General features: G+C 41.0%; 3 protein-coding genes across 6 annotated transcripts in view; all 3 read left to right on the top strand.

Moving 5' to 3' along the window:
• SERPINB2 (serpin family B member 2) overlaps positions 1–7,730 on the top strand; it is a 10,003-nt gene extending 2,273 nt beyond the window's left edge. Inside the window, exons 2-7 of the mRNA XM_061170512.1 lie at positions 1,154–1,273; positions 2,542–2,670; positions 3,180–3,297; positions 6,212–6,354; positions 6,845–7,009; positions 7,326–7,730. Of these exons, the coding sequence (XP_061026495.1) occupies positions 1,154–1,273; positions 2,542–2,670; positions 3,180–3,297; positions 6,212–6,354; positions 6,845–7,009; positions 7,326–7,730 (1,080 nt within the window). The remainder of the gene's footprint in view (positions 1–1,153; positions 1,274–2,541; positions 2,671–3,179; positions 3,298–6,211; positions 6,355–6,844; positions 7,010–7,325) is intronic.
• Positions 7,731–15,498: 7,768 nt separating this feature from the next.
• SERPINB10 (serpin family B member 10) lies at positions 15,499–29,439 on the top strand. The gene is made up of 7 exons (XM_061170517.1): positions 15,499–15,666; positions 17,499–17,567; positions 18,018–18,155; positions 20,040–20,157; positions 24,104–24,246; positions 27,001–27,156; positions 29,035–29,439. The coding sequence occupies exons 1-7, from the start codon at positions 15,499–15,501 to the stop codon at positions 29,437–29,439; spliced, it is 1,197 nt and encodes a 398-aa protein (XP_061026500.1).
• Positions 29,440–34,202: 4,763 nt separating this feature from the next.
• Positions 34,203–49,957, top strand: LOC133076004 (serpin B8). 4 transcript variants are annotated; one of them, XM_061170514.1, is made up of 9 exons: positions 34,203–34,367; positions 35,230–35,502; positions 38,393–38,474; positions 40,502–40,679; positions 41,950–42,087; positions 43,863–43,980; positions 45,707–45,849; positions 47,585–47,737; positions 49,350–49,956. In XM_061170514.1, exons 4-9 carry the CDS (start codon positions 40,509–40,511, stop codon positions 49,752–49,754), a joined length of 1,128 nt encoding a protein of 375 aa, XP_061026497.1. In that variant the 5' UTR covers positions 34,203–34,367; positions 35,230–35,502; positions 38,393–38,474; positions 40,502–40,508; the 3' UTR covers positions 49,755–49,956. The 4 variants fall into 4 exon arrangements, with proteins under 4 accessions (XP_061026497.1, XP_061026496.1, XP_061026498.1 ...); XM_061170513.1 differs by lacking the exon at positions 35,230–35,502; XM_061170515.1 differs by lacking the exons at positions 34,203–34,367; positions 35,230–35,502 and adding an exon at positions 34,492–34,631.
• The last annotated feature ends 21,677 nt before the right edge of the window (positions 49,958–71,634 follow it).

The following is a 71,634-nucleotide window of genomic DNA, read 5'->3' as shown; positions in this document are numbered from 1 at the left end:
AGGCCAAGCTGCCTCTCTGGGCAGGGTGCATCCCTCAGCATGGCCCCGGGTCACCTCACATCCCCCCCTCTTGCAGGGACTCTCGCAGTGATTCAGGAGGCCTTTAGTGCTAGCCCCGAGACCCCATCAATTTCCTTAAAAGGGAGGACAACCGGAGAAGCTGTTACATGAAATATTCTTCCCTTACATGGTGGCAGAGTCAGACCACTTCTTTTCAAAGAGTATTAGGTAAGACTTATAATGTGTGATCTGAAGAGCAGAGAGAGACCCCACAAATCCTAACACCTCTCTTTCCAGCCTGGAAATTCACCACCTGCTGGACAAGCCTGCCTTTCCTTCCTTAGCAGAATGTCTACCATCGATCCATTTACCAATAAGCTCCTCCTCACCTGGGACCTCACGGGGATGGGACCCAAAGGATGTTGGAGGTGGGAGTGGGTGGGTAGCAGGGCCAGGCTCAGGGGTGCTGAGACTGGCTGAGCCAGGCTGGGAAGGCTCCAGTTTGGGGGAGGGGACCTGAGGCCCCTCCCGGGGCCAGTGTGCACCTGCCAGCTTCACTGTTATCTGGATCTGCCACTTACAACATAAAGAGATTCATATTGTCATCTGACCTCTGCCGTTTGCCCCCCACATGGACAGATGTGTGGGATTTCTTTATGTGTAAATAAGGTATGTGCAAATACTTTAGGTGATCCTTGTTAATATTGAGTGACCTGCTTTTATGTTTAAGCTAGCTGTGGCTTGTAGTTTTTGACAGCTTAGAAGTGTGTAATATATAAGGCCACTGAATAGAGAGATACAAGGTTGGGAGTTAACCTTATTGCTTCCTTCAAAATACTGGCATGTTTTCAAGGCAACTTATGGGTTGGGTTATAATTTAGATAATTTAGAGGTTATAAATCATCTCATCATAACAATTTGCAGTCAAAATGGCCAGCATATGAATTAGTATAAAATAGTTCGTGCTGAGTCCTGTGAAGGAAATTTCCGCTGGCTGACACATGTTACATATGAAGAGCATCTATGCTTGTTGCCATACACAAAGGCAGGAAACGAGACGTAGGACCACTAAGAGGTACTTGATGGCCATTGGTTTAAAAGTTAAGTAATGTAGCAGAAAAATGTACCCAATTTTCTGGAATTCCAATTGTAGGTGCTTCAGTTTGACAAAGTTGGAGACCACAAAGTCACCCCAGACACCCAAGAGATCTTCACCAGTTGTGAATTCACACAGAAGATCCAGAAGGGCACTTATCCTGATGCTATTATGCAGGTATCTGATTCATCCATTTCTATTTCTTTTGTATTTTATTTCCAGAATATTCTTGTCTTAAAATCACAATATTAGATCGGGAAGGACCCTAGTACAACTTCCCTCATTCATAGAAAGAAAACTAAGGCTCACAGTTCTTGAGTAAATATCCTGCTCCGATCAGTAAGGGCAGAGCCAGGGTAGAATCCAGATTTCACGACTTCCAGGCCAAGACTATTTCTAAATTCTATCACCCCACTCTGCCATTAGTTGGGTATGTATAATTTATTCTAATGCCATTGTAGAGACTCCTAGAATACACATGCATAGATGTAGATTTCCAGAGTAAGGGGTGACAAGTAATTGAGGAATGGAGAAGGCCAAGCTTGGTGACTTCATGAAAGGTCACTGACCTTCGAATATCCTTTATGTCCTCCCCTTCTATCTCCTATGATCTATCTATCTATCTATCTAATCTCTTCAGCTAATCTATCTCACGTAGTCATTTCTTTTCCCAATACTCCATTTGCTTAAACACCAGCTATCCAGCTACATTGTAGGAGCTGGGCGTAGATGCTCTCCTATTGGTAAACAACTTCCACAGTCACACTCCTAAGTTAGGCTATGGGAAGATGCCCCACATAGCTTTCTTCCTGGGAATGCTGATGCTCTGCCTGTCAGCCAGGGAATTATGGACTTAGGAGGGGAAGAGGGCCCCTTCAATATGGAGATTCTGCCAGGTCTGAATGTTGGCAGTCCATCTGCAGGGCTCTGACCTCTGCTTCACCCAGGCGCTGCTGTGACTAAGCCCTGTGTGTGTCATCGTGCTTACAAACTTCAGGTTGGGGATTGGAATGTCCCTCAATTTCCTGCTTTCTAAAACCCAGATTTGCCACTTCACAGACTACCCCTTAATTATAAAACGGTACTTGCAGAAGTTATATGAACTTTTTAAAGAACATTTCTAAGGCAACATTTTAATATAACAAAAATTGCTTACAGACTTTGTAGTTTAGGAAACTGTAAAAGGAGCCTGACTTTCTTCTAGGATCTTGGTTACTTCATGGTTAAATCCAATCCATAGGCACAGTAAAATCTGAAACAAATAAAAAAATTATCTGATTATCCATATCAAGAGTATTTCCTCAAGAGATTCCTCTAAAGTGCCAGAAAAAAGTATACTTTAATACAGCATTTTATTGATGTATTGGAAAAAATACCATTGCTTAAGAAATATCTTGTTTAGGAGTCTTGAGTTATATAAAGAGAATCTCTCCTTTCTGTTTAAGGCACAAGCTGCAGACACAATCCATTCATCCTTCCGTTCTCTCAGCTCCGCCCTCAACACGTCCACAGGGGAGTATTTATTGGAAAGTGCCAATAAGCTGTTTGGAGAGAAGTCTGCAAGATTCAAGGAAGTAAGTGAAACCTGCGATTTAAATGTCAGGGCCCCAAACTTACAAGGAGGTCAGTTTTAAAGCTGTTCTCTCTGATTCATGCTGAGAGAGTCAGAATCCCACATGGGTTCCCTTAGACTCCCTAAGGCCATTGGACACTGTCCAACGCAGCTATCCCTATGCTCCCTCTGTAGGTGCTTTCTCTCCCTGCTGCAAAATTCCCACCTGGGAGTCCTAAGTCAGGAAGAGCACAGCTGACTTCCAGAGCCTCTATCCCCACACCCAACTTCTCCCCTTGTACCCAGTGGTCATAATGCAAAGCGTGCAGGAGAGCAAATAGAATTGCGACTGGAGTTGGGGGTGGAGGTCAAGAGAACACATATCATCAGCCTCCCTAGCCAACCTCCACCCCTACCCCTACCTCAGGCTCCCCAGTCTTGACAGGAAGCCTGTAATTTATAATTACACCAAGGCTTGTTCAGTGTATATTCTATGTAAACTTTGTCGTTTTTCTTTTTTTTGCTTTAAAGGGATACATGCAGCTCTCCAAGAAATATTACTCTACAGAACCCCAGGCAGTTGACTTCCTAGAATGTGCAGAAGATGCCAGAAAAAAGATTAATTCCTGGGTCAAGACTCAAACCAAAGGTAAAACCAAGGAAATAGTTTCTGCTCTTCTCTCCACTTAGAAAGCTCTTATGTATTTTTTAAAAAACCATCCTTGAACTTAGCCCTTACTCCCCACCTTAGTTATTTTGGTTAATGTAACCTGATTCTTGTTGAGCCACGTGGTGTTTTAAGTGAGAAAAAAATCATTGAGGTCTACTAATAGAAGACATATATTCAGTACTTAAATAATCTGATTTTGGATATTACCTTAGAATAGAATATAAGAGGAGATAGCTTTTTTCTAACATAGGAAATATCAGTATTGAAATAATTGTGACTCTGTGTCTACAGTGGACAAAAACAAAGAAAAAAGGCGTGACCTTCAACTGAGTAATTGGTGTGAGAATACTAACAATGGAAAAAGGAGGGATCATAAAATTTTAACTCTTTCTTCTGTCTCACCATTCAGAGTCAGTATGTTGTCAAGTTCTTTTGGTCCCTGCTTCATCTCTCCCGGATTGTCTAAGCTACTTCTACCTTTGTAATGCATGGCCTTAATTCTTTGTTTTTTAATTTTTTTTAATTGAAAAAAATTTTTTTAACATCTTTATTGGAGTATAATTGCTTTACAATGGTGTGTTAGTTTCTGCTTTACAACAAAGTGAATCAGTTATACATATACATATGTTCCCATATCTCCTCCCTCTTGTGTCTCCCTCCCTCCCACCCTCCCTATCCCACCCTTCTAGGTGATCATAAAGCAACCGAGCTGATCTCCCTGTGCTATGCGGCTGCTTCCCACTAGCTATCTATTTTACGTTTGGTAGTGTATATATGTCCATGCCACTCTCTCACTTTGTCACAGCTTACCCTTCCCGCTCCCCATATCATCAAGTCCATTCTCTAGTAGGTCTGTGTCTTTATTCCCATCTTGCCCCTAGGTTCTTCATGACCTTTTTTTTTTTTTTTTCCCTTAGATTCCCATCCAAAATCCCACTACCTGTTAGTAGTGAAGCTGGGGTTCCCTCTTCTTCTGAGCCTTAGTCTAATTCTGGAATTCTTCAGTTGGATGTTCAAAGTGTTTGCTAACTTAATGCAAAAAACGGATTTTCATTTACCTCCTGTGTTTAAAACATTGTTTCAAGCCATAGTGTGGTGTCTTGGTTTCTTAGTTACCACAGTGGAAAAAACACATGAACTAAGTTCTGTAGAATTTTAAAAAATTGTTTTGTTTCTCTGAAAATAGTTGATCTACTTTAGTTCTTCATTTCTCGATTTTTAAATTACTGCTCTAAAATATTGACACACCACTGACAAAAATGAAGCAGAGAAAGTGAGGATTAACAGAAGTGAAAGTAAAAAGGGATGGCAAAATTAAAGAGACGCATGAAAGTCTTGCTTTTTTGAGAACAGCAAGAATTTCTCTTCTCTTTAAGCATTTGTGTTGAATGGCTGTAAATCAATCAGTGGGATTGCCAAAATGCCAAGTAGTCATTTGGGCTAATTGTTTTAGAAAATTTTATAATAATTTGAGACAATTTCTGTTTTATTTGTTAGGATCAAATACTAGTTTTTCCATATGCATTACAGAGTTAAATAAAGCCCTAGTAGATTTCTGTGGTAACCAAGAATTTTAATTCCCTGAGGGATATATTGACTAGAAATACTGAATGACTATACTGAAGCTGGTCAGACTACAGTGACTTTTTTTTTTTTTTTTAATATATTTTTTTGGCTGTGTTGGGTCTTCGTTTCTATGCGAGGGCTTTCTCTAGTTGCGGCGAGCGGGGGCCACTCTTCATCGCGGTGTGCGGGCCTCTCACTATCGCGGCCTCTCGTTGCGGAGCACAGGCTCCAGACGCGCAGGCTCAGTAGTTGTGGCTCACGGGCCCAGCTGCTCCGTGGCACGTGGGATCTTCCCAGACCAGGGCTCGAACCCGTGTCCCCTGCACTGGCAGGCAGACTCTCAACCACTGTGCCACCAGGGAAGCCCTACAGTGACCTTTTTGTTCGAGTCCTGTATCTGTCAGTAGGAATGGAAGATGCTGGAATTCTGACCAGCTGACAAGCATTGCGACCTTGGGAGGGTTGCTACTCTCTCTTACTATGGTGTTCATTTGTGTAAAATGACAATAATAATACCTACTAGAGTAGTTGTGAGGATTAAATAAAATAATGTATTTAGTGGTTGAAATATTGCAGAGCAGGTATTCACTATAAATGGCCTGTTTCTTAAACCAACTATAAAAAAAAATCGCGCTCAGATGTTATGATTTCTGAGAACCTTCTCTGGCTCCTCACTTGTTTACTCCCTTCTCTGTGTTGTCATAGTTCTCTGCATTATTTAGCTCTCTTATAGAACTTATCACACATTGTTTCCTGACTGATTTAGAATCTCTCTTCCAATATTCTCAGTCCCACCAGGACAAGCCTTCCTTTCTCACTTCATGAATCTGTGCTACTCCTGGTATAGGTCTAGCACAACTTCCAAAAAACTGTTTTTCGGTCAATCAATGGGTCAAATGGATAGACTGTCTAGACCAGATCTTGAAGGAGCCCTAGTGACATATGTACTGTGGAAAGGCACTATTATGTTCCTTAAGTGACTCTTTTTCACTCCCATCCGAATTAACTAACTTCATACAACTACAAAACTTTGAGAAACAGTATAAAAGGAACTTAAAAATTTTTTCCAAGTCTGATAGTAATTCTAAACCTTAATTGCAGTACTTCTTCATTTTCTCTCGGATTTTGCAAACCTCAGAAATTTGGTCTCAGTTTTACTTATGATTTAGGTAAATCGAGAGAAAAACTTAAGCTTGAAGATCAACATCTCTGCAGAGTTTGATAAATGTGGATGCTGAGTTTGATGGTGACTCAAAAGATTCAAGAAATCAGGATAACTTCACAGTTCTTAATCATGAAACCTAAACATATATCATATCTTCTGTAGGCAAAATCCCAAACTTGTTACCTGAAGGTTCTATAGATGCAGAGACCAAGATGGTCCTGGTGAATGCTGTCTACTTCAAAGGAAATTGGAAAACTCCATTTCAGAAGAAATTAAACGGGCTTTATCCTTTCCGTGTGAACTTGGTATGAGACAATGAGACAGATTTTCTTAACATATATTTTAGGGCCTTTGACAAAATAGAGAAAGAAAAGTTAGGGACCACTCACTGATACTTGTACGTAATTTGCTAGTTATAAGTTACGCACATTGGATAGTTGATTGACTCTATTCCATATTTTGATCTGTCAAACTAGATTAATAATAATATCCAACTCAAAATATTGTTGTAAGGATTCAACGAGATTTTGCAGAGTTCTTGGCCCCTAGTAGGTACTCAACGAATGTTTCAGTATTATTATAATTATAATTGTCCATCTTATTACTAATGGGTATAATCTTGAAAAAGCTAAATAGATCAGAGCCACTGTCAGGGTATACAAATAATTTATTTTGTTGATTTTTAGAAACATAGTTCTTCAGCACGAAAGCAGAACCCATTCTCTTTTACGTCTGATTGTAAATCTTTTGACATCTTAGTATCTACTGTCATATTTTACTTTTTAATAATTTTAGACTCAGCGCAAAGCAGTACAGATGATGTTCTTGCACGCACAGCTGAACATCGGGTACCTAGAAGACCTGAAGGTCCAGATTCTAGAGCTGCCCTACACTGGATATGTCAGTATGTTCCTGTTGCTTCCAGATGCAATCGCTGAATGCTCTACTGGCTTGGAGTTGGTAAGGCATTCCAACTTCCATCGTTTTAAACTTCTGGGGCTAAACTTACCTTGGCATATGTCTACAACTTGGGAAATGGTGTGCAGTTTCTCACGGAAATATGTGAATTGGTTAAGAGGAACAGTACCAGGTCTCACACTTTCATTCAAAGGCTTAAACTTATGTCCTACATACTACTTTCTTGCAAAATTTTTACCAAACTAGTAAAGTTTAATATCACCCACACTATAGTGAAGTTCAAGTCACTGATTGTCAACATTAGAAGTTGTTTTCCTTCTCTGCTAAGCCCTCATTGGTTTTGCTTTTGGATTTGTAGCTGGAAAGTGAAATAACTTATGACAAACTCAACAAGTGGCTCAGCGAAGACACCATGGCTGAGGATGATGTGGAGGTGTATGTCCCCCGGTTCAAATTAGAAGAGCATTATGAACTCAAGTCCATTCTCATGAGCATGGGCATGGATGATGCCTTCAGCCAGGGCCAAGCCAATTTCTTAGGCATGTCTGAAAAGAATGACCTGTTTCTGTCTGAAGTGTTCCATCAAGCCTCTGTGGACGTGAACGAGGAGGGCACTGAAGCAGCTGCCGGCACTGGGGCCATTATGTCAGGGAGAACTGGCCACAGAGGCCCACAGTTTGTGGCAGACCATCCTTTCCTCTTCTTTATCATGCACAAGATAACCAACAGCATCCTCTTTTTTGGCAGATTTGCCTCACCCTAAATTGAAAGGTTCCGTTTCTGCACAGGATGTTGTAATGGGAGGTATAAGCCTCAGAATTGCTCTAAGGGCCAAAACTTTAGCAACCTTCCGTACATATTTCTGTTTTTCTGAACAACTTCTATTACACACTGAATATAAATACAGAAGTAGCTTGACATCTGTCAATCAGAACATTACCACCCTATTAATCATTTGGTCTCCTAAAATGGGATGATATCTCATTTAGTTCTTCCTTACTCTTAGTTTATTTTATAGCATTACCTTTTACTGTATTATTTATTATTTTATATAATGGCTTTTTATTATTGTTCACTGTCTAGTGTAGCTGATACAGTTACAAAAGCAGGTCATCACTTATTTTTCTTTCTAAGGAAATGCACTTATTTGTTCTTATAATGAAGGACGAGTAGGTGTCCTTCCATGCCCTTCTGTAATAAAAACCTAGAAGAAAGCATTGAACAACAGAAAAATGTAAGTTGTGTGCATTTCTAGCATTATGTATCACATAGATGTGTCTGTAACTTATGGAAGGTTGTGAATATATTAAAAATAGACATGTTTCCACACAACCATTTGTTTGTTGTCATTCTGTTAGGTCTTTAGGTCATAAGACCTGTTTATCTTGAGTCTCAGGAATCAGGTATCATGGCTCATTTGTGAGAACCAAGAAAAAATAAACAGAATAAAGGAGCCAAAGGAGAAGCTGCTGTATAGCACAGGGAGCTCAGCTCAGTGCTCTGTGATGACCTAGAGGGGTGGGATGGGGGGTGGCAGGGACGGAGGCTCAAGAGAGAGGGGATATATGTATACATATAGATGATTCACTTTGTTCTACAGCAGAAACTAACACAACATTGTAAAGCAATTATACTCCAATAAAAAAAAAAAATGACAAAAAAGGAACCAAAGGAATAAGGGACCGTCTTGCAAGAAGCTCCAATGTTGGCAGGGGGGATGGAGTTGTGGGAAAAATGGATTAGAGCTGTCTTCTCACAGCAGCAAAAGGTATAGCAATTCAAAAGAATAGTTTGGGTCAGAGTCCTTTGGGGACACCTGTGTTCAAACCTCAAGGACATCAGGAATAAACACCAAGTCTAGTGGTCCAGACATAGAATCAAGTCATAATCATTGATTGAGGTGAGCGTTCAGAGGGGTAGAGATGAACTGGGCTCAAGAGCAGAAGGGAAACATACAATGGGAAACATTACATAAGTGTGTTTTCCTCAAATAGCACTGAATGCTTTTGAGTGGATCAGAGAAGAACATAATTTAAGTCCTAAGAACGAAGGAAGACCTGAGGTTTAAGGGAGCTGAGCTGGCTGCAGATTCTGACTGCAGAAGTGTGGCTGGATCCTGGAAATGTATTCCAGGCGTCACCGTCCCTACGATGAAAGCCAGGGATGGGTGACCTACTGGAGCATGGTGGCTAAAAGGTAAGGACATTGACTTAACTGCATCCAAATCCCAGTTCTAACACTTATGAGTCATTTAACCACAAGCCGGGAAATGATGCTTCTTTATGCTTCGGTTTTCTTTCAGTGTAAGCTAGGGAAAACAATGCTTTTCTCATTAGGTTGCTGTGATGGTAAAATGAATTCATACAGAACAAGCAATTAAAAGAATGCTTAGCATGTACAGTACTTAATAAATACTAGTGATAACGATTATTTTCTTTGTCAGTAATAAAACTGTCTCACTGTCAGCTGGTCAAACATAGAGTCCCAGAAAATTATTCTCATAATTCTTTAAGGCTTGAATTGTGGTTTGTTTCCTCTAACTCAGACGTTCTTGAAAATTAGGGGTTCTTCCTTGCATTCTCCTACTTACTTTTAGATTCATATTTTAAATGTACTTTAATAATTCACTCAGCAATGCAATAAGTAGTAACTTTCTGAATTGTTGTGAGTCTTAAGATATTCATATTTCACCATGATTATTGAATTAGAGCACGAGTATAGAATTCTAGGTTCAAAGCATTCTTCAGCACTTTAAGGGCACAATTTTATCATCTTCCAGCACCAAAGTTGCGGATGGGAAAGTTGATGTCAAGATAATTCTTGCTTCTTGTAGTTTTAATTATTTTATTTTTGTTTTTGATGATGTTCTTGATATTTCATTGCATTAAGAGTATTTTTAAACTGTTTTAAAAATTTATCTTGTTCATCAGGAGATGTTTTCCATCTGGAAACTTGTACCTTGGTTCATTTCTGGGAAACTCTCAGCCATTGCTATGGCCTGAATGTTTGTTCCCCCAACACGTATGTTGAACACTTAGTCCCCAATGTGATTGTCTTTGTAGGCGGGGCCTTGGGGAGGTAATTAGTATTAGAATTAGTCATGAGGGTAAGTCCCCGTGATGTAATTAGTGTTCTTACAGGGAAATGAAAAAACAAAAGCTCTCAACCAAGTAAAGACAAGTAGGCAACCATCTGTGAACCAGGAAGACGGCCCTCAGCAAGAACCCGATCACAGACCTGCAGCCTCCAGAACTGTGAAAAATGAATGTTTGTTGTTTAAGCCACCCAGTCAGTGGTGCTCTGTTATGTCAACCCAGACTGAACAAGAAAACCATTATCCACTCAACTCTCTCAGCCCTACTCTATTTACTCTCTTCTTCTGGATTCCTATTTGAATAATATTGATGTACCTAGAGTTCTTTTCTCGGTTCTAAAAGATTTTGAATATCTAATAAATTCATGCAATCTCAACATCAAATATCATGAAAAGACTACAGCAAAAACTCTCCCTCCCACCCCCGTTGCCCATTCATATAGTTCCTACTCTCCCATCCCCGTTAGTAATATCTGTACATATTGCTAAATATTCATAGGGCAGGCCATAACTAACAACAACAAACAAACAAACAAGCAAAATTATGCTGATATTATTATATTGTTAACTTAGGATACCATTACTCCTTTCTCTTTCCCTGCCCCCTCCAAGCAGGCATCAAAATAATGCAAAACCAAAATTTTATCAACATAACAATATATCAATATATAAAGATTTTAAACAAGAGGTAAGTGGAAAGGAATCTGAAGAAGGTTTGTGGGAAAACATGAATAAAACTTAGTCTGTGTCTTTCGAGAAGATGAAACAATTTCTTGGCTGGTTCCCCAGAATCTATATCGATGCATTAAGTGTAACATAAATAGCTAGAGCTGTGAGGTGATGCAGCCCAAGTCACTCTCTGGTGGACCACTGGCAGTCAAGATGGACAGCCCCTATATCTAGAGCCTCCATATGATATTTCCAGCTAATAATAGTCTGCAGGCATTCTGTGGATAATAACATCTGTTCAGCACATGTCAGGCAGGCACCACGGAATCTGCAGCCACAAGTTGCATCCCCCAGTGAAATTCAAAGCAACGTTCTGCTCTGGGTTCCACATCGACATTCAACTATTAAACTCTGAGCCACTTTACCATGTGTGCCCCATGAAGAGAAAAACAGAAACTGCGTGAAGAAAAAACACACAAATACGTTATTAACAAAGATAATTCTCCTTTCCCTCAGTCCCTTCTTGACTGTGCCCCATTCCCGTCTCTCTCTCTTCACCCCCTTCACCATTCCTCCATGCCCTGCATCCTGTTATAGGCAGTTTTCCCTTTTTAATAAATAAGGAGGAACATTCACAGGGAGAAACGGAAGAGAAGCAGAAAGCGATGAAGCAACATTTGACCCAGTAAACGTCGATGTGTCTAAAACATCGATCCAGACCCCATGTCCCTGGGGTGGGGACAGAGGACATGGGACAAGTTGGAGTTGTGCTCGGGGTTCTACACCAACACCCAAATGAGAAGAACAGAAACATTTCTTGGATGCTTCACCTAGTACCTTATGAGCAACTTTAACAGTAAACAGTTCACCAATAATATTCTCCATTTCCTTGTCCCTTGTTATTCTACTAATTTAAAACTTTCTGTTGCTGTTGAAAAAATAAATCTACTGGTGAAAACCACGAATTGCTGCCAGTTGGCAGACTCGAGAGGACATAAGCCGGGAAAGTGTGAGTTCCAATTTGTTAGAATTCCAGTCTGTACATGCAGACAGACATGGAAAATGTGGGTAATTAAGTAATTCAGGCAAAACCCTGTCTATCTCTCTGTCTTTTTATTTGAGCTTCTGGCCAAGATGAAGTTGAAAGGAAGAGTGTATGGGCTTGTGAAAGTGAATCAGAGGGTAGGGCTAAGGAAAGGGTGGTGCTATAAGTTTTGAAAATTATTTCTACAGTTAAAGGTCACTTAACTCAGCCACAGTCTCTTACTAAAGGAACCAGTTGCCATTTCTGCTCCCGTGTAAGAAAACAAGGTATTGTAAATAGTTCTTTGTTTTAAAATGTTTGTTTATGTTTTCATTATTTGTTGAAGTACCTAGCTAAAGAACAAATTAACAAGACTCCCACAAAACAGAAATAATAGATGAAGGCCAGCCCCCAGGAATTCTGTGCAAGTTTAAGAGATTTAACCCTGAGCTGGTTCAAAGTTGGTACTAGAAAGAGGGCTAAGCGGGAGAGAGCCTTCATTTCCAAAGACGTTAGAAAGATAGTTTTACCGTGAATTGTGAAGCTATGAATGGAGTTTTCTCCAGTCACATTTTTGGATTTGCTACCTTTGTATCTGTCAACATAGGTAAAAAGAAATAGGGTATTCTTAGAATTATTGAACCAAAACCCTTCTAACCCTTCAGAAGAGTGGCCTTGGCAACATGAATTTGAGCTTAGTCACTAATGTAGGGAACTAATGATTTGACTCTCTACCCTCCCGCCCACGCACACCTTCATGTCTTGGCTACCATTCCACGGGCCCTTAGCTTTCTTCTCTTTCGTGGAATAATCTAAGTCACTAACCTTACACTCCATGCTCATCATGAACCCTCCTAGACTATTAATTCCCTCAGAAGTGGCTTTAGGTAAATGTAGAAGTGCTGCGGATTCGTGGGGTCATTTTCTGATACGCACAACTCCACCAAGTAGGCAATATCCTCAGTATCATCGGAAAGTCAGGAGGCCTTGGATGTCCTCTAATGGAAAAGGGGAAGAGAACCCTTCCCTCTCCCTCCTCCAGCTCACCATCATCCCTCTTTTCTTCCTCCTCCTGTTCGTCCTCTTTCGTCACCCAATCCCTCCCTTTTACCGTAAAACCTTAAAGACAGTAAGATATAATGACAAAAGCATTTGTATTTAGAGTCCAGAGAATGGGACTGCAACGATAGCTCTGCTGTTAGTTAGCTGTGCATGTTAGTCAGCACATTTAACCTCTCTGGGCCTCAGTTTCCTAGCAGATAAAATGAAGCAATTTGATTAGAGGGATTCCAAGGTTCTTTCCAACTCTGATTTGCGAAGAGTATGTGTATCTTTGATGAGACATATTGATGAGTGATACTACCCTTTTCTTATTTTCATATTTCTTTAGCTAAGCCCCTTTACAGATTGAGATTTTACATATTTTACATATGTATGTATATTTATATGTATGTAAACTGATATCTCCATATACCTTCTGAAAATTGCAAAAGAGCCGTTCATTCTGAAAAGGGCATAGTTGACTTCTGATCTAGACATTTATAGTCTTTTCTGAAAAGATCACTGTCGAACCCTTGTATGGATAAATTATTTCATGTAGAATCTCATCCCCAAATTCTGCATCTTTCAGAAAGCACTTTTCACTGCCAGGATAATTTTGCCCAGCACTGGCTGACTTAGCACTTCTATACTTTTTTTTTAAAGGCAGGAATTATTTTTCTTGTATGTTCTGGGCTACACCTGATATATTGATGATGATATTAATGAGAGAATTAATGTAGTCGAAGATACCTGGATATTAACTTTCCACAAGAAATTAGCTTTTTCATTAGAGAGAATTATTGTTTTCAGGGATTTGTTACAAGTAACTAAACTTTAGAATAACCGTAAATCATAAGTAGAAAGATAAAAATCCTCGGCCTTAAAATAGTAGTTTCTCCTCTCCTCCCTACATAGTGATTATGCTTTGGCCATGGAGCCAAGCATTTTCCATGTGAAAGAATTCATGAGTTCTTAAAAGATAAAGCTTAATATACAGGCAGTAAACAAAGCATCATTTGGATGAATATAGCTGTAAAGAAAATAGGGAGGTTATTTCCAAGACAGCATTGGATCTGTCAAGGGAAATACTTACACACAAGTTTCGAACATTTTATGAGGGTGTAGAATTGCTACAAGACTAGAGGTTCTTGTTTTTCTTCTTTAATAAAATAATGTTAGCCTAGGATTATCATCAGCTTCTGAAATAGGTGGGAGCTATGACTAGGGATGATTTAGAGGCTGGGAAGCTGTTTGGTTAATTGTAAGCCTATGACTAGGAGGGATTTCAACAGTATCACTGTTAAGCCAAGTCATGATGAAACCAAAACTTTGCCTACACATGCCTCTCCCTTGATTCAACCATTGAACTAGAGAGATCTTCTGACCTTTCTAAAGTTCTCATTCTAGGTTTCTCTGAGGGCCAGGTGATATCAGTGCAAGACCAAGTTCTATACAACATTGGCACTAATGGGAGTTTCTAGGCTTAGGAATTTGGTTTATTTTTAATCATTTAATCAGCTTGAGAAATTATTTGGCTATAAAATGACAATAGATTGAACTCACTATTTCTTTGATAGAGACCCAGTCTAAAAAGACTAAAATGAAAATATCAGGGTAATTAGACGTGAAATTTAGAAGTTGAATATAATATTTTTAAAAATGAGAAAGCTTGAGTTCCTTTGTTCATTAAGATTGGTTTCAGAGGGTCTCACGTGAGTGAGAATACAGGCAAGCAAGTCTTGAGTTCTCTACTTCTCTATAAGCATTTCCACTAAACTGTGAAAGATTTCATGTTTAAATAGATAAAAAATGGTGGCTAGAGCCCAAACTATAAACACTCTAAACAAGAAATAAACAAGTATTTGTAAGTTTTCATTTTGTGCAAAGTCCTGAGGTGGGTGTTATTGGATGCGCAAAGCTGAGTAAGAAAATTTTGCTCTCAAGGAACTTATCCTAGAGTTGAAAAGATATAAATCTATGAAAACAGAACCAGCAGTATGATAAGCTCCAAGCAGGTGGCAAAAGCTATTTTATGGGTCTTTGGTGGAAGACATGCTCCTGTGAACCCCAAAGTTCAGAAAAAGCTTCCAAAGGAAAAGAAGATCTGGAGCAGAGTTGGATTTCAAGAGAATAAAGGAGGATAAAGGAACCAGGATATCATATATCAAGGTGTGAAGGAATAAACAAGGTTAAAAAGTATAAAAATATGGATGAAAGATAAGTGAGAAAAAGTACAAAGTTGAAAAGGGGTATAATTACTCCTCATTTACTGGGTAAAGTCAGTAGGCATGTGGTGTGTTGATAAGAGGCACTGGGCTGATTCCTGTGCCATTTATATCCTGGCATTTTCAACAGGGAGCCGCTAACTGACCAGAATCCAATTGTTCTCTCATGTGAACTAACTCTGAAATTTGAGCCAATTCTCTTAAACTCTCTGGACTTCATTTTTAAAATATTTAAAATAATGTTGGAGTGGAATCTTTCTAAAGTTTATTCAGCTCTTATGAGTGTGTGTGTATATATATATATATATAATCAGATATATATAATCAGATTGAATAATACATTCTTTTGTCATTTCAATGAAGGGTAATTAAAAAAGATAATTATGTAAGCCAACAAATCCATTTACAAAAGTTAAATAAATGGAAAGGATTATTAACATGTTCTCTAACTCTGCGTTATTTTTCTTAGATTTTCCCAATGGACTCTCTAGCAAAATCTGTCAACCAATTTGCTCTGGAGCTTAGCAAAAAGCTAGCTGAATCTGCTGAGGGTAAAAATATCTTTTTTTCTCCCTGGGGCATCTCAACCTCCTTGGCCATGGTGTATTTGGGCACCAAAGGCACCACTGCAGCCCAAATGTCCCGGGTGAGTGAGAAAGGTCAACCATCCTCTGTTGCCTTAAAATGAAATGCTTTTCTTGTCTTTTGTTCACTTCTCTCCTGAAATCCAAATAGCCCACGTTTTACAACCACGTCCTCCAAAATAAAAGACACACTTAAATAAATTTTCTAGACCATAAAAAGAAGTCTGAGAAAGTGAATCATTTTGAAAACTCTTTCTAGGAATACCGTTTAAGAACCTGTGTTCTCTGGCAAAATCAAATGGAGAGATGATAAGGTTACCGACTTTGGTTCAACACCAAAAACAATTTTGTTTTGATTATTAGAATATTTCAAGAAAGTAATGGCTCATACTTTAAATAATAGAATTAGTCATCATCTTTCTAATCTCAGAAAGATTTTCTTGAAGAAAAAAATAGAAAAATCAAGTGAATCCTGTTCCTCATGCTTTGTTTGGTTGTTACTTTGTTTGGTCCCTGGTTGTCTAGATGAATCTAAAGAGCCCATTAAGAGCATTAAAATAGCAAAACAGGATTATTGTATAAGCAATTATCAATTTGATGTAAGCATCCTCAGATCATAGCGGGTGTATGTGTATGTGTGTAGCCTTACATAGCAAAATATATAATCAAATAGCCATATATATGTGTATCTGTATCTATGCATGTGTAAACATATAAATATATGTGTGTGTTTTAAGTAAAAATAAAAATAGAAGAGAGTAAATTCAGCTCTAAATCATACAACGATTGAAAGGCCAAGTGACAAAATTTCCACCCAAGAGGCTGGCCTCTGTGACAAGTATGGAAATGGGCACAGCCAGCAGTTCTGAATGAGACAGGCAGAAACATATTCTGTCAGTTTGGGTCTAGGATATCCCCCTTATGCTCGTAATTTACAAGATATTGTGTGGTTTAAAAATAGCAACAACAAAATCTTGGTTCACAGAAAAATCCTGGTTCACAGCTAGTTAATAATTGGCTCATTATTAAAAGGTTTAACTATGAATGTGATAGACTTAATCTTAGATAAATGCCAATTTGCTTCCACTCCATACAAACATATTGCTGGGTGTTGCTTACCCTTGTTTTATTTCAATGTCACTTGAATATTAACAGCTTCAGTTTGCAATTGAGACGAATGGGTTGCTTAGGCACCTCCCCCTTTTTTCCCTATGGCAAGTGGTTCCTGTCTGTCACCATGTGTCAGCACAAACTTTGGTAAAATAGACTTTATTTCTTTCTGTAAGCTGGGTCCAGGATGCATGCAGGAGATGGAATTATCACTTTGTTTTCTCAGGGGAAACACAATGTCCACATCCTTCCTGTGACCTTTCACATGAATTGCTGGGGTGAAGACAATGACTCTATCTCCGTATGTCAGATGGTGGTAGGCAGTGAAAACTGAAGCGCTTAAGTAGAAAAAACAACTAAAATTCCTGAATTTTCCAGATAACTGGGGCAATGGTGGCATTTGCTTAAATTATCTAAGTGATGGTCTCAGTTGAATACCTAGGCTTCTTTTCAAAACAATCATAGATAAAAATGAAACTCGGAAAACATGAGAATTTTACCTCTAAGGCTATTCCCAACATTATCCTCAACGTCCTACAAAAAGTATTAAAATAAAGAGACTAGCAACTTAAATTCAACTTAAAAATTTATTTAAAAGCAGCTCTTGACTTACTCTCATTAGGTCAGGTAACACACCATTTAAGTCAAATCAGAGCTCCCTTGGTTCATTAATTATATGTTTTGTATCTATAGGAACAAATGGCTTGTAGTTGCTGATGTGTATTCCATATGATTACATCTCTGCAAAGTGCACTCACGTATTGCCTTTTTATTGAAATTACAGGTTCTTCACTTTAGCAGAGACCAGGACAGCAAATCTTGTCCTGACAGTTTTGAAAAGAAAAAGAAAATGGTATGTCTTATATTTCAATATCTATTTGATAATTAAGGAGAAAGCATTTTTGGCACATGTATTTTAGTGGCTAAATTAAGCAACCTTTAATAGGTAACTTTTCTTTAAAATATATGTTAAAATTATGGGAAATTTTTTAGAGTGCAGAATGTCTACACTTTTTGTAAGGGTAATATTCTTTCCCCTTATCTCTTCCTTTCCTTCCCCTTCAAAACTACTCTACTTTCAACATTGTTCTTACTTTTGCAGACTAAGTGTGAAGAAAATGATGTCCCAACAGTTATTACATTCCTGCACTAATAATACTAAAGAGAACATTTTTTTATCTACCATACAATAGATTTCAGCCTTTGTTTGTAAACATTAAATCATTTCATTTACTCTAAGTTGTTTGTATACACTTAGTTCTTGTTCAACATTTTTATTTGACCAATTTATTTTCTTTTAAAGGAATTCAACGTAGGCAAGGTTGAAGAAATACACTCTAATTTCCAGACACTTATCTCAGAAATCAACAATCCCAGCAATGCTTGCATACTTAAAACAGCCAACAGGATCTATGGGGAGAAAACTTATCCATTTCACAATGTAAGTGCAAACATCTTATTTCAAGCTGATGGGAAAGAGTCACATGAGATCAATCAATAAACTCTTTGTGCTTTTCTCCAGGGATCCCAGGGACAATCTTAATGTATATGGAGTATGTGGTCAGCATTTCTGATAAACAATCATTTAGCCTGACCAATGTGTCAAGTTGTAAAGCCAATAACATATTTCAAACCAAATCTGGTGATCAGATCTTTATGCCCAGAATAAAGGGGTACACCCCAGGAACAACCCATGAAGGCTCATAGAAATGTGGTTTATATAATCCCTGGGCCAACATTTGTTTCATGGGAAACAGAGCAAAAGATATAAAATAACTCGATATGGTGAGTCTGAAGGAGCAGAGGGTGGCGTGATCATAGGGGTGTGGCAGGAGACTGTGTCCTCAAGAGCAAAGTTGACTTTGGGATCAGGTAAGTCACTTCACATCTTGACTTCAGACACTATAAGAAAGATTCTTAACATGGAATTGAATCAGCTTCTCTTCTGCTCTGATGGTTGAGACACCCACAGTGCAGACCATGACTTCATCCTCAGTTCAGATGCAAGGGCTCCTCAGAGGGGTCAACTCCAAACCAAGCCAAGAATTTACTTCTTTCATGTTTGCCCATCACATCCTTTGGCACACTTCAGAAGAAAGCCAGAGGACCCAGGTGCCCAGTGGGTAAGGAGTAAGGAAATTGAATAGAGAGAGGGATAGCAACAGGAAAAGTCAAGCTATCTTGTGATTTCAAGCAGTGTTATCCCTGCCCATACCCAGTGAATTCCGGGGAGCTCAGAACTTGGGCTTTGCTATTACTAAAGGCAAAAAAGCAGCCAAGTGAAGTCTTAAAGGCATCTTTATTACCGGTAGTCTCATGCACTCAGGTTTGATTCATAAGGAGGAGAGATGATTGAGCTGGGTGGGCACTTGGTCAAGAGAAGCACACAGAGATACAAAATGGTACGTCTTTTAAAATATCCACAAGCCCTAGCTGTGCACAGAGAGGTTGATCAGAACCCATGAGTCAAGACAAGGAATAGGTACCTCGAGAATGTTTACGTTTTCTTTTTACTGGATTATAAATTGTACAGAACGTAGACTTCATAATCTCCAAACCACTGCCTGGAAGCTGAATTAACTCAACACTTTTTAACTGCACACAGTTCCTCCATAAAGTAATAAACTGAAGGAATGCCACAGCTGTCCTGGGGAATAAATTATGTTTCAAGGCAGATGCCCTCCTAAGCAGCAACCTCGGTTATAGCCCATTTAGGATGATGGCCACTGATGGGAGCGTCCACAGCCCGAAGGAAGAAGCCTGCTTTTTCCCTTAGAATACCTGACGAAACCTTTGACCGGTCTCGGAAATGGGTTTTCATGGCAGCCCATAGTTTCCCTCAGAAGCCCAGGCTTCCCTCCCCAGGCTCTTGGGTGTTTAGAGTCCACAGCCGGCAGCTGCCAGACCCAGGGTTCTCAATCTGGCTCCATCTCTGCCACAGAAAGCCAAGTACAACTCCCAGTACTCCTTGGCTGGAGTCGCTCCTGGGATTCCTAGAATGGTCCTCCTTTTCATCCCAGCCCCATTTCCCAAGGACGAATAAAAACAGACGAAGATGTGGAGGCTCCAGAGCTGTGGGAGATGGGCCTTCCTTCCATACCTGCAGCTCTGCATGGCTAGTCCGTGCCCAGCTAAGTTTACACAGGGCTGTGTTTAGTTTTTAACCAAAGCTGGAGTGTGGAAAGATTGAGGGGAGCAATGCTGTGGGAGTTTGCAATTGTCCATCTAGCTGGGTTTGTTGGGGTTTTTTTTCGATAATCTAAATAGACTTGTTTATCGATTCTGGAAAAATTCTACAAAAGGAGATTTTACCTATATCTTCCAGAAATATATACAAGACATGAAAACATACTTTGGTGCAGAGCCACAGTCTGTGAACTTTGCGGAAGCCTCTGACCAGATCAGAAAGGAGATCAACTCTTGGGTTGAAAGCCAGACTGAAGGTAAGCCTTCTCCAAGGTACACAGCGGTGTGCTTTCTCCAAGTATCACTTTATTCTTTTGAATTTGTGTTATGTGTAAGTATAGGCATTTCTTAAATAGAACTGTGGACACATTCTAAATATTCAAAACATTTGTTTTATTCATGCCCATAATTTTTGATTTATAGCTTTGGCAATAAATCTTATCTAAAACAGATAAGACAACCATTTTACCAAGTAGACAGGAAAATGATCAGATTCCACTAATTCCAAGGAGGACTCCCGGGATTAAAAGGCAGAAAAATGCAAAAAAGGAATTTTGGAATACTGCTGCACTTGCGGTTTCTAAAGAAAAATAGCTGCTGATGAACAATTAAAATGTGGCAGTAAATGTACTATATAATCTTAAGTAATTTTCAAAATAGGTCATATATTAGCTTAGAGTATGGGCTGAGCTCTTGTAACAAAGAGACCCAAAATACAATAACTTAATAATAAGATAGAAGTTTACCTCTGACCTAATAGTCACAAGGTAGATAAGCATTCTGTTCCATGAAGCCATCCAGAGACCCAGACTAGTGGGTTAGCTCTGCCATCCTCAAGACATGGCTTTTATATTTGTCTAAGATGATTCTTACATTTGTCGGTTTTACAGTCAGCAGGAAATAGGGAAAATAAAGCCTCTTTGCTTTTAAGGGGATGCCCTGAAACTTTCACACACCAGTTCCACTCATATCCCAAATTTGGATACACGGCACATTTTATGCTCTGGTGACCAACCTGTCCTAGTTTGCCTGGGACTTTCCTGGCTTTAGTATCTGAAGGTGTCTCAGTCCTAGGCAAACTGGGATAGTCGGTTGCCCAGACTTGCTGTAATAAAGGTCTTTAAAATGTAGTTTTTAGCTGGGTAGCCACATGCTACCTAAAATTTAAGCATTCTATTTCTAGAAAGGGAATAGTAGAGGGATTCTCATAGGTGATTTAGCAGTTTTTTATTCTGATCCTTATTTTAGAAATGAGGAAGCTGAGGCTTTAGAGAAATTGTTACCAAGATCAGATAGTTTAAAGCTTCAGAAATAGGACTGAAATCTAAGTCAGATTAGCTCTGAAGTCTGAACTCATTTCAATATTCCACGCTGCCTTTTCAATCGATATGTCTGTTGATGGTCCATTATATCTCACAAAGAAATACCAAAGGTGTAATCGCTAATGAATATTAATGATTAAGCCTTCGCTTTGCAGCAACAAACATGGAACGTTTAGGTAATCCCCCTCCCCCCAAACTTCAGAGTTCATTTGTATATTCCTGCCAGATATGCTTGCAGAGGGTCCCACATACTTTAAACTCGACATACTGAAGTCATATTCAGAACGGCTTATCCACACCTTGCCCTCTCCATGCACTCATTCTCTACCCCGGTGGATGGGTGGCTACCACACACTTGCCCAGATCAGAAGTCTGAGAGATACTCTAAATTCTCCCCTTTCCTTTGCCTCCTCCTGTGTGTTTCTGAGTTCATCTTTCCTTTCCAATCTCTTCCTCCTCTGCTCTCGGCTTTGTCATCATTTATCTGTGTTAATGCAATAATCTGTTTCTCATCTTGCTCCCCTCAAATGCAACCTCCATTCAGCCATCAGAATGACCTCCCTAAAATGTGAATTCGACCAAGTGGACCACGTGCTCAAAATCCATCATGGTGCCCCACGTCTTACAGGCTGCCTAAACTGACAGGCGGTCCAACAGGACCGTGAAGTCTTGTCTGTCTCTCCACTTCAACTCTTGTCATTCTCTGACTCAAAGTTGATACTCAGGAATTCTAAGTGACACAGAGTCCCTGGAACTCCCTGTGATACCTCATGACCCCATGCATTTGCTCACGTGTCCCTTCAATTCGAAACACGGTCCCCTCCCCTGCCACTCCCAGCCCCTTCATGGCCACCGGATAACATCTCAGGGGTTCCCTCAGGCATAATGTCCTCCCCTGGCTCCCAGGCTGAGCTGAGAGCCTTCCTCATTGCTCCAAAAGCCCCCTGTGGGAACCTTTACCTTGACACTTACCACGTTGTTATTGAAATTAACTGTTGAAGTCCCTGCCTCCCCCACTAAACTCAAGGACCCCAAGCGCAGTAATACTAACCTATTTGAGTTTCTGCTTTGAACCACTAACAGATAACAGCCCTGCTCATGGTAGCTATTCAGAGCAATGTTTACTGAAGTCAATTGAGGAAGTTGGTAGCCCTAAATTCTCAGTTCCTTTTTCACTGGACTAGTGACTCAGAAGCCATGGTGAGGCAAGAGTGACCATTATCCTTAACTTATGCCTGATTTGGATTCATCTAAAAGTAAGTCTGTTTTGAGAACTACAGATTAGCTAGCATTTACAGAAGGAAATTACTTGCACTGTTCCACTTCACATGAGGACCAAACGTGATTGTATAAGCAAAAGCACATTGTAATATACAACACAAACTCAATGTAGTAGAAGTAGGAGCAAGAATAGTGCTGGAGCTGAACTAACTCTCAGCTCTCAAATTCCTCCCCAGGGCCCACTCTGTTCTCTGGAAGACAGGTGGGGACCCTACAGACAGGAAGGCGGGAGCAATTCATCTGCTATCTTTCGCCCCAGCAAAGCCTTTCTGAGCTGAGTGGAGAGTCATTGTCTGACGCGGCATAAGCTCGGTTTGCATCAGGATCCTTGCCGTGCTTCCCCCGCACAGGCTGACACACTCAAGGAGCATGACAGGATCCATCTCTCTAGATCAGGGGTCCCCAACCCCCTGGCCTGGGCCTGTTAGGAACCGGGACGCACAGCAGGAGGTGAGCGGTGGGCAGGCGCGCGGAGCTTCATCTGCCGCTGCCCATCGCTCCCCATCGCTCGCATTACTGCCGGAACCATCCCCCACCCACCCATCCCCACACTCCCAGCCCTGGTCCGTGGAAAATTTGTCTTCCACAAAACCGGTCCTTGGTGCCAAAAATGTTGGGAACTGCTGCTCTAGATTACAGAGCTGTCCGGATCTTGCTGTGATGATAGAAATATGCCATAAATCCTAGGGCTGCCATAACAAATTACCACAAACTGTGTGGTTTAAACCAATAGAAATATATTCTCTCACAGTTCTGGAAGCTGGAAGTCTGAAGTTAAGGTGTTAGCAGGGCCTTGCTCCCTTGGAAAGCTTCAGGGAAGAAACCGTTCCATGCCTGTCTCCTAGTTGCTGATGGTTATTGGCAATCCTTGGCTTGTAGACACATCTCTCCAATCTCTGCCTCTGTTGAGACATAACTTTCTTCTTTGTCTCTCCTATGTCTCCGTGTTTTCACACTCTGTGTGTCTGTGTCCAAATTTCTCTCCTCTTATAAGAACACCAGTCATTGAATTAGAGCCCACCCTAATCCAGTATGACTTCATTTTAACTTGACTGCATCTGCAAAGACTCTATTTTGAAATAAGAACACATTCACAGGGACTGGAGGCTAGGATTTAACATATCTTTTTGGATGACACAATTCAGCCCACAAAAGTAATATTCTCACAAAAATTTATAACCTAAATATTATCTTGAGGAAGCATCAGACAAACTTGAACTGAGAATTGAGCATTCTACAAATTTTTTCAAAAGTATCAAGGTCATGAAAGACAAAGAATGAATGAGGAACATGAAAGACAAAGAATGAATGAGGAATGAAAGAAAAAGACTAAAGGGGACTAAAAGGAAATGACAACTAAATGCAACTTGAGCTCTTGGATTGATTTCTGGTCCAGGAAAAAAAGGACTTTGTTGGAACAACAGATGAAATTTAAATAGGATCAGTTAATAATATTCTATCAATACTAACTTCCTGGCTTGGATCATTGGTGGATACAAAATGTTATCATTTAACGGTATTTCGTAATCATCATTTTTATGTATGGCATTTCACCAGGATGTAACTATATCATTTGAAATCTGTCCTTTTGCTCTTTTAGGAAAAATCCTGAATCTCCTACCTGATAGTGCTGTGGATTCTGTAACCAGAATGGTTCTGGTAAATGCCGTTTACTTTAAAGGAATTTGGGAACATCAATTCTTGGCCCAAAATACCACAGAAAAGCCTTTCAGAATAAACAAGGTAGGAACCTGTTAATAACCAGTATGAATTTTTACATGGCATTGCAAAGGGAATTCTATTTTAAATTTATTCTCTCTGACTATATGTTCCTGTAAACTATGGCTCGATGACTGTGCTAAAAACCCCAGTTCCATCCTACCTGGAAATTCCCCTTTCATTATTTTTTCTCTGAAAATAGACTATTCACATATTTTATTACTCAGTCCTTGCTGCAACTATGGTAGAGTAGGTAAGGTAGTTATTACATTTATTTCCCAGGTTAGAAATGCAGCATGGTTAAGTGACTAGAGCCATGCTTAAGTTAGAAGGTTACCAGGACCATAACCCCAAACTCTTCACTTACTAGTTCTATTCTTGTCCCATTAAGCCAGTACTACCGTATACCAAACTCTTACCCTTCCATAAGAAAAAGAATTAAAAATTTTAAAATCTTATTTCTTTTGTTAACATTTCCTTCTGTGTTAGGGCACAGCACACTTGTTTTTGATTACTTCAGCAACAAGGGAGACTAATGGAAGCTGACAGATACACCTAAGGGCTGGAATGTGGCCGGGTCTTGGGACTTGAGTGGAAACAAGGATTCAAATGTTGTCAGGATTCATTCTCTATCTTTCCAACTCTGTTTCTCCCATCATTCTTCTCTCAGACTGAAGTCTAACTTCCTCTGCGTCCCGGTCCACAAAGGCAGAACGTGGCTACCCACATCTCCTCCATTCTACAGACCAGTCTGATAGGTCTCATTCCAAATTCCTAGGACAGGAACTGATTGGCCAAAGATTGTTAACATTTTTTAGTGCTGGGGTGGATCATCCCACATAAACAGTGCTGCTGAGGACCCACTGCTGTAACCATATGATGGTGTGCAATAGGCGGTTTTCAGATAATCAGTGGGGTAAAGATGGGGAAGGAACTGAACATATAACCCAATAAGCTAACTAGAAATGAGCTGGATAGTTACTTGGCTTAATATATTCACCAGGAGTTTTCAGATGCAAGTGATAGAAAAGCATTCCAAACTAGCTCCAGTAAAATGGGCATTGTGTTAGCATTAGCTTATGCAACTAAGAAGAACTGGGAAGTCTGGGAGTGGGATCTTTGAATCTCAAACATAATCCATTTTCTCTGCCCCACCCCTGACCCCTCCTTTTTGCCTTCATTCTCTAATACTAAAGATGGAATTTATCCATATGACCAGGGAATATGACAGCCCCATATTCTAGCTTCACAGCCCATAGACAAAGTCTTGGCTGCTAGCTCTAACAGAACGCTCCCAAACAGCACTCTGGTTGGTGCCATTCATACGCTTATCCTTGAGACAATCACTGTATCACAGAGTATCCTGAATGAACAGCCCTGGTCACATGGCCACTACCTTAGCAGAACAGTAGGATTTTGTGATGGACATTTAGCTCCACATAGAATGGATAAATAACATACGTCTACAATGTCTGAATTGCAGGGTTTTGCTTTTGTTTCACAATTGGCTTTATTAAAAATTCATAATGTCATGTATCTACCGTTACAGTATCCTACAGAATGCTTTCATTGTCCTAAAAATGCCCTGTGCTCCAAACTTTCATCCCTCCCTCTAAATCCCTGGCAACCACTGATCTTTTTACTGTCTCTATAGTTTTGCCTTTTTCAGAATGCCGTATAATCAGAATTGCATAGTATGTAGCCTTTTCAGACTGTCTTCTTCCACTTAGCGATATGTATTGAAAGTTCCTCCATGCCTTTTTGTGGCTTGATAGATCATTTCACTTTATTGCAGAATACTATTCCATTGTATGGATGTAGCAGTTTGTTTATCCATTCACCTTACTGAAGGGCATTTTGGTTGCTTCCAGTTTTTAGCAATTATGACTAAAGCTGCTATAAACATTTGTGTGCAAGATTTTGTGTGGACACGTTTTAAACTCATTTTGGTAATTACCCAGGAGCACAGTTGCTGGATCACATGGTAAGACTGTATTTAGCTTTAAAGAAACCACCTTACTGTCATCCAATGTGGCTTCCATTTTGCATTCTCACTGGCAGAGAATGTCAGTTCCACCCTCGTTAGAAGTTTATGTTACCAGTGTCCTGAACTTTTAGTCATTCTATTAGGTCTGTAGTGGTATCTTCACTGTTTTAATTTGCAATTCCCTAAGGACATAAGATTGAACATCTTTTCATATGCTGTACCTCTGCCTTTGGTGAGGTATCAGTTCAGATCTTTCACCTGTTTTTAAAATTGGGTTCTTTGCCTTATAATTGTTGAGTTTTAAGAGTTCTTTTCAAATTTTGGATACCGGTCCTTTATCAATTATGTGTTTTGAAACTCTTATCTCCTAGTTTATTGCTTGTCTTTTCATTCTCTTAGTGAATTTTGGTTTTATGATACTAAAATACCCGCACACAAAAACACAAAACACAAATGTTTGTGTGTGAAATGCACCTTACTCAGTTTCTGAATCATTGGCATTTACATAGTTTGCATAAGACTCTTCTAAGTGTTTGGTAGAATCCAGCTTGCCATGATTTATAGAGGATGCCATAACAGTGTCAGAGAAAGAAACTCCCACATCATTTATCGATGATGTTATCCAGTAGAACACATATTTCCAGAAAACAAGGTTTGAATAATTTTATTCAGCATTTAGCAGAGGATCACTAGCTTTGCCAGTGTCCCAGACTACTGGGAACCAATGATGCTAAAGAATTAAGGATTTGGTGGAACACCTCCCTAGTGATTTTGCTACATATATTCTACAGACTACAAGCAAACCAGTGCAAATGATGTCCATGAAAGAAAAACTTCAAGTATTTTACATAGAAAAGCCACAAGCCAAAGGCCTTCAACTCTTCTATGAGAGCCATGACCTCAGCCTACTCATACTACTGCCGGAAGACAGCAGTGGGCTGGATCAGGTAAAGGGATCAGTCTATTCATCCCTACCTTCTTTCCTCTCCCCTTTGGTAACAAGTTTGTTTTCTATATCTGTGAGTCCGTGTCTGTTTTGCATATACATTTATTTGTATGGAAAAAAACTTTAAAAAAAGACATCAGTCTGTCTGACATGAAGAGGGTTCTAGTGTTTATCCCTCCTGGGAAAAACATAAAGACATGATCTCCCAGTTCTTTAATTTCTGCAGAGGAAGGCAACCAACGTACCTTGAGCCCTAGGTACTGTATTTATACATAATTTAAGCTTTACAAAACTTTGTCAGGTTGATATTACTATCCCTCAGGAACGTTAAGTAATCTATAGACACCTTTAGCATAGGGTAGTCACACAAACAACCACACAAACAACAGACAGAGATATTTATTGTCAGTCACAAAGCTGTGCGGATTGATCATAACAATCTTTCAGTTAATATAGGTCTTTCTTCTCCTTCTGGTAGGACTTACCTAATTAATTTTTTAATCACTTGCATTAATCTAGCCTTAGACATATGTTTAAAAACATTAAATGGATTCTAAAACAGTTTTTAAAAAACACTTTTTATCAAGTTAACACTCTTCAGGAGATATAGTCTGTATCAGTGCATCTTCAAGTATTATTTAAGTTGTTCATCTGTTAAACTTCTCTTAAGCCTGACTTTGGTCTGACCACATTTCTGAGCAATTCGCATGTCTAAACTGAACACTAGTTTCTCATGCAATAAGTGTTCTGTCGTTCTTTACACTGTGCCTAATTTCTCGTGTGCCAGATTCTTTATGTTTCCACCACCCTACTAGTGTGTAGAAAGATTTCTAAATAGTGTCATAAAATTTGTGAAACTGGAGAGGATGGTAGAAATAAGACCAAGTGTGAATGCTAAACTATTAGAGTTACACCCTTAAAAGATAAGCCTTTCTTTTTAAAAGTGCAGGTTCCTGACCTGAAGATATTGTCACTTACTGCACATAATTTACAAATATGTCACTGATAGCAATACTTGGATCTAGAAAACTCTTAAAGTAGCAAAAGCATGTGCTTTGAAACAAACGTTATTTAAAAAATCAAACATTGTTTATAATATATATGTACGCATATGTGTATATAATATATATTTATTGTTTAAAAAATTTTAAATATAAAGAAGAGAAAAAGCACCCTCAAAACTACTATTTAAAATGTCATTACTCTTGGGACTTCCCTGGTGGTCCAGTGGTTAAGACTCTGCGCTTCTAGTGTAGAGCGCGTGGGTTTGATCCCTGATCGGGGAGCTAAGATCCCACATGCCAAGCAGCGCGGCCAAAAGATTAAAAAAAAAAAAGTTATTACTCTTAAGATTGGAGGATTTTCCTTTCTTTGTTTTTCTTTCCTTTTCTTTTCATAGTTTATAGTCACTAGTTTCATATTGGCGTGATTATAGACTATAGACATTTTATTTCAGATTTTGTTTTCAAGGAATTGTCTACTACGTTAATAAAACTAAAGTTTTTTTTTGTGCCCTGGCATACAACATGTCCTAGAGTATATGCTTTTGTGTTGACAACACCTAAGCGTATATTTATATTGATGTATTTGCATGTGTAGTTGATGTCTTGCATATTATCATAGAAGTACTTCCATTCGGATCAAGGTCTAATCTAGAAAACCTATATCCTGAGAACTATTAATCTGCAAAATGATTATGTCAAGGATGTGTGGAGGATCTCATTATAAACAAAGAATTTCCAAATGTGTGTGTTTTGTTACCTTTGGTAATAGGAGTGACTATAATTCATTTACGTAATATCTAAAGGTCTCACTCAACGAATAGTTCTCACTCCACTTTGAAATTACTGACTCTTTCTTCCTTGGCTCCAAACTGTAGCTGGAAAAAGCCATCACCTATGAGAAGTTGAGTGAGTGGACCAGCGCAGACATGATGCAGTTGAGTGACGTGCAGCTGCATCTTCCCAAGTTCAAGCTGGAAGAGACGTATGATCTCCAGTCAACCCTGAGCAGTATGGGGATGAGTGATGCCTTTAACCCGAGCAAAGCAGATTTCTCAGGAATGTCTACGGAGAGAAACTTATTTTTGTCCAAAGTTTTCCATAAGTCTTTTGTGGAAATAAATGAACAAGGTACAGAGGCCGCAGCTGGTACTGGGAGTGAGGTGAGTGTTCGAATTAACCTCCCCTCCATTGAATTCAATGCAGACCACCCGTTCCTCTTCTTCATCAGGCACAACAAAACCAATAGCATTCTGTTTTACGGGAGATTCTGCTCCCCTTAAACCTTGCATCTCTCTCATCAAACAAGAGCATCTTACAGTGTGAAAAATAAACATATGATGGAAAAACACAATTATAATAAAAACCAGTTTATAGCCTGGCTCTTTTTAACATACAAATATTAGCAAAATTATCTTGAAATAATATATTCTAGTGATCCTATCATGCCTATATAGCTAGAGAGAATGGCAAATTTAACTTCTTTAACTTTTTTTTTTTGCTTTCTGACATTCAGTTTTATTATTATTTTTTGCATCTTTATTGCAGTATAAATGCTTTACAACGTTGTGTTAGTTTCTGCTGTACAACAAAGTGAATCAGCTACATGTATACATATATTCCCATATCCCCTCCCTCTTGAGCCTCCCTCCCACCCTCCCTATCCCACTCCTCTAGGTGGTCACAAAGCACTGAGCTGAGCTCCCTGTGCTATGCAGCTGCTTCCCACTAGCTATGCATTTTACATTTGGTAGTGTATGTATGTAAATGCTACTCCCTCACTTCATCCCAGCTTCCCTTTCCCCGCCTGTGTCCTCAAGTCTGTTCTCTATGTTTGCATCTTTATTCCTGCCCTGCCACTAGGTTCATCAGTACCGTTTTTTAGATTCCATATATATGTGTTAGCATATGGTATTTGTTTTTCTCTTTCTGACTTACTTCACTCTGTATGACAGATTCTAGGTCCATCCACCTCATTACAAATAATTCAATTTTGTTCCTTTTTTATGGCTGAGTAATATTCCATTGTATATACGTGCCACATCTTCTTTACTCATTCATCTGTCTATGGACATTTAGGTTTAACATTTTATCTTAATGTGACTTTTATTCACATTTCAGAAATTCGGTTATTCAATTGAATGCCTTAAAAGGCTTGAACTACCTGGTCACTATTTTCATTGTCACTTATTTTCACATGCATCATTTAGTGAAGAAAAAAATCTTTATAGAGGTGATATATTGATAAACAAGAATTTTCTCAAGACTATTACTCTGATGGTTCATAAATTACCACTGTAAAATTAAATCCCCTTTTTCTGCTATTTTAAAAATACTTATGTTGACATTAATGGAAAAACTAGTGAAATCCAATGAAATCTGGAGCTTAGTTAATAGTAATGTACCAACGTTGGCTTCTTAGTTTTAAAAAAATGTTCCACTGTAATATTAGAAGCTAGCATTAGAGGAAACTGTGTCAGAAGTATATGGGAATTCCCTGTTTTATCTTTGTAACTTTCCTGTGAATTTAAAATTATTCCAAAATAAAAATTTTATTGCAAAGAATTATTACGTGTGAAAGTTGTCACATTAACATCCTTGCTTTTAAAAATCATAAGCTAGAAGAGTAAATTTCCAACTTATATAAATGTGTATTGTCAGTTATAAGAAGATATCCTTAGTAAAACTTTATCTCCGTAAAATTGGCTGTGTTTTTCTAATTTCTATTAAAAATGCTCTTACGCAATGGCTCATTGGTAGTCTCATCAACTGTTATTCTAATTTTAGAGATTGAGTCTATCATTCTAGGCTGCTTTTTCCATTTTAATCTACTAAGTGAAAGATATGATCTGATATGGATCCAACATGAATAGTGTATAAACTAGTACAAGAAAATGTATTTTCTGCATTAAATCTTGGTTTGGTATCATAGAATAAAAAAAAAAAATGATTGTATGCTTTAGCTCCAAAGATAGGAAATTGTAATATATATGACAAATTATCATATCGTTATAAAACATTTTGCCTCTATCCATAATACCTCACATTAAGTAACAATGAAAGAAATCCCCTGTGCCTGTGTTCTACTAAATTAAAAGTCCGTAAGTGTTATGTATCATGTGGACTCATAAGAAAAGTCAGTAACAAGTGAACGGGGAGCATGGAAACTAAGCCAAGATAAAGGAAGACCAGAGTAACTCTGTGTCAGAGGCTGACAATCAGAAAATATTAAACACAGTATTTTTCAAACAAACAAAAGAGGAAAAAGGAAGATACTAGAAACTGCAGGTTAGTAAGATGCATTCAGGCAGTCATTCATTAAAAAAATGTTTGCTGAGCATCTACACTGTATCAGTTGATATTTGGGGCATGAAGACTACAGTTTTTTTTTTTTTTTAAGGATTTATTGTATTTTATTTATTTATTTTCTCCAATTTTTTTTCTATTTCAGTATCACTCCTTTTCCTCTTCTTTTCTTTATGTTATTATTGTCCTACAACTATACATCTTTATGAATTATAAGCCCATGAACAGTTTCATAATTATTGCTTCATGCAGCTATCTTTTAAATCACATAGAAGGAAAAGTTACTAACAAGGATAAACTTATGCTGTCTTTTATACATATTTACCTACGTAGCTACTCTTACTGGTGTGCTTTGTTTCTCTGTGAGAATTAGAGTTACTGGAAGACTACACTTCTGAACAAAAACAGACCCTGGTCCCCAGTCTCTTGGAGTCATGAAGCTTACAAACTCGTGGGAGAAACGGACTCAAAGTGGATGTTAGTGCAAGGAATGATGCAAAATAAACTGCAGTCATCTTGGAGACACATGTACCTGTGTGTGCGCATGCGTATCAGGCTTTTTCAATAATGAGGCTTAAAGTATTTGCTGATGATATTTGTGTTCTTCCCTTAGTGCAAATGTATACAGCCTATCTTTTTAGAAGGATAACAGACCTTAGAACAATAGATAATAATCACGGTCTGTTAATCTCCTTTGTTCCCAGGGAAAACAAAACTATTAAAAAAAACTTGACTGTGAATGGAAGGACGGAAAAGCAGGGCAGTAGCTACAGAGCAGAGAAGTGAGGAAGTTGTGGGGCTTTGTGTTTATTTGTTTGTGTTAATATGGGAGAGACTGAGTATATTTATGAGATAAGAAGACTCCAAAGAAGTAAAAGAGATTAAAGTTACAGGAGATGACTAATGGAACCATGTCCTAGAGAAGAAAGAAGTCTACTTTCCTTGAAACAGAAGGGGTAGAGATATGGTAGGCCCAGTGAAGGGGACCACGGGCCACCCCTCCATTATTGGGAGTAAAGAGGAAAGATATTCCCTTCGCCACTATCTGTCAGAGACCAGGAGAACTAATCCCTATGTGATCTTTATCCCATTCATGTTTAGTTAATGACGTGTCAGGGCTGTGGTTCCTTTAAGCTTTTCCAGAGTAAGAACTCTCTGAAAAATAGGGACCCAATGTAAACCTGAGATGGCAAGGATACTCGTCAAAATTGTTCTGTGATGCTCTAGACTGGAGGGTCTCCATTTATCTCTGACTCCTAATTAGCCTTCTCAGTTCCCCTCTAGAAGCTGAACTGCACAGACTTCTGGGTCAGGGATAGTTACTTGGATTTGAACTTCAACTTGGCTCTTTGAACCTGTGCACAGGCACTAGACCCACTGTTTCATAATGCAGAGGCTTGAGAGTTGCATCCTCATGTGTCTGCTTTGGGCAAGGTATTGCAAAGGATGCGTGCTACCAGATGGTATTACTGTGATTAAAAACAACAACCTATAACATTAAAAAGTAGAACTTTTACAATATTTTTTAATAAGCAGTGTAGCAACCATCGATAGCTTTTGAAAAACAATGAGGCTTGCTTATTACTTCATACCAAAGTACTTTAAAAAAGAGGTTAATTACTTACATATTTTTTTTTAAAGTCTGGTGCTCCAAATGTGCTGAACTTTTCTGTGATCATAAATGGCTTATTAGTAGTAGAAAATCTAGCAAGTATTCTTCAAAATAAATAGTCGATTGCCTTTAGGTAAAGGTACATCTTACCTATGAATGAGAAATCAACTGCTTTTGAAAGAGTGTAGAGTGATTATTTTGAGAACATCTATATGGATATTTTCCATTATATGATTTTATTGCTAAAAAGATATTAACAATTTCATATTTGGGCACTTAAAAACTTGGAAACATAATTTTCTAAACTTCATTAAAATCTTACAAAAAGAAAAGATTTGGTGGGCTTCAAACTGTCAAAAATATTTAAAATATGACGGTTTAAAAATTTTGGTTTGCAAGAACAAATGATTTTCAACAGGATAAAAAGATTTTCACCAGTTAGATTTTAACCAGAAATCTTTGCATAATTAGTATGTGGATGAAAATCAAATGTCAAGGTTTAGTTAAGTACAACTAATGATGCCTTTATTCCATTTTTAAATCAACCCATTTTCTGAGAAGCCTTTTCTTATGATAGCTATCAATCCAAGTTTAGACATAAACTGAACTTAAATCCAGGCCTTCAAATTACTGTACTTCAAAGCTTTAAACTAAGATTAAAACAGGCAAACGTATATTCAATTACATTGATCTCATTAAATTTTAAAATAATTTTTGTAAGCACAAAAATGTACTTCTAATCAAAAAGTGTTTTTCTTATCTTTAAAATTTTTGTTTACGTGTTTTATAGTGTGCATAATATATTAGTATTTAGCATAAAGCACATGTAAATTCGATACTGGAGATGCATGCTCAAAAATTGTTTTGATGAGACGTCCTACCAAAACAGTTTGGAAACCACTGGCTTTAGGAAGTTTTAACCTCTGGTTTTGCTTTTAGTTAATTTTCAAAGTGGAGTTCCGATTCTGAAACTGCTCTTGCATACACGCTTACTAACCCAGGGAGACAAATCAATCCCCCAATTGGCTAAGTCTTCCCCAAACACCCTCAGGGGGCGGGTTACTTGCCTCCCCCGCCAAGCCGCCTGCTCTCAGGCCGGGGCAGGAGGGTGCGCGCGAGGCTCAGCCTCCGCCCGGAGTGCAGCCTGGGGATGCGGAGTCAGAGATTGCACAGGCCAGCGCCGTCTCCCGGTGCTCTGAGTCACCGCCGGAAGCCGGCCCGAAAGCAAAGCGGACGTGAAGCGTCCACCAAGCCGGAAAAGCAGCGGCCGCAGCAACAGCTGGAATCTCGCAGGTACCGGGGCTGGGAGGGCTCCCGAGCCCTCAGGTTCCCACGGCGGCCGCCTCTAGCCTAGAGTTCCTGCGGAGAGAGGAAGGGGGCGACGAGGGGAGGAAGGGAGGAAGGGAGGCCAGAGGCAGACGCAGGGGTTGGGAAAGGAGGAGGAGAGGACTAGGGGAACGACGGCAGGAGGTATCCGGGCAGGAGAGCTGCGGGGCTGGGGTCGCCCTGGCCCCCCCGTACCCTGGGCCCCCGGCCCGCTTGGTCTGGGGCTCGAAGGTGAGTCTCCCAGGACCGGGATCCGAGACCCGAGCGCAGGTGCGCGGTGCGCAGACCCGCCCTAGGTCAGAGGGTGGTCCCCGGAGTGGAAGGGCCACCCGGCCTGCTGCCGCCGCTGCGCTGCGATTTGCTGGCAGTGAGGGCGCGGCCGGTGCCCCGAGCCTGGGCGGCGGTTCCCGGAGATGGATGGGCGGAAGCTTTGGGGAGAGCGAGTGGGAGGAGCGCAGGGCGCAGCGGAAAGACTGGGGCGCCCACGGCCTCCTCGCCTGGAGTTTGCATTGGAGCCTTGGGCAAGTTCCCAGAGGTGCTGGGTCAATGCCACCCCCAGCACAAGCCCCTGTCCCCTCTGCGATCCAGCTTATCGCGCGTACCTCCCTCCCCTCCCCTCCTCTCGTTCTCCTCCACTTCCTCCTCCTTCTCATTCTTCTTTTTCTTCTTCTCTTTCTGTTCCTCCCTCCCTCCCTCCCCTCCTTTTTTCTTTCTGTATTTCTTCCATTCTTTTTCTTTTTAACATCTTTCATCTGTTCTTCTTTATGGGCTGCTTTCCCTCAACGTGAAACAAACAAAAGCTTTCTCCCCGTCTTCCCCTCCTCTGCAGCCACAGTAGCTAACTGAATCGATTCCACACTCCCCGGACACTACGCAGCCGTCTAGCTCCGGCTCCCACCCCTTGCTGAGGGCTTTCAGGCCCAGACTGGCTCCCCTCCGCCTCTCCAGCCTGGGTGCTACCTTCCGGTCCTCCTCCAGCCCTGCCCACTTCCCCGGCCCCTCGCACACTCCCCGTTCTCCCAGGACATCCGGATTGTTGGGTCTCAGTCTCTCGTCTTTTTCCTCTCACTACCTGCAAAAATTGGAAATTCTCCAGAACGAGGTAGATTTTTTTCTCTCTTATGCCTCCTCATGTACATTCTGAGTAATTTCATCCATTCCCCTAGAAGCTCCTGGAATCAGGATGCTGGTGGCTCCCAATGCTTGCTGGAGAACTTCTCAGCTTGAGTCCCCTACCTATGTTGACAAACGTCCCTCAGCTGTCTTTGTTGCAGGATCCCGTGGGATGGAATGTTCCACTCATCTCACATGGAACAGATGGAACGCAGCACCTTCCCCATTCCAAGCTGGCTCCTCATAGGACTTCCTGCGGTTCCTGGCGCACCCTGAGGGCGGGTTAGCTACAACCTCCGCATAATCCTTGATGCCCCTGCTCTTTATCTGAGTGTGATCAGTCACCCAGCCTGGCAGTTCCATCTTCTAGTCTTCAGTGCAGAAATTTCCTCTGTAGTAGGCAGTCCCTGGTCTATGGCAGTGGTCTACCGGCAGGGTCCACAGCCTTTTTCCCCACCAAATGGTGAGACACAATATTTTTCTAAGACTTAGGTATAGCATTTGTTTGAAAACCGTGCCTGGCTTTCCAGACCATAGCTCAAGTCCAAACCTTTAAACCTGGCGTGAGGGGCCCCTCCTGTCTCAGGCATCAGTTCTCTCACAGGAACACGCACACATCCACTCCCCTGGGCCCCGCACAAACCATGGCCTTCCTCTACATTCTTTGTACCTGCCTATCCCGCAGCCACAGCCCTCACATTCACCCCCCTCTTTCACCACCTTCCAGAGCCCCTGCCCAATCCTGTTTCCCTTCTCCTGAACTCCTAAATAGAATTCATCCTGCTTTACTGTGGGCTTCCTTAGCCCTTTGTCAGTTGTCTTGGTGTGGAGTGCACAGCCAACTTGAAACCATCTCCCCAAGGGTGGGAGCTCCCAGTCAGGAATTATGGCATTTGTTTTTTATTTTTTTTTCTTCAAAATCATATAAGGACAGTTGGACATAAGTGCTCTTTGAACAGATTCACTTTGGGATGTGAGTATGGGATGGGGGAGTGGAGCAGGGAGATGACAGGCATTCAAGGCCCCCAGGAGAGAATGATGCTGAATACAGTCAGCCGTACCCTCTATCACTGGTTCTGCACCTGCAAATTCAACCCAAAGCAGATGGAAAGTATTTGAAAAAAATTCTAGAAAGTTCCAAAAAGCAAAACTTGAATTTGCGCCCTCTGGCAACTATTTACGTAGCATTTACATTGTATTAGGGATTATAAGTAATCTAGAGCTGATTTAAAGTATACAAGAGGATGTGTGTAGGTTATGAGCAAATACTATACCATTTTATATAAGGGACTTGAGCATCCTTGGATTTTGGTATCCATGGGGGTCCTGAAACCAATCCCCCATGGATACCGAGGGACAACTACTTGGAAGCAGAAGGCTTGCTTTTGTGGCTGAATCTGTCAGTTTTTTCTGAGACCTGAGGACAGTATTTAATTGTTCTGACCTTGCTTGTTCACCTGTAAAAGGAAAACGAGTTTAATGCCAATCCATTTTACTGGCTGGAAATAAAATCTTTTCACTGGTGTGAGCTGGGGGCGCATCTGAGAGGTGCACTGGTGTGTGTGTGCGACGGTGTGTCAGTGCTGGGGGAGGGGAGATGCTGATGGGAAGTACTCTGCTGCTGACCAGCAGCACCTGGATGTTGAAAAGGAATGGAGGTGAGGAAATGAGATGAAGAAAGAGGCAATATGGAAGAAACCAGAAATAGACATTTACAATTAAGAGCAGTTACAATGTAAAGAGGAAATTGATGTGATATTCCAGTTCATTCCTTTGCCTTTTCAGATTGGACAACTACACACACACACACACACACACACACACACTCACACTCACCAGCCCAAGCTTATGTCTGCTTCACCCTGGCCCCTGTAAAACAAAGAATGTTGCCCGCCATCCAGTTCTACAAGGATCAAGTCATTAGCCATTGCAGTCGCTGACCTACAGTGCACACTGAAAGGAATTCAGGATGAAAAACAGGATGAGGCACTCTGTGCTTTGGGAAAACAGCCTCCTTAGAGAGAGGTATCGCAGGAAAAAATTTTAATGAACCCTGATTCTTGCATCTTCCCCTACATAGGAAAGCACTAAAATCACTAACTGAGATATCTGGTCCTCGTGACTAGCAGTAACCTTTTACTGATATGTATGTCTGACTGCGTGCGTTCCCTAGCCAAAATCATGCTTCTCCCCCTACCTCCTCAGAGCTCTCTGAGAGGCCATCTCCCAGCCTATAGTCCTCAGTAAGACCCCCGAATAAAACTTAACTCACAACTTAATCTCACTTTGTGCATTTTTTATTTCAGTCCACAGGTCAAAACTCTTATGCTCATGTAAGATCAAATCCAAATTTATTCCTGTCTTTCATCTCCAGTTTACCTAATTCTTTCCTTCTTTGAGTCTCTTTGGTGCCACCTTCTGGTAGGTGCAGTGCTATCAAGTTTGAATATCCCTCCTGGCTCCTAGGTTTTTATTTTCCAAAACATCCTCAAGTGTAAGGTGAGGAAATGTGGGGTGAGAAGTGGCCTGGAGGCAGGCTGAGCCTTGCTCTTCGGTGGGACTTGCCCACTGCAGACGCATCAGCCTTCTGACCCTTGCAGCCCTCGGGTTCCAGCCCTGCAGCTGACGGCTCTGGAGAGACTTACTGAAGTGAGGGCACTGAGGAACTTAACACTGTGTCCTCTATTAAATGACCTATTAAGTATAGAGCACTGTTGTCAAACTGTGCCATTGTATTTTCTTGGTTGACGTTTTAATACATTTTTTTCAAACTTTAAAGAATGGTTTTGGGCTGTTGTTTTATATTTAGAGTGTGAACTTCACACCGTTTCTTTTTTTTTTTTTTTTTTTCCCACCACCTTTTTTTTCTTTTAAACCAGAGACATCTCCTCTTGAAAACAATATCTTAGAAGGAAGCTTCAAAGGAACCATTCAACAGTGAAGCGGCTCCGGTTAAAACAGGTGTGTTCCCCACCCACTTTCCCCTCCTGCCCTTGCAGCCCAGAAGACCCACCCCCTCCAAGTCTAAATGAAATATACTTTCAAGATGCTGCAGGAGGCCCTTTAGTCCACTGGGGAACTGATAGAAGAAGGACCAGAGAATGGCCCATCTGTTTATAAAAATGAGCACATGGGGCTTCCCTGGTGGCGCAGTGGTTGAGAATCTGCCTGCCAATGCATGGGACACGGGTTCGAGCCCTGGTCTGGGAGGATCCCACATGCCGTGGAGCGACTAGGCCCGTGAGCCACAACTACTGAGCCTGCACGTCTGGAGCCTGTGCTCCGCAGCAAGAGAGGACCTGATAGTGAGAGGCCCGCGCACCGCGATGAAGAGTGGCCCCCGCTCGCCGCAACTAGAGAGGGCCCTCGCACAGAAACGAAGACCCAACACAGCCATAAATAAATAAATAAATAAATAAACCCAAAGTTAAAAAAAAAAAAAAAATGAGCACACGTATGATGACCCTGATCTCTAGGTGGAGTTTCCAGCACTTTTCCTGTTTGCTAATTTTCCAAATTGGAACATATTTTTCTTGTGTAGCTTTACGAGTTTTGAGTTTAAAATATACATACCAATTAAAAAAAAGATAGCATAATAGAAAAAATAGCTTATAGCATCATGGGATTATGGGTGATGATTTGTCCTTTTATTTTCCAAAATGTCTTCAACTGTAACAGCAAAGAGATTCAGGGAAACCAAGATGAGTTGATGAACTTTAATAATTTACTGACTAGCAGCCCAGGTTTCTAGAAGGTTTAATAGGAATAAATGCAGCATTTATAAAATGTTTCTAAAATTATGAAAATTAATATGCTGCAAAAGCTTTTCACAACTTGCAACAAGGTGCCTGCTGCAATTTTGCTCCCACCGTCCCACAGAGACTATCTTCCTTGACAGTTACATTTTAAAGGGATGGCTTCTAGGGACTTGAGAAGGATTGTCTTGGGCTGTAAAATAGGAAAGAGGCTTTTCAAAATGTTTACCTCTCAGAGGAGCAGAGAAAGAACTTACGATCACAAATTGCCTAAAGTAAGTGCTCTAAGGAAAGAGAGGTCAGGCACCAGAGGCAGGAAGAAGCTTGTCTAAAGTTTAGTCTAGCTGGGGGGAAGGTTAAGGCTGGATCCAAATTAGTGCCTGATTCAAAGTGTGCATCTGATGACTTGAGATTTGGGCTTCATGTTCTACCTCCGTGCCCAGGGGCTCCCTTCACAGCTCCCAGCCCAGTTTCAACAACTCCGGTGGAAAATGGTGTTTTCGAGTCCTTCTGATTTAAATGGTGTTTTCGAGTCCTTCTGATTTAAAGTAAATTTTGTGTCTTCCCAGGAGCTCACATTTTAGGGCAGACCATCCCAGAAAAACCGTCCAAAATCTGTTGAAATCCATCCAGCTGTTTTCATGTGACATTGTGACAGAAATGTCATTTTTATGTATAGTATATTATAATTCATAGAACATTGCTTATAAATTATGCCAGAGACAGCAAACTGAAGAACTATCAGTAATGGGGGATTTATCTTACAGTTCTGGAGGTCAGAAGTCCGCAAGAGGTTGGCAGAGCTACATTTTAAGTCTGGAGGCTCTAGGGCAGAGCCCATTTCCTTGCCTTTTGCAGCACCTGGAGGCTGCCTGCATTCTGTGGCTCCACATCATCCTGACCTTTGCTTCCATCCTCACGTCTCCTTCTCTGGCTCTGACCCTCCTGCCTTCCTCTTATAAGAAGCCTGTGATTACACTGAGCCCACCTGATGATCCAGGTGACTCCATCTCAAGATCCTTAATTCAATCACATCCGCCAAGTCCTTATTGCCATGTAAGATAACATCATCACAGGTTTTGGAGATTCAACATGGATGTTTGGGGATGCAGTTATTCTGCTGACCATACCCAGTGTCCACAGACTGGGGTGGAGGTGTGACTAGTGACTAGCGAGCAGTGGCTAGTGGAGGGTGTATGGCTAATGTGCTTCTGTGTTGTGCTTTGGGTCCAGACCTTCAATGATGGATGATCTCTGTGAAGCAAATGGCACTTTTGCCATCAACTTATTAAAACTGCTGGGTGAAAAGGACAACTTGCGAAACGTGTTCTTCTCTCCCCTGAGCCTCTCCTCTGCCCTGACCATGGTCTTAATGGGGGCCAAAGGAAACACTGCGGCGCAGATGTCCCAGGTATGCGTGCCCACCACAAAGAAAGACCAAGGGCGGGCTTCCTCTGTGCTTTCATAGAGCTGGTCTGTTCATCCTTCACTCCAGCTGATGGAAGCTGGTGAGGCTGGGAGGTGGGAGGGGCACCGTGGTGATGGAGAGAAAGCAGACATGGGTAGGAAGGTGAATTGTGTAAGACGGAATCTCCTGCTAGTTTTCATGGGAGAAATCAAGTCAGTACGTTATTTTCTGCATCTTTGATAAGTAAGGTGAACTAAAATTCTGTTCCACAAAAAGGCCAAGAATTTCAACTTTGTTCTATTTTAAACTTTTGCTAACATTATATTTCAAATTGAAATGCAATTGTGTAAATGAACCTTTTTGTTAAACGGGTTGTTTCTAGTGTACAATTATGCATAAGTGGAAGACGAATGCAACACAAATGAGGACTTACATCTTCTGGAGTTGTTTAGAGGGAATATATTATCTGATTGATCCGAAATGGGTTATATGTGCCCTTAGCTACCAGTGAAGTAGTGGATATTACTTTAGGGAAGTAGACCTTCCCCTATTTATGTCTTAGTTTCTTTGACTGTCTGGTGAATGTATCCCAGAAAACTGTCATATACACATCATGTTCCCACTAATAGCGGGGTGCGCAGACACCCCCCAGAAGCGTGTCCACGGCCACAGTTGAATCCCTGGTGGCTCTTTCTTCCAGCTCCCTGGAGGAATGAGGCTTTGGACTGGGGTTGTTGGGAGATAAGGGAACAGCCTTGATTCTCACTCTGACCTGACATTTAAGTCACAGTCTGGTCTGGAGGACTTCTGTTGAATTGCTAATGAAACATTTCTGCTCATTGTGTCTTCTGTGGGTCATTCCCGCTACCTGTTTGTTCTGTTCTGTCTCCCTCCTGAGTTATCACGCGCTGTCTTCCTGGCATAAATAAATCTGCTAGAGCAGGGCTTTCCACCTGGGGGCGATTTTTCCTCCCTGAAACAGTTGACAAAGTCTGGACAGAGTTGGTTGTCATAACCAAGAGGTGCTACTGACACCTAGTGAGCAGAGGCCAGAAATGCCTAGATCCTAGAATGTGCAGGATAGCCTCCCAACAAAGTATGTGGCCCCAAAAGTTTATACTGCCAGGTTGAGGAACCCTGTGCTAGACGGTTAAACAAAACTCATTTTAAAATAGGATTCTCTGTGATTTTCAGTGTAGAAATTTGTTTGGAAATAGCTCTTTGGGGGAGAAATGGCATGTCAAAAGTTGCCGTTCTCGTCTTCTATTACCAGGCACTTTGTTTGAACAAAGGTGGAGATATTCACCAAGGATTCCAGTCACTTCTCATGGAATTGAACAAATCTGGCCCTCAGTGCTTGCTCAGAACTGCCAACAAACTCTTTGGGGAAAAGACATGTGATTTCCTGCCAGTAAGTAGTGCTTGCACATTGATGAAAAAGAAATTGAAAATAAAACAGAAACTACAGAAGAGCAGAGATAAAGTATAACTCTGCTGCCTTAAAAATGTGCTTAGAGTTATATTTTGTAGTTGTAATTTTGAATTTTACGATTGCTTCTGAATTGTGTCCTTTGAAAAAGTATTGTCTCTGATATATCTTCCCAGATGTCAATTTCAATTTGTCCATCTTCCTGCACCCGGACCTGCCTCTCCCCCTTGATCCCCTTCTCAGTGACCACATCACTCTTGCCATCCCCTGGTCTCATCTCTGATTGTTGGGCTGTTTCTGTGGAGCTGGCCTCGCAAAGTCTCTTAAATTTGTCCCCTCTTCTGAATCACCACCGCCATTGCCTGGGTCCAGACTCTCACATCTTCTACACTATTATTTTAATTGTTTCCTAATGGATCTCTCCAAATTCAGCCTAGTCTTTTCACACTACTGACAAAATAATCTTTCTAAAATTAAAATCTGTTCATAAAAAATAAGGTTTTGAATCTGGGTAGTTCCTATTTACTGCAACATATAATTCCAAAGTTCCCTAGTCCAGTAAAAGCCTGCCATTATTCAATAAGTGAAGTCCAAAAAACTGTGCCACATAATATGCAAAGTGATGCTATCTTAAGATTAATGAAATGATCAGGGCAAGTCCGGCCATCTTATTAGCCAGCAATTCCAAGGATTATTTTGTTAGACTCAGATATAATCGTGTTCTAGCTGCTGTTGGGTGCTACCCCGTGGAGTTTGCCTGCTCTGGGCTTAAATATTATTGGAGATGATTCTAGGTCCCTCAGCTAGTTAAGTTTTCTAGGATAAGCACTAGTGATTCCAGGAATCTCCTGGTTAATTGATGTTCATTTTTGAATATCAGACTGACTTTTGAATACTGTAATTGGGGAATACTGGGGACACAGGGAACCATTCTCCAATTTTCTTGGTTGCTTGGGTCCTTCTTCTCTCTACATCTTCTTTCTTCTGTAGAAGCTAAAATGTTTGAGAACAGGAGATGGGCGGAGGATGGGAGCCCATTGCCAGGCACATTATATCAGAAAACAAGTTTTCATGAGGTGAGTTATCCTTGGGTTTTAATGTAATGCGTATAACAACCTTCTTGATTTGATCCCAACTTATATTCCATGGTTCATGCCTTGCCACTCTTTTCCCTAATACCCTACACACACACACACACACGCACACACACCCACACACACACACACAATGATTCTACTCCTGGAGGACCTGTAAGATTTCGTGATAATCTAGTTCCACTATGGAGCCTCCCAATCATTCCCTAAGGATGTTTCAGACACTGTGGTTGGTGCTGGTGATACAAAAATGAGTAAAACAGGGTTAGACCACCTAGTGGGGGAGACAAAATCAAACAGAAAGTCAATATGGAGTTTAAGCGTTTGACAGGCACGTTCACGGGCTGTTTTGTGCATGACTGCTGCCGTCTGTATTCTCAAAACATATTGTAACTATCGTGTGTATATGTTTCTCCCTCAGCAGACTGTGAGCCACCTCAGGTCCAATGTCATGTCTTCACCCTGGTGTCCAGCACCTGGCACAGTGCCAGGCACAAAGCCAGCAGTCTATACATTTTGATTGATTGCATAAATGAGTCTTAAAGTACAGGGTGCCCTGTGCAAGCATTTGTGCTAGAAACACGTTAAGAAAGAAATGTTTTCACACTTTTAGGAAACTTTGTCAAGTAGAATATGGCCAAACTTGGTATTTTGCATTTGTAGGCTTTTAAGGAATCCTGCCAGAAGTTCTATCAGGCAGACCTGGAGGAACTGTCCTTTTCTAAAGACACTGAAGAATGCAGGAAACACATAAATGACTGGGTGACGGAGAAGACTGAAGGTGAGAGATTTTCATTTCAGGAGATGCGGTGTTGTGAGGAACACAGAGCTGAGATTGCCTGGGATGTGACCTCCACGGGGTGGCCACTGTGACCCTGTAACCAGTGGCCTGTTAATGTGTGTTTGCTGGGCTTTCAGGCCATTGATGCAATTCTGCTATTTTTCTTGGGCTTATGAAGTGGTGATTTCTGAAAAATCCTTAAACCTAATGTTAGTCTCTCAGATGCCCTCCCCTCTGGAAGGTACTGGAACATCCCCGAAAAATGCTTCCTCTTTGGTGCCCCATTTAACTTCTACCTGGGAGGACACTGCTGTGCTCTAAGGGCAGGAGGACATTCCATTTAGATTATAGCTGAGGTGGGGCAACGTTTCACGTCACCTCCCGGTGGTGATGTGAGCCGCTCTAGTTTCATCCACAGCCCTCTCCTTCCCTCTGAACTTGGCTGTGGCTAAGTTTGCTTTTCTGAATTTGCTCCAGATTCTGGAAGTGCAGCTGATGTGGAGCATACAGGGTGCCCTGTCCAGACACATTCTGTCTCACCAGAAACATTTCTGCCGGTTCTCAATTAGAGTGCAGAGAAAAAGGACGTGCTTTTCAGAACTCTAAGTACTCAGCGTGTAATTTAGAGCCATCCAGCAGGAGGAGAGGTTATGTCACGCATTTGTTCACGTGCCCGCCTGGCACTCATTATTCTATCCGTTCCGTCTTATGGCGCATCCACTGCGTGTCAGGCAGCCACAATACCCATGGTTACACAGGCAGCCAATGACCATCGGAAAGGAAGAGCCTTTCACGTTGATATTTTCATACGTCACGTGTGCAGTGGTCTCTGACTCTCCAGTTGATCTAGCAGCACTAAGTCAGCTAGGGAAGCCAGAAGCTTCTCCACACCTCACCCTCCCTCCACCACCCACTTCCCCCTCCACGGCTGCTCACACCCTTCCTTCCACCAGGTTGACCACCCGAGTTTTCCCAGAATAGCAGAGCTGGAGGGGAGGTTGGGGATCACCTTGTCTCCGCTCTCATTGGACAACTCAATTTGGGCCCCTTTATTGCATCCCCCTAATTCCTTTGCCCCATTCCCTCCCTCCAGGAAGCTGCCTTCTCCCATTTACAGATCTGTATCCCCATCCTTCGGAAGCCTCTTCTCACCTAAATGAAACTTGAAGGTGGGCACAGAGCAATGATTCTTAATCAGAATCAACCTCCAGGGGATATCCAGCCATAACTGAAGACATTTTCAGTTGTCACAGTTGGGGGAAGTGATACTGGCTAAACATCCTAAACGCATAGGACCATCCCCAAAACAAAGAATTATGTGGCCTAAAATGCCAGTAGTGGCGTGGCTGAGAAATTATGGTGCCAAGGTCGAGAAGCTTCCAGGTGGAATCGAGACTCTTGGGTTATTTTCTCAGCTCCATCACTTTGTCGCCTATGTGACCTTGGCAAAAAGTCAGGCAAATACTCTGAACCTGAATTTCTACATCTATAAGTTGAGGGCAAAATGATCGTTGACCTGCCTGCTTCAAGATTGTTGTTTAAGGACAAACACTACGCTGTATGTGCACACAGAATGAAACACCGTCACCCTGATTCCTCAGGCAGCCAGAGCGACAGGATCCAGCCTTTTCCCCACCAAGCCTTGGCTTTCAATGTCAAGAGAACTTTTGTAAAAGAATGTTTATTCTCCCCCAGTAGCAATAACTTTCTCTCATACTCTTTACAGGAAAGATTTCAGAGATCCTGGGGGCTGGGGCGATCGGTCCTCTGACTAAGCTGGTCCTCGTGAATGCAACCTATTTCAAAGGAAAGTGGAATGAGCAATTTGACAGAAAGCACACAAGGGGAATGACCTTTAAAACCAACAAGGTAGGGACATATTTTGCAGATATACAGCTACTTTCTAAAGTAATACTCTGGGAAAGGTTTTGAATAAATGGAAAAAAAATAATTTATTTCACACCGTCTTGATTCTTAATTTATTTCTGAAGGAATTTCATGCCCCTTATATATCTCTTATTGGAATGGGAAAGAGAAAAACTAAAATAATTGTTACATTGATCATTTTGTTTTTGGATCCTTGGTCAAATCGATCTTCTCTCTCTGGTCGTGTTATTTGGATTGAAAGAAACTGTCTTCTAAGCCTTGGAATTATGTTTGTATTTTACTATCACTGTTGTATTTAGACACTTTCTTGCAACAGTCAATGACAACTATGACTATTTATTGCCTTAGAATTCATGGCTGTACAATTCCTAATACAAGAAAAAAAAGTGTTAGCAAATGTTCAGGCCAGCTTTGTTTTTATTCTTGAATCTTCTTAAAAAATAAAAATTATACATATTTAAGGTGTACAAGGTGAGGATTTGATATACATATACATAGTGAAATGATTACCGCAGTCAAGCTAATTAAAATATCTTTCCCTCACATAGTTAACATATATTTTCTGTGATGACAGCACCTGAAATTTACCCTCTTAGCAAATTTCCAGTATTTGATAAAGTATTATTAACTATAGCATCATGTTGTATATTTGATTTCTAGAATTACACGCCTAACTTTAAAAACACTTTTCTCCATTCACTTTTGAATATGATAACGGCTGTGGGGTCAATAACTCTTAGCTTGGAATTTGACCTCCATCTGCTTGATAACAGCGTATTGTACAAAAATTTATAAATCTAGAATATATTTGATGCAAGCTTTAAAAATGGTGGACCCTAGACATCTTATCAAGGTTCCCCCTTCAAGAAAAGCAAGGCCATAAAGCCAATTATATAATTGAGCAAGTTTTCAGAATAGAAGTATAACTCCTGGGACTTCCCTGGTGGCACAGTGGTTAAGAATCTGCCTGCCAATGCAGGGGGACACGGGTTTGAGCCCTGGTTCAGGAAGATCCCATATGCTACAGAGCAACTAAGCCCGTGCGCCACAACTACTGAGCCTGCGCTCTAGAGCCCGCGAGCCACAACTACTGAGCCCACGCGCCACAACTACTGAGCCCGCACGCCCAGAGCCCGTGCTCCGCACCAAGAGAAGCCACCACAACGAGAAGCCCGTGCACCGCAACAAAGAGTAGCCCCTGCTCGCCGCAACTAGAGAAAGCCTGCATGCAGCAATGAAGACCCAACGCAGCCAAAAATAAATAAATAAATTTATTGGAAAAAAAAAAGTATAACTCCCTCTGGCCTATATACCTTTTCTAACCAGATCTTTCAGCCTAAAGACCTGAATATTAGGTAAATTTCCTCTGAACTTGGAGAAATAATTTTTTAATTAAAAGGTCCCTGGGAGTGCTTCTCTACCCATCTTCTCAAAAGAGAAAAAAAAAACACAATTTCTTCTGAGAATACTATAGTTTTGTGTCTCTCTATATTCATCAATTTATTCTCTCCCGCCTCATAATACTTGATCTGCTGGGGCAATAGAATGTTATACTCAACACTAATATGTAATAATGAAGACTTTACATCAATCAGCATAAGTGCACAGAAATAATAATTTTATGTACCTAGGGATTCTGCGCATCAGACATATCTTTTTTTTTAGTGCACTGTGCTCATTTTTCAGTAATTTGCTCTTAATGTTGCATTCTTATTAGGAGAAGAAGACAGTGCAGATGATGTTTAAGCAGGCTAAGTTTAAAATGGGGTACGTGGACGAGGTGCACACGCAGGTCCTGGAGCTGCCCTACGCGGAGCAGGAGCTGAGTACGCTCATTTTACTGCCTGATGACAGCGTGGACCTCGCTGAGGTGAGCCCTTGCCAATGAGTCTGAGTGTCCGTGGATCCAGGCTGAGCTCATTTTTAGAAGTCCATCCACCAGATAGCATTTGAGGAATTTCCAATTTAGGATTCTTTTAAGGAGTGCTAAATGAACACCATTGCGTGTCTTTTGGTGACCATGTGTATGCATTTCCTGTTGAGTGTACAACTAGGAGTGGAATTGCTGGTATAGACAAATTTTGATGAAGCTTAGAAGAGAGACTTCCAAAAATATAAGAACATTATTATTTATTTTGAAGGGAGGGGCTAGTTGAGAGCCCAGTAATTACTGAACAAGAGGACAGGAAAAGGATAAGAATGGATCTGGGCAGTGTTCCTCAAACATTAATGTGCATATTAACCTAATGGGATCTTGTTAAAATACAGACTTCGATTTGGGGGGAGTTGTGGCCAGAGATTTTGCATTTCTAACAAGATTCCAAGTGATGCAGATGCCATTGGTCATAGACCAACTTTGAGGAGCAAGGGTCTAAAGTACAGGTGAGGAATTTATCTTAGACAGGAGGAAGACATTTTCCCGTGACGGAAAAGGGGGGTTCAGGATGGGGGAAAGTAAACCTGTAGGGTGGGAGGCACAAGAGTGATAGTGTGCTGGTTATCTGGCTCTCTGGGGTGTAGGGGAAGCATTATAATATTTGACGATTCCTGTGGTGTAAATACCCCCACCATGGCTGAACTTAGGCTCCCGAGGGTTTAACAATTGACTCTCACCGGAGAAACAAGCCAGCTCCAGCCCACCACCTGCACACCAGCACACCGCTGTGAGGCTAGGGCCTGCCTGATGTCCCTGGCTTCTCCATGGAATCAGGAAGGTCCTGGCATAAGTCAAGGATGAGCTCTGTCATGGCGACTTGAGAAGAAAATTAGGAGAGTCTAGGAATAGAGCTGACATCCAATCCCAGCTGTCACGGGAGAGGAGCACTCACCTGGACTCCAGGTGGTGAAGGGAAGTGGGGATGCTAGTGGAAGCCCCCTCTTCCTCCTTTATTTCTTCCCTGTGGATAAATAGAATGAGTTCTGGGTCTTGTAGGTTTTGAAACTCCAGGGGAGGCAGAGGGCAAACAAGGATGCCAGAAGCAATCGTCCTGTGGAATTCCCCATTGCTGCTCTCCCCTCCCTAGAATCCACGTCTTCCTTCCCGTTCAAATGATCCCTGATTTCCCCATTTTTCATCCATCAGAGTTCTGAGCCATGCTTTGTCTCCCTTTTGTCGAACAAGTTCTCAAACTCATGGTAAAGTGTTTCGCATGAATACAATCAATTGGTTATGAGAATTTTCTAAACTAAAAAAACCGCTTGAAATGAATCTGGTACAGATAGTTAAAAATAAAACCCTATCTTTGTCTCAGGTCTTTTCTAACTGTTCTTCGCTTATATCCATAAAACAAGGAAAATGCAAGAATTTGAGGAGAAATCCTGGTGTGTTTATAAGAGGAAATATCCCTTAGATTATCTTGGACCAGATCTCACCATCTAGCTGCAGGTCATGCGTGTGTGTGGAGGTGTTAATGACTGGGTGGATGGGTGGGTACCAGGCTATTGTCATCTAGCTTTTAAGATTTAACTCTTCATTATTTCAGGTGGAAAAGGCACTTACATATGAGAAGTTCAGAGCCTGGACAAATCCAGAAAAGCTGACTAAGGATGAAGTTCAAGTTTTTCTTCCCAGGTTAAAGCTGGAGGAGAGTTATGACTTGGAGGCTTTTCTTCGAAGTTTAGGAATGACTGATGCTTTTGAGGAAGCCAAGGCCGACTTTTCTGGAATGTCAGCCAAGAAGCACGTGCCCATGTCCAAGGTCGTGCACAAGTGCTTTGTAGAAGTCAATGAGGAGGGCACGGAGGCAGCTGCGGCCACTGCCGTGGTCAGGAACTCCCAGTGCAGCAGAATTGAACCAAGATTTTGTGCAGACCACCCTTTCCTTTTCTTCATCAGGCACGATGAAACCAACAGCATTTTGTTCTGCGGCAAGTTCTCTTCTCCATAAAGGGCTGCAGTCGTTGTACATCACTCTGCCCACCCTGCCTTACTTCAAATTCCCTGTGACCAAATTGATGCGGTGGTTTGAATGCCAAAATAAAGTGTAATTATGATAACAGGACCCCCTCACAGAGTTGTTGAGAGGATTTAATACGTTGATAAAGAGGTTAGAGCAATACCCGCTATAGTAGTACACAATATCATTATTAGACAAGAGTCAATTGCATTTTTATGCATCTAAAAAGCAATAGTTAGAAAATGTAATTAATTTTGCACTAAAAATATAATGTTCTTAGGAATGATAATTAACAAAAGATAAGCAAGACTGTTATGTTGAAAATTATAAAGTGCTATTGACAGTCATTAATGATGACCAAAATAAATGGACATATTTCATATCACGAATACACCTTGAGTTAAAAAATTGTCAGTTCTCCCCCACTTGTCCTATTGATGTAATGTGATTCTAATCCAAATTCCAGCAATGCTTCTATGGAGCTTGACAAGTTTATTTAAAAATTTATATGAATAAGCAAAAGGCCAAAATTTATAACACATTTCTATAGAAAAAGATCACGTTGCAGAGCTCTGCTCTACTAGATATTGAAGCTTATCATAAAGCCCTGTTAATACAGTGTGGTGTTTACACAGGGATAGACAAACAGATTAATAGTACAGAAGAGCCCAGAAGCATACTTACTCATATATGAAATGTGAAATAGAAAAGGACTGGTATTAGAGGTCAATAGGAAAATGACAGCCCAATACAGTGTGCTGGGAAAAATTCCTTATTTAAAAGAAGAAAACAATTATTGAGACAGTAAATACTTAACGAGAAATGAAAATTTTATATGCTTTACAAGAAAATATAGCAGAATATTGTATGACTTTAGGGAAAGGAAGGATTTTTTATTTTGGCCATGCTGCAAGGCTCGCGGGATCTTAGTTCCCTGACCAGGGATTGAACCCACGCCCTTGTCAGTGAAAGCCCGGATTCCTAACCACTGGACCACCAGGGAATTCCCAAAGAAGGATTTCTTAATCAATATATAAAAAGCAAAACAGTTAAGGCAAACAATGGACAAAATCAACTACATTAAAATACAGGTACTTTAAGTTTAAAATATACCATACAAATTATAAAAATATAAGCACAAACCAGGAGATGATAGTTTAACAAATTTAACCACTAAAGGATAAATCCTTTAGTGGTTAAACGTTGCCATGAAAGAATCTGTAAGAAAATGACAAACAATCCAGTAGAAAAATTGACATGAAATGGATACTTCACAAAAGAGGAAACAGAAAAGGTCAGTAAACATGACAAGATGCTCAATATCATTCATAAAAGAAAGCAAACTAAAATAGAAATTAGAGGTCAGAGGGGGATGTAACCATGGAGGAAGAGCACAGAGAGATTGAATGTTGCTGGCTTTTGAGGATGGAGGAAAGGGGCCCAGTCAAGGGACGTGGATGGAGAAGCTGGAAAAGACACGGAAATGGATTCTGCCACGGAGCCCTGAGAGATGAATGCAGCCCTGCAGGCACCTTGGTTTTAGCCCAGAGACTTGCGTTAGACTTCTGACTAGCACAGCTTTGAGATGGTGAATCTGTGGTGTTTTAGGTCACTAAGTTTATAACAGTTTGTTACAACATCAACAGGAAATGAATACAGCATTCAACACTGATTCTTGCCATTGGCAAATGACAGAAACACATTTCTGTCTAACTTAGAAAAAAGCAATTTATTATCCAGTATCACGTTAAGAAAAGTGCTTGAGGAATAACTAGAACTATGGACCCAAGTGCCTTAGGCTCTTTCTTCATCTCTGGTTTTATTGTTTCTCAGTGTGTCAGCTTCCTTCTTTCCCCACAGCACTTGAAGCAGAGCTCCACCCCTCAACCCCAAAACCATAGTCTTAGGTTGGCCAAATTTTGTTCCATAGCTGTCCATCCTAGAACAAACAACAAGGGCAAAGCGGCTAGGAAACATAGAGATGAACTAGGGACGGTTACGCTAATATGTTGCTTGGAAGACTGATCAAGTGTCTGTGTTCCACCAAACCTGTTTTGGCCTTAACTGAGCAGTGATACGTCTTAGTTCATGGCCTCCTCCTGCCAGTTAAAGACTAACACGACTAGAGAAAACAATTAATTTAAAATAACATTGATCAGGTTATTTAAAAGCATTTGGATCAACAGGACTATCGCAAGCCAAGCTCACCCACTGTGTTGGTTTTTACTGCTGACGGCTACCACCATCCCAGTGGCTTGAGTGAAGGATCTTCGTCTCGCAATTCTGTAGGTCAGTGGCTTATCCCGGTCTTACAGGGTCAAAGTCAGGGTGGCGGCAGGGGGGAGACCCCTTTGGGGGTTTTGAGGGAGAATCCATTTCCAGAGACATTCAGGTTACTGGCAGCACTGAGCTGCGCATGGTGGTAGGAATGAAGTCCCTGTTTTCTTGTTGCCTGTCAGCTGGGGGCCGATTTTGGTGGCTTTCTTCCAGTTTCAAAGTCAGCAACGGCGGTCCAGTCTGTCTTATGCTTTTGTAGGGAAGGGAAACTTTACTTCTAGCCATCGCCTTAGGTTTTCAGCTGAGGCTCTTTAACAAAAAGATTAACAAGAGAAAAAACAGTTTATTAATGCATGTATTTGTATACACTATTACCAGATATTTCACTCCTAGTTAGAAACCCTAGAGAAACTGTATGTTCAAGAGACATGTGAAATAATGCTCATAGCAATACTATTTCATCACAGCAAGAAAAAATGCTAAAAGAAACCCTAGGAAAAAATGCTGAATTATTAAAATGAATAAACTATGTTGTGTTCATACAAAGGAATCAGGGTTATCACCTTACTCAGCTCTGGGGCACCATTCACATTGTCAGCACCTTTCATGCAGAACACAATGTACAAGGTTGTACAAATTTGTACAGAACACCATATATTAGGGAAAATGAATTAATCACAGCTATCAGCATAAAACAATGCAGAGTAAAAATAACACACAAGTGTCAATTGCATTTGCACAAAGTTAAATAATAAGCAAACTGGTCATTACGTTGTTTAGAGCTACATCTATGTAGTAAAGCTATAGAGAAAAAGCAAAGGAATTGCTAACACAAAATACAGGATAGTACGAAATCCAGGGCAGGGAAAGAATGTAATCAGATCAACAGGAAGCTTCAAAATTATTCCTGATACTCTGTTTCTTAAGTTGGATAGTGGATATTAGATGTTTATTCAACTTACTATTAATCTTTAAATATACATATATGTATATCCATTGTGTTGTATCAGTGATACATTTCACAATAAAAAAGATTTAACAAAAGAATGGAGAAATCATAGTATAACGTGATGCAATGAGGACTACACCAGCTAAGAGAAATAAGACTAAATATTGTAAATTTAATAATGGAACTAAAAGTAACTTCCTTATTAAAAGATAAAAATCTTTTAGATTGAAAATGAAAAACGGTGTTTGGTCAAATGTGGTTTTCAATTAGCATACCTCAAACAAAGTGACATAAAATGAGCAAAGATATATCAGGGAAATTTAAATAAAGGGACAGCAGGAGTCAAACTATTAATAGCAGAAAAGGTGGACTTTAAGGAAGTGAATTAAAATGGAGAAATGCTGTCTTTTGATATAGAAAAGGTATGATTCATAATGAAGATAAGATTTAAATTTCAACATGCCTCTTTCAATACTGGACAGATGAGCATAGAAAAAATAATAAAAATCTGATAAAAAATATCACCAGTATACTGTACTTCATAATAAGACCCATTTTTTGTACATCTTCACACCCCTGAAAGTAAGATATGTCTAGATGTAATTGTCATTGCCCATATATGTTTGTTTTTAGTCATAGGTGTCTTTATTTTTTTCACTTCAAGTTATTGTTGATGCTATGTGTGTCGAGTATAGTTGTCATTAATTTTTAAAGATTATATTATTATTTGGCCTTAAAAAATTATTGTAAATGCCAAAAATTACTGAAGTGAAACGGTGATGTGGAATTTGATATTAGAGAAGTGAATATCAAGGTTTGGAAGAATGAGTGAAATTCCCAATTTTCTTGCAAAGCAATAACCATAATTTATAGGACCTAAAAAGGACAACCCTATAACCCTGTGTTATAGGGTTCCCTATCACATGCTAACATCAAAACTTGCAGAAAGAGTGTCAGTAGCTTGGAAGAAAATCCCAGACAATAGGGCTATGTTTGCTCACGTTTGGTAATGCCCACATACCAAAGTTCTTGCTGGCAGAATAAAGAATATTGTGATGAAAAAATGAACATCTATGGTTTTAAGCCCCATAAACATTTAAAAGAACCAGATTCTGAATATGGTTTTAAGTTATTTTGCAATTTATTTTGAAAATACTGCATTTTACATATGAAGAAGACATAACAAAATATATATCTAAACACACGTAAAGGAACTCTTTACATATTTATAAATAAAAATTCAAGTGAAACAAAGTATTGTATCATAATTCAATTGGCACAGCTTTTATTTCCTTAGCAATACATGAAATAATAATGCATTTTAGAGGGGAGGTCATTTTAGAATTGATGATATGTGGTATAATTTATTTGATTATTTCTTCCCTTCCTATCTTACTGTCTAAAATGTATGGCCATCAAGTGTTAGACCCTCTGAATTGATCATCTACAGCTCAACTTCTCTATTTTCTATTTTTAAATCCTGAGCTATTTCCCGATTTTTTTTTCTCCAAGTCCTTCTATTGATTTTGTTGGCAATAATGTTTTAAATTTCAGAAACATATTTTCTTGCCTTTTGTTTATTCCTTTCTGTCATATCAGTCTGTGTGTCTGTGTTTGTGTGTGAGCATGTGTAATAAGCTCTTGAACTAGCTAAAAATACCTAATGGGAATTGTTAACGTTCTTGTCTAAATTGTTTCTTCCAGATCAGCTCTTCTGAGTGTCAGTATTGTTCCCTCTATAGTAAACCAAAGATGTTCAAGGTTCCTTGTACATTTTGATTGTCGACTCCTATCCAGTAGTGAATAATTTTGAGGATTGATGTAGGCAGCTCGTCTGTGTCACCTCTACTGTTGTCTATGTGCATAGGTAGGTCTCTTTATTCAATAGGCCTCTCTGTCAAAAAGTATGCTTAATTGAGAAGCCTGCTTTTTATGGAGCGGTGTGTAACCTGCGTTCTGTACCAGAGGGTGTGCAGGTAGAAAAGCCTGGCGTGCCTACCTCTTTCCCCACCTGCCTCCACTCCCTTTCCTCCTTCTTTAACTTTCAAATTTCAGAGTAGGATAAATTCTACTCTCAGGTTCTAGTCTCCATATTAAAAGCACCTTCTCTCTCTGGTCAGATTTTTAAAATTTCTTTACCAAAAATGTCCACAATTTTATTTTTCCCTAGGGAGCAATTCTGGATTGCCCATCACTCTGCCAACAGGGAGATGGGAGGCATGGAGCCAACTGGAGCCACTGGAGTTCCATCTCCCTTCTGCCCTCTCTGCCTCAGGGTCTGCTGACTCAGAATCCCGAGCCTGTCTGGGAATTCTGATGCCCACCAGTACCCGAGCATTCTCCTTTTCGTGTGCCAAGCTGCTTGTTCCTTCACTTTGATTCATCCATTGATATTCTGCCATATACATTATGACTTCCAAAAATCAACCAGAACCTCCTGCCCACCATTGAACTCCCTCTCATCCTTCTTATTTTCATTGGTATATTTCTTTTTTCCCCTTCTATACAGTCATCAAAATAGGATATTTAGGGGGAAAAGAAGGCAACACATGTTCCATATTTACTGTATGCCAGAAGATTGCTATTTATGGACAGTCTTCTTGTGCCATTACGTCTTGTGGAGTGAAGATCATAATGGTGAACCAAAAGGATGCAAAATAATATAATTATGAACTATCCTAAGTATTAGGAAAAGAAGCAAAATAAAGGCTGCCATGAGGGAGTCACCTGGGAGACTTATTTAGATTGGCAATGAGGGAAGACCTCTTTGAAGAAGTACCATTTAAGATCTAAATTTTGAGTGAGAGTAACCAGGCTGTTAATGAGGAAGGTGTACCAGGACGAAGAAACTGCACATACAAACTCCTGATATTAAAAGATGCTTATTGAAGGAGAACTGAAACGGTACGAGTGTGGGAGGGAAGTTGTGAGCCGGGCGGGGGCGTGCAAAGGAGGCTGAAGAGAGGCAAGGTCAGTCATGAAGGGTGCGTGTGTCACACAAAAAATTTACATTTAACTATTAATACTATTGGCACCTATTAAAGGGCTTTAAGTTGAAGAAGGAAGCACTTAAATTTGCAGTTTCTAAAGATTAACTGGACTGCCGTATGGAGAATAAAATAAAATAGAGCAAAAGTAGAAACAAGAAGTCCAATAGGAGGATTATTTTAATAGCCTTGGCAAGAGATGAGGGCTGATGACATTAGGGTAGCAGAGGAATATGCTTAGAAAAGGGAATGCGTTAGAGACACATTTTAAAAAGGAACCACGGGTCTCAGTGTTAAACAATGTACAGAATGTACCAGGGTATGTGTGGGAGTGGTGAGGGCAAGTTAAAGTACTGAAGGGTTTGGGATGAACAAAGGAATGGAAGGAGGTGCTTTTCCTGCAATGGGGAAAAGCTGAAGGGGGAGCAGGGGTAGGGAGTTTTAGGTGTGGTGGGGACCAAGGGTCCCACATTGAACTGGTTAGCATTGAGATTCTTGCAACATATACTACAGTTTGCCCTCCGTATCCCTGGAATTCAATCCGTGGTTGGTTGAATCCATGGACTTGGAACCCATGGATACAGAGGGCAAAGTGTACATTATTTCAAGAAGGTAGCTTCACAGCTGGGTGTGGAGCTCAGAAGAGAGTGTCAGATGGATGAAAGGTCAGGGAAGTGGCTGGGAACTCAGAGGACCTGAGCAGAGTGTGGGTTGAGAGTCCTTTCAGCAATCCTTCCTTATGCCAACTACCTCACTTTTCATACCAGATTCTTCTCTCCAGGATAGTGAGAGAAGAATCACATTTCATAAGCGACACATCGACTTGATTTCTATTGCATGTGTCAAACAGATTCCATACATTATCTTTAGATTCTATAAGAGATTGTTCTCAGATTGTCGTTCTCTGAGTATTTTCCATGCTGCTTTTCCCCTTTTGATCTGAAGGTTCATCTCTATAGGCTCCATGACTTTTACTGTATATATACTTTTTAAAAGTTTACTTATTCTTGAAAAATGTGCGATCTGTATATCTGAAAGGCAGATTAAGCTACACAGCTGCAAATCTTTTGCAGATTCTAAAAGATTGAATTGTTTGAATGTCTCACCTATTGACTGATCCTCAGGACCTCTCATACTAAGCAGCGTTTGAAAAAAAATCATTTATTTTATCTTTTGGGTTTTCTATCTTTTCCCTTATCCCTAATATTTAACTCTGTGGGCTTCAATTTCTAGGATGCACCATGCCTTCGCCAGCCCTCCATCCTTTTTGCCCAGTATTTTTTCGGAATTTACAGTCTTGGTCCCTGTGTTCCATGTCATACGTCAGACAGGCCTGACTGCAGAGGGCATAGGTCTGCACACGGACCTCTGACTCTGCAGCTGTGGGGTGGTAGGGAGGTGGGTTCCAGCAAGTCTACGGCTTAGTGAGCATAACACAGAATGGACCTGAGACAGGAGGACAAATACTAGGCCCCAGCACCTGCTGAACTTGAACTTCAGCCCTGATTAGGGCTGCCTCAATAACTGGGCAAAGTTGGATTTGAAGGGAGAAGTGATTGGTTTCACGGATGTAGAGAAGGCAGTTGCCCGCAATTCAGAAGTCACTAACTAGTTCTAAGACCTTGAACAAGTTACTTCACTTCTTTCATGTTCCGAGTCTCCTCTTTTGTAACATGAAGGGGTTTACCAGGCTGATCCCTAAGTGGCCTCCAGCTGTAATGTTGTCTAACGAATGTGCAGCACAAGGCTATTTGGGGCCATACACCTGACTTCCTGCATTGAGATTTTTCATTAATTTGTAAGCTTTTGTTATTTCAGAGATGATTTTCGTTGTTAGAAATCCGAGTTGGCTCTAGTGGGCTTGTTACATCGACACTTTTTTCATTTCAGTTAAAGACTTTGATGATAGTTTCCAGTGAGAGCCCGGCAAAATAAAATCATGTTTTCTGTTCTAACATTTGTTTCATCTTCATCTTTTGTCAGTGGAAATATTGCTATTTGTCATTTCAACATTTCCCAGGGACACTTCTTCCCTCATCTGGGGCCTTTGAAGTTTCTCTCATCAGAATGAAGGCTTTTGCTAATGGTTCTCCAGGGCTGCTGACTGTGTCAGAGACAGGGCTTTAGGCACGCCTGCTAAGGGTTAGCCAAGGTCTCCAGGCAATCTCTTCTCTTCCTCATAAAGAGAGAGTCATTCGATTAGAGGACCAAGATTCGGAGGAAAAAGCTGCCGCAGGGCTCAGTGGCTCACGTTGCTTTAGGGCTGCTGTTTCGAAGTAAGATTATTTATATTCACAGACCCTCTAAGCCTCTTCCAGGTGAGGCCTGGGAGTCCTGGGTTTGGGGCCAGCTGACCTGGTTATCCTTCCTGAGAAGCACAGCTGGTGACTGAAGCTGGCCAGAAAGTCCTTCAGCTGGGAGAGGCCTTGTGTATCCAATGGGTCACAAAGCTTTCTAGAAGGTACTTAAACAAGTTGTCTCTACTGAGACCAGTTTCCCCCTAAATCCTAAATCGGCACAATGCAAATGTGTTTTCAGAGACAACAGGTTGGAAATTAGATTTTTTTTTTCTGGTTGAAATCAGGTTTGTTCTGGTTTGAAATTAGATTTGTTCTGATCTGAAATCAGATTTGTTCTAGAAAACTCAGAATCTCTGAGACTTCTGCTTTCAAGGGAGGCTGAAGTGAGGATGACCTCCTTACCTTCAGGTAGACATCAGAGAGAAATATTAACAGTGATGAATGGAAGGGATAAATAAGTTTTATTATTGCTAAAGGTGATAAGTGAATAAGAAGGGGTTTACTGGAAAGTCACAGAGAGTCAGTATTTGAATAGGGAGGGATTTTAGGAATAATCTAAACGCCACCCTTATTTTAAGGAGTCTAAGACCCAGAGAGTTTGTATGGCTTGTCCATCACCCAGAACGTTGCCTCACACGTTATATAAGTTGATTAAATATTTTTAGATTAAGTGTCCAGTAACACAAATCTTGGTGACAGTCCTGAATTATGGACATGGAAGGAGAAGAATGGGAATCACTAGACCTCTACTCAAGAGTCCTTGACTTTAAAATTCCTTCTTTTCCACGGCCTGTTCTGAACCTCATTCTAAGCCCTAAGACTTTCACCACCAGAAATAGTGATTAGAGAGCTGTTTGTGCCCTCCCTTCTACGTTGATAGAATATCATCTATAGGAAAACAAGAGAAACCTAGGCATCATTCTTCATTACTACCTCTCTGGTATCCCAGTTAATTAAGATCTGATTCATTAAAAACCCTGCCTGTTTCTTAACTCCACATGCTTCTACCATCCTGACAACCCTTCACCACTTCTTCTGCTCGTCTTACCCACTTCCTCCTGAATCTAATCTTTAACCTGTTATTAGGGTCATACTTCTGAAAAAGTAAATATATTTATACCAGTCTCCATTTTTCAATGCCTTCATGATAAAATCCAAACTTGCTCAAGTGACATGCCTGTTATGAGCTGCCCCCTCACTGAGTCCTTATTCTCATTGTTTCCCATGGTTTTGTGCTTGCATAGAATAACTTCAGCTGTAGTGAACTTGGTAGTTTGATTTATATTCCATGTGGCTTCATATCTTCCCCAAATTGGGTGCTTCCTCCCCGCTTCTTGCCATCCCATATCTGCCCACTGGATCTGCCCATCATATACCTTGCAACCCAGAGAACTTCTCAGATTGTTCGCAGGTAAAGGTGAGACAAGAGGAACCCAGCTACCTGAAACTGATAACAGACTCACTGTCAGGTCCGAATCCTTCTGTAACTGACCTCCCCTCATACCAATGAGTGTAGCTGTCCCCACTTTAGAGATGGGGGAAAAACTTATTAATGAGAGATTTAAAATAATGGTCTGCAGATCATACACCCAACAAGCAGCAAAGACGGATTTGAACCTTGGTTGAACCTTCCTATCAGTACCTCCCACCATTAGGGGGCAGCAGCTACCCCTGTAGAAGGCTGACGGCCGCTCTGCACAACACCTGACTCCTCTTTCTTTCCAAAAAGATAAGCAAAATTTACTTATGCTCATTTATATACAAATCATGGTTGTCCGTACGGAATTTCTTATTTGACTCTGGTCTGGAAATAAAACTTTTACTACAGAAGCACTGGTTGTAATTATACTTAAAAACATTTAGAGGCAGATTACAGATTATGCTGGTCACAATAACCATTTTCCCGGGTTGTAATTTCTCTTATAAAGAAATTTATTTAGTCGTTTATAAAGCAGACTAAAAACATTTCCAATATGCTACCACTTGGTGTCGCTATTAGTCTGTATGTAGTTGCCTCAAACATGATTTCATTTATTCTAGGCAAATAGCCTGTTTATTTTAAAGAAATCCTTTCGGGATAAATTGGAATAGGTATATTAGAATTCAAATAAAATTTTTGCTTTTTAATTTTATTTTTTGAAAATTAACAGTGGTCAACTTTGGGTTTATTTCCGTAGACATACGTCTGAACAAATAAATCTTCTCTAATTAAAAATAAAAAGCCTCAGTTATTGCATCCATCATCTTGGTGCATTGAACAGAAATAACAGGACCTGAAGGAAATTCTTAAAATGTTGCCAAGGGCCAATCAATACAAAGTAAATTGGAACATTCAGAATTGACTTCTTACAACCAGTGATTTGATTATTAGCACCGTTCTAGTTTTCTTGTGCTGAAGATGTTGTAAGCATTTGGGTCCATTGAAGTGGGTAAGAAAAATAATATTGACTGAATAATTATGGTGTAAAGACATTGTGTTAAGTGCTTTACACGTATAAAGTCTAATCATCTTCATCATTATGACTGTTTTAATCCTTTACTTTTGTTTTGATGTTTTGCACCTTACAAAGCACTTTATCTTAATGACTCCCATGAGGCCAAGGATGAATGTCAAAAATACTCAGGGAAACCATGAGAAACAAAAGAAAGACAGGGAAACATTTGTGAGTTGTACTCCCTATTATAATGGGTTTATAAAAGTCTATCAGAGTTTATTAGACACATCTTGATATTTGACTGCATATTTTCCCTAGGACTAGCTAAGCTCTTCAGATATTTTCATGGCTTAAAGAACAACAACATTAAAAACAAAAGCAAAGAGAAAGTAAATGACCACCTCCAGTTTTTCATTTCTATGGGTTATAACCTTCTTTCAGGATCAAACACTGGCTGGGTGAGGAATCAAGGCCAGCCAAGGTGCATGAGTGTCCACTATACCATGACTGTCAAATCTTTATGTTAGTACAGATTTCTCCTTGAGGTCTAAAACTGTGTAGCAAACTGCTTATTGGAAATTGTCCAGATGCCTGCAGGCATTTCTAACTCAACATCTTTGAAAGGAAAGACATTTCCCATTCTGCATCCCCTGCACCCTACACAGCCCCCCCCCACTTTGTCTCCTGTGGTTCCAGTCTCACTGAACGGTACCATCATCCACTCCGTCTCCAAGCCAGAAACCTAGAAGTCATCCTAAGCTTCCCCTTTTTTCTTGCCTCCTACCTCCAGCCACTCCTGTCTTTCTGTCTGTTTGTCCTGTGAATATTAATGTCTCTCAGTCTGCCTTCATCTCCCCATACCCATGGCTAAAGATCTAGTTCAAGTTCTTATCATCACTCTCGGAAAAGGGCTGTTTCCTAGTTCCGGTTTGTCCTCCACTCTGCCAGATTGTTGCCAAAACCAGTCAAGAAAATCTAATCAAGTCACACCCCTGCTCAGAATTTTCCAGTAGCTAACCATTAACTACATAATAAAATACTCCCTTTTATGTCATAAAGAGAATTCTCAGTATCTAATAACACAGTCCTCTGTTTATTCTATTAAGATTTGTGCTACAGCAACGCCAAACTACCCAGTCAATGAAGAAATCAGTGACAGTGTGATTTGGTGGCTAATGAACTTGCATGTCAATCCCTCCAATTGTCACATCACCATTAAAACTTTCTTTTTGGGGTCCTGAAGTTTTTACTGGGTTCACAAATCCTCAGAAAGAATGATTAACTGAATGTGTGAATGCATGTGGAAGGTGTTGGGAATAGTACAAAGACTTACTAGTTAATACATTTTTAGTTATCTTGCTAAGGAGCCTCACGACGCAGAGATGGATCCTGTGTTTAGAGTCTGGGGTGTGGCTAGAGGATGCTGCAGGGACCCTGGACTTCCTTCAGCAGGTAGCTTGGGGCCATTGCTGGGAGGACCTCTGCTTGCGTAATTCTCACTGCCACAGATGGCTGGATAACCTTGGGTAAGTTATTTGACTTCAGTTTTTCCCAAGCAAAGTTAAAATAGCAACATTAACCTACCCCCCACAGGCATGTTAATAAGCGCATTTCCCCCCAAAGTGCAATGCACGAATTTTCATTAGTCATAGGGCTACAATAATAGTTAATTGTCCCTAGTTCTCCTTGTTCTTTACTGCTCATTCAAGCAAAAGATGTTACTGAAGGGACTGAGGTGGTGGTGAGGGGAAGTTGCAAAATATGCTGATGTACTAAATAAGTTGCAGAGATAATATAAAATGCAATCCAGACTGCAGAAGACCTTCTGATTTCCATCCCAACTAATCAATAGAGATTCTATTGCAAACTCATTTCCTTATCTCTTCTCTCTAAAAGTCAGCTCCTCTGCCAAGGACAAATATAATCTAACCAGAATGGCAAAAATAATAACTAATGCATATAACCCCTGAAAATTTGTGAATAGTTTTCCCATGTGACATCTCACTTCATTAAGCTTCATGCTCATCTTGTTAAGAGGGTCTTTTAAAAAATCATTTCTATTTTACAGCTGAAAAACAGAAAACAAAGACAATGAAACTAAGATATTTGTCCAAGATTAGAGACTAAGTTAACATCATGTTAGACTTTTTTTTTTTTTTTTTTGGTAGAGAAATCTTTTAATTGTTTGAAGTGGGAAGAAAGTTACTATCAGTTTTAAAACAGAAAACAACCTTAGAAGACTGTGATTTAATATTATGGAAGGTGGCACTGAATTTACCTCTCCATGCCATCTGTGTCTAATGTGGACACAGTTCACTGTCTATCTCAACTCTATGAATTCCCCCAAACCTGACGCAGTCTGACTCCCCTCCAGGCTAGGCCCAGAGTACACGAAGTCAAGTTCGGACACAGCCTTTGTTTTGCCAGTAACTGCAGAGCAAGGAGAGGACAGCTCCCAGCAGGCGCTGGCCATGGTTCTAGTGAATAATTCATTGGGAGTGCCACCAGCTGGGGGACATCCTTCTTCCACTGATAACTTGCTTTTATCCACCCATTTATCTTCATTAAAGACTTTGTTTCCTCTCAACAACTTGTCTCCAATTTTCCCATTTAAAGCTGTTTTTTTTTCCCCCTGGCTTTGAGGTTTTAGATACACTCTTTTTCTTCCCATACCAATGCTAACCACAAATTCCCCGTGCAATGAAAGTTTAAACCCTAAACTTTCACTATTGAGACATAACCAAGTGTCACAATGTTCAGTATTGACTTCATTAGCATAGGGTACAGACTAATGGAAACTTAGCCCTCTGGTCAACTACTGTGACTCTTCACTTAGAGACTTTTTCTGTGTGAAGATAACTATGGGTCTTCCCTTGCCAAGGACAAGTTTCAATTTACAGAGCTCACCTTCTAAACAAGTCAATTAAAAGTAATCTGGCAAGTGGATGTTAGATTTCTCACATTCCAAAATTATTAAAAAATACATACTCAGTAGTCAATGTAAGTTTTATTTTCCTTCCCTCTGTATTTCAGAGATACTGAGTGGAAAATAATAAAGGCTGTTGAGTTTTGTGTGGTTAATTTTAAAAATATCCTCATGGTTATTATGATTCTAGTGCCTTGATCTTTTTGTTATGCACTGAATTCTAATCTTATGATTTTACTAATAATATGATTAGTGGAAAAATTACCACCTGGTAATTTCTGAGCTCATTCTTTCTAATCTTTTTCAGATAATGGGTACCATGTTGCCAGTATTCAACCAACTATGAGTTTTGAAAAATCATTGTAAGTCAATTAAGTTTCTTGACTGATTTCCTTAATAGCCCAGGGCATTCGTCATTCAGACCTATTGCTTAATATATGTCATGTTTCCCAAGCATTTTCTCACTTATTCTTTGTAAATAGCAATTTTTACAAAGTCTTTATTAGTTCCTAATTGTTGAAATTTATCTTCTTCATTACACCTGCTAAAGACCGATTTTAAAATGAGTTAATTTTCCCTGCTACTTTAGAGTTATTATGTCTTATATCCTTTGTTTATTACAGGATTTAAATTATTCCAGTATATTTTGCCTTGGGCTTTGGAAACAGCTGAAAAATCCTTTGTGTGTATTTAGCATAATCCATAATAACTAAAATTTGGGCATTTTGAGAATAAAGATTTTTTTCTTCATTAAAAGTTATGCAGTAACATTACATCTACATTCTGCTAAATAAAGCATTAAATATCCTGCTAAATAAAGCGCTAAACAGGTTTAGCGACTGAAGCTTATAACCCACTCAGCTTTTGTTTTAGACGTATTTTACTACCAAGCAAACCAAGGTGGTTTACCCCAGTATCTACACAAGAAGTCTTTCTTACCACTCACCTCAGAAAATTTGGTCGTAAATAATTACATTTTAAATCTTTAACGGTTACTTAGGCAATTTTTTGTCTGGATGGAAAGTTTCTAGTCTTTCATATTTTAATTTTTTTCATCTATAACTTTTATCTCCATTTCAATATTTGCAACCAAAATGTATTTCAATACGGAAAAATTGTAAATATTTTGAATTTAATAGATATCTGCAAAATTGTGCTTTTATTTTCTCTTCTCTTATAGTTGCACACTGAAGGGGTCAGGGTCTGAATACATAAGTCTACCTTTCATATCTGAAGTAATAGTTCGCAGAATCCCAATAAGTGCAGGTGTAATTAATAAGGTTGTATAATAGTGCTAAAAAATGACGTCAAAGGTCAAAAACAGAAAACTAACACAATTGCAAAACGCAGAGAATCCTTTTCCCATGTTAATTTCTACCTCTCATCAGCTAAGACTTAGGAGTCTGGGGCCACTCTCCATCCTGCTAACCTTCCAGCTTCCAATTTCAAGTCTAGGCTGATTGCTCTGCATCACTGGACAAGACTCCCTCCCTCTTGGGGTCCCAGCTTCACTCCCCTTTTGGCTGCAAGTTAAACGTGGGTCTCACCCAGTGCTTTTGCCAGAACAGCTAGGCCCGCCCGGATTTCTATGTGCATCAGCGCTTTCCAGCACCAGCCTGCCCTCTCTGCCCATCCTGCCCTCTCTGCCCATCCTGCCTCTTCCCCACTCCCCCGCCACCAATTCCCAAGCCCTTTTCCCTCATGTTCTGCACCCCCAGCTCGGCTGCCAGGCGCGGGGTCCAGCCTTTCCATCTGGAGCAGCAGATTCTGCTTCCCTCACGGCTACTCTCAGAATTGACAGTTTCACTAAAAACAAACAAGCAAAAAGCCCCACACTCAAAACAAAACAAACAAATACAACACTTACTATCTTCCTTCACAGAGTACAAGGCGAGACAGATGGGCCGGGTCTCACGCTTCTTTCCTGCGTTTTGGACCATCGTTTTTTCTTCTTCCCAGGGCGTGCACATCAATGTGTTCAATTAGCCACAGAGGGAGCCTGTGACGCCCTTATGCCTTCTCTGTCATACACTCAGCACTGCTCAAGGCTCAACGCTTGGATGTTATGTAAACACACCCCTTCTCCTTTTCCAGCTACTACATCACCTCTGACCCCCGCCCCCTTCAAATCCCGGTTCTTTAGGTTGGCACAGTTCCAAGGACACTTTTAGTCACAGAGTCCTGAGGCACATGGGACATTCAGCGTGAGGTCATCTAGATTGAGGGTGTCTGTCCCCACCAGGTGTCACCTGTCGGTCTACTCTTGCCATTCTGCCACTTCTGTGGAGAGCTGAAGCCACCGGGTGGAGGCTGGCCAGACCTTCTAACAGATTTCCTTGCAAACTCTCTGCCTCCTTCCTTAATTTCCTGCGTCTGTGTCCAGCTCTGCGGTGTTTTCTTTTCATCCTCCTCGCCCTTTTCAGTGCATTGCGGTCCTTCAGGATTGCTTGGTCTATGATGGTCTGACTGCCACTGACGGCTGGTTACCGCCTGGCTTTCAGGGCCTCATTCTCAAAGGGCTTCCAAACTGTGGAATGAGAAATCCTGGGCGAAATGTTACAGTCATTTATGTCACATCAGAAGCATTTCATCCGGGAGCTCAGAAGTCTTTGGTGCACAGGAGGTGGCTCTCATTGCCCTCATTCTAGGGCCTTATTCTCATCAAGGTTGACTGCTGGTAGGACTTGGTCCTTTGAGTCTAAGTGCTTCTCATACAGAATCAGAGCAATTCATGGTGAGGCCAATCCTTCCTTGACAGTGGGGAAGGGCTGTGTGGTCTGTGGAAGTTTGAATACCTGTTTGATGGTAAATAGCATGCCTAGGGTGGCATACAGGGATTTTTTTTGGATTGCTATTTATATCTTAGAGTGGTTGTCAGATGTGTTATTTCCATAGATACCACAAGGTGGAAAGTGGGTTAGGGACTCTCAGGCACAGACTGGATGTTAATGTTGTTCTAAAATAGGGAAGCACTATTGTGATGAAGCATGAAGTAGCACAAGATGCAGAGGACTCTAGTTTCTGATGGAAACTAGTTTACGATGTAGTAGAGAGCTGACTCTTCATAGAAAATATATCCTGCTCTGGTTGTTACAAGAAAAACTTAAATCACTTCTAAAATATGTTGCCTTGGAAAAGTATACACGTCAGACTTGTATGAGGATGTGTGGTGGTCTACTGGGGGCTACTGGAAGGGGGGTTCCTTTGACTGCCCAGCACCTCTGAGGCTTCATCCTCCCAAATGCTTACCCCGCCAGGTAGCTAGAGAATCCTAGTTTTGTCAGTGGTCAGTCAGAAGAAATCAGAACTGATCTCTTGGGCTAAATAAAGCCTTGCTCTCTCCCTCCCCCCACCCCCGTATTGTTATCTCTGGACACAATATGTTGCTCACGGCCAGATTCTATATAATCCAGTCACCCTGGTAGTTTGGGCATGCCTCAGGGAATGGCTCTGTGTGTAAATCAAGCCTCCAGAATGCTTTGGCTTTGGAAGGTCATGCCCGTGTTGGCATGCTGTGACAATATTTGAACATCACACTGTGGGAGAAAGACCATTCTCACCCTCTGGTATCTAGAGAACCTGTTTCTAGGCTGGAAATTGAAGTGAGTCCTTCAGTCACTATCGCACCCAAACTACCATGTCGGCAGTGGCTATCACTGAAGAGCACTTGACCTTCTGGCATTGAGCATGCTTTTAATTCTTTTTCCTTGGAGGGACACCAGTCAAACTGACCCTTTGGATTTGAAGGAACCCAGGTAAGTGCTTGTTGTCTAGGAAAGAAAGGAAGACACTGCTACAAAGTGGGAATTGGAATTCAGAAAAAATTTAATCAGAGTAGTAAACAGGTGGGTACTTTATGGTATTGCTCAAGACATATCAGTAACTAAATCACTAAAATAACTTTATCCCTGACATTTTTCTTCTTGTGTGGTGCTAGCCAAAGAAACCACATTATGTTATGAAACCAAATTATGTTATGAAATAACCCATGAGGTTTCTATTTCAATGTTTTGTGCTAGCAAATTCACGTAACTTCACACTGAATCTGCCTTACCAAAATCTTTATTAATGTAGATGATCAAATGAAATTGTACCAGTTGCTTTTCTTTTACTAATAACAGAATTCAGAAACTGGCAAAAAGGAAAACTTATAGTATCAATCATTGCTAGATTTAGGCTCTCAACCAATTTCATTAGAGTTCAGTTTTTCTCCATTACTGGGCTCTGCCTTCTATTGCATAACCTTTACTCTCTGATTTCATGTGGTGGCCCCGAACATTTCTGGGCTCATGAATTTCCAGAATTAAAGTCAGCAGATGCAAGAGCATAATTCTTTTCCATTAGTACGAAAAAGCCTTATGAAGCTGATAGACCAGGACTGGATCACACAGCCATGCCTACGTTCATCAATATGGATGGGTGAGTCCTCTGCTCTGATGGGTCAGACATAAGTCACTTGCCCACCCTAGCACTGAAGATGGATTGGAAATGGAGGAGATGTGGTTTCCCAGAGAAAGTTCAGAGTACTGTAGAGATGATTTCCACCCATTACTCTGCTGTTTAGACTGGGCACATTGGACAATGGTGTAAAGAAAAGTGAGAGCCACTAAGAAAGAGATTCATCCCTTTCTAGACCTTCCCTGTCCATCTATGCGTTTAACACTCAGGCATGATTAGACAGAAGTTTACCTTTTTTATTCTCTATTCCTGCAGCACATCCGTGTGATAGGGAAGATCCAAGAAAAATCATCTTACAAATGTACCCAAATGAAAAACCAAAAACCATAAAACTAACTGTAGCAGGGGAGAGTAAGAAGGTGAAGTTAAAATCAGTAACTGGGGCAGCAGCCTTGGAGGCCAGTGGCTGGCAGTGATGGTCCCAGTGCTATGCCCCCGGCTGGGCGTGAAGGAGGCTTTGGAAAACTTGTCTTCACACTCAGCACATCTGTCTGCCTGAGGGCCCTCCATCCTAGGCAAGCAGCTTTTACAGGCCCTTCTCATCCTGCTCGAGCCCAGGAGCGTGGCTGCAATGCCGGGGAAGCGACATGAGCTTGTTGCCTCTGGAGGAGCCCTGTCGTTGTGGCTTTTATCCCCTGTGAGGCAGCCTTGATGGAGCACTTTATCTGACTTTCATTTGAAATTGAGATGCGGTCATGAGCAGGCGTCTCTCACGTGCAGTGGAGTGGGGGGAGCAGACGGACCCCTCAGAAACGAACATTCATTTTTCATGTGATTGTCTTTAGCGACTAAGCAGGAAGGAAACGCCAGAGGCATCCATGAGGGTAGAACGCGGCTGGGGGCGACCTTCGAGACTGTGGAGGAGTAAGAGGCGGAGATCGCCTTCCTCCCCACAGATACATCAGAAATACACCTACATGTGGAACAGCTCCTACAGAACACCTACTGAACGCTGGCAGAAGACCTCAGACTTCCCAAAAGGCAAGAAACTCCCCACGTACCTGGGTAGGGCAAAAGAAAAAAGAAATAACAGAGACAAAAGAATAGGGACGGGACCTGCACCAGTGGGAGGGAGCTGTGAAGGAGGAAAGGTTTCCACACACTAGGAAGCCCCTTCGCGGGCAGAGACTGCGGGTGGCGGAGGGGGGAAGCTTCGGAGCCACGGAGGAGAGCGCAGCCACAGGGGTGCGGAGGGCAAAGCGGAGAGACTCCCGCACAGAGGATCGGTGCCGACCAGCACTCACCAGCCCGAGAGGCTTGTCTGCTCAGCCGCCGGGGCGGGCGGGGGCTGGGAGCTGAGGCTCGGGCTTCGGTGGATCCCAGGGAGAGGACTGGGGTTGGCGGCGTGAACACAGCCTGAAGGGGCTAGTGCGCCCCAGCTAGCCGGGAGGGAGTCCGGGAAAAGGTCTGGAGCTGCCGAAGAGGCAGGAGACTTTTTCTTACCTCCTTGTTTCCCGGTGCGCGAGGAGAGGGGATTCAGAGCGCCGCTTAAAGGAGCTCCAGAGGCGGGCGCGAGCCGCGGTTATCAGCGCGGACCCCAGAGACGGGCATGAGACGCTAAGGCTGCTGCTGTCGCCATCAAAAAGCCTGTGTGCGAGCACAGGTCACTCTCCACACCGCCCCTCCCGGGAGCCGGTGCAGCCCGCCACGGCCAGGCTCCCGTGATCCAGGGACAACTTCCCCGGGAGAACGCACGGCGCGCCTCGGGCTGCTGCAACGTCACGCCGGCCTCTGCCGCCGCAGGCTCGCCCCGCCTCCTCCGTACCCCTCCCTCCCCCTCCCTCCCCCCGGCCTGAGTGAGCCAGAGCCCCCGAAGCAGCTGCTCCTTTAACCCTGTCCTGTCTGAGCAAAGAACAGACGCCCTCAGGCGACCTACACGCAGAGGCGGGTCCAAATCCAAAGCTGAACCCCAGGAGCTGTGCGAACAAAGAAGAGAAAGGGAAATCTCTCCCAGCAGCCTCAGGAGCAGCGGATTAAATCTCCACAGTCAACTTGATGTACCTGCATCTGTGGAATGCCTGAATAGACAAACAATCATCCCAAATTGAGGAGGTGGATTTTGGGAGCAGCTGTAGATGTGGGGTTTCCTTTCTGTAACTAATTTGTTTATGGTTTTATGTTTATCTTAGTTTAGTACTTAGAGCTTATTATCATTGGTAGATTTGTTTATTGACTTGGTTGCTCTCTTCCTTTTTTTAAAAAAAAAAAATTTCCTTTTTCTCTTTTTGTGAGTGTGTATGTGTATGCTTCTTTGTGCGATTTTGTCTGTATAGGTTTGCTTTTACCATTTGTCCTAGGGTTCTGTCTGTCCATTTTTTTTTTTTAACTATAGTTTTTAGCACTTGTTATCATTGGTAGATTTGTTTATTGGTTTGGGTGCTCTCTTCTTTCTTTTTTCTTTTACTACTTTTTAAAATTTTTTATTTTAATAACTATCTATTTTATTTTATTCTATTTTATTTTTTCTTTCTTTCTTTTTTTCTCCCTTTTCTTCTGAGCCGTGTGGCTGACAGGGTCTTGTTGCTCCAGCTGGGTGTCAGGCCTGAGCCTCTGAGGTGGGAGAGCTGAGTTCAGGACATTGGTCTACCAGAGACCTCCCAGCCCCACATAATATCAATCGGTGAGACCTCTCCCAGAGATCTCCATCTCAACGCTGAGACCCAGCTCCACTCAACGAACAGCAAGCTCCAGTGTTGGACACCTTATGCCAAACAACTAGAAAGACAGGAACACAACCCCACCCATTAGCAGAGAGGCTGCCTAAAATCATAATAAGGTCACAGACACACCAAAACACAACATCGGACACGGTTCTGCACACCAGAAAGACAAGATACAGCCTCAACCACCAGAACACCGGCACCAGTCTCCTCCACCAGGAAGCCTACACAACCCACTGAACCAACCTTACCCACTGGGGGCAGACACCAAAAACAATGGGAACTACGAACCTGCAGCCTGCGAAAAGGAGACCCCAAACACAGTAAGTTAAGCAAAATGAGAAGACAGAGAAATACACAGCAGATGAAGGAGCAAGGTAAAAACCCACCAGACCAAACAAATGAAGAGGAAATAGGAAGCCTACCTGAAAAAGAATTCAGAGTAATGATAGTAAAGATGATCCAAAATCTTGGAAATAGAATGCAGAAAATACAAGAAAGGTTTAGCAAAGACATAGAAGAACTAAAGAGCAAACAAACAATGATGAATAACACAATAAATGAAATAAAAAATTCTCTAGAAGGAATCAGTAGCAGAATAACTGAGGCAGAAGAACGGATAAGTGACCTGGAAGATAAAATAGTAGAAATAATTACAGCAGAGCAGAATAAAGAAAAAAGAATGAAAAGAATTGAGGACAGTCTCAGAGACATCTGGGACTACATTAAACACACCAATATTTGAATTATAGGGGTCCCAGAAGAAGAGAAAAAGAAAGGGTCTGAGAAAATTTTTGAAGAGATTATATTTGAAAACTTCTCTAATATGGGAAAGGAAATAGTCAGTCAAGTCCAGAAAGCACAGAGAGTCTCATACAG

This window comes from Eubalaena glacialis, chromosome 15 (genome assembly GCF_028564815.1).
Source record: "Eubalaena glacialis isolate mEubGla1 chromosome 15, mEubGla1.1.hap2.+ XY, whole genome shotgun sequence".
NCBI lineage: Eukaryota > Metazoa > Chordata > Mammalia > Artiodactyla > Balaenidae > Eubalaena > Eubalaena glacialis.
Note: the sequence above shows the minus strand (reverse complement) of the source record. Positions and strands in the feature narration are given on the sequence as shown.

Coding starts and splice junctions, on each gene's coding strand:
- SERPINB10 (XM_061170517.1), top strand. CDS start 15,499: ATGGACTCTCTAGCAAAATCTGTCAACCAATTTGCTCTGGAGCTTAGC. Junction 17,568..18,017: donor TTGAAAAGAAAAAGAAAATG/GTATGTCTTATA, acceptor TTTCTTTTAAAG/GAATTCAACGTAGGCAAGGT. Junction 20,158..24,103: donor GGTTGAAAGCCAGACTGAAG/GTAAGCCTTCTC, acceptor TTGCTCTTTTAG/GAAAAATCCTGAATCTCCTA.
- LOC133076004 (XM_061170513.1), top strand. CDS start 40,509: ATGATGGATGATCTCTGTGAAGCAAATGGCACTTTTGCCATCAACTTA. Junction 43,981..45,706: donor GGTGACGGAGAAGACTGAAG/GTGAGAGATTTT, acceptor TACTCTTTACAG/GAAAGATTTCAGAGATCCTG. Junction 45,850..47,584: donor TGACCTTTAAAACCAACAAG/GTAGGGACATAT, acceptor CATTCTTATTAG/GAGAAGAAGACAGTGCAGAT.